This window comes from Watersipora subatra, chromosome 2 (assembly GCF_963576615.1).
Source record: "Watersipora subatra chromosome 2, tzWatSuba1.1, whole genome shotgun sequence".
Classification (NCBI taxonomy): Eukaryota; Metazoa; Bryozoa; class Gymnolaemata; order Cheilostomatida; family Watersiporidae; genus Watersipora; species Watersipora subatra.
In genome coordinates, this window is record NC_088709.1 from 22,462,925 (window position 1) to 22,535,013 (window position 72,089).

Sequence of the window (72,089 nt, forward strand, 5' to 3'; positions counted from 1 at the left end):
TCTTTACAAAATTATTCAAGGTTGTCACAAGCTTTTCGGAATTTGGCACGGTGTCATCATCGCAAAAATCTCTTTTGCAGGTCTTTACATTGAAAAAACACATAACTTACCACAAGTTGTTGGTTCACCAAAGGCCTCCAAATCGATGAACACTCATGAAAACCTCTGGATTCAGTCAAAAATTTATAGCTTGGCATGATCAACATAACTTTCCTAGCCAAACAGAAACTTAAACACGTGGTATACGCACAGGAAAGTTTTACTCTATCGCTAGCTGATTTCACGGATTAATTTATTCGCGAATGTTTTCATCCGTGAATAATTTAGTCCGCGAATATGCAGGAAAAGAATGTTTTTGCGAAATTTAACTCCGCAAATAATTTCATCCTGTAGAGTATATTATAACTACAGTAAGTCTTTATGCTCAAGCCGCGCGGCTTGTCGTTGAGTGCGGCTTCTGGTTCAAGGTAATAAGCCGTGACTAAATCCAAGTTTTTAAAACTTACGTGAGGCTTAGGGCGGCTACTCGAAAAATGCGGTCTCTGTTCAGTTCCGCGCTATAACCATAGAACCGCAGTCATGATACACTTTTATGTACGGGATTTTGGCGACCTACTCGTTTATTTTCAGGGTCATGCTTATGGAATACTTTAGACTAACGGAGAATTTATTGCTAATGTTTAGCTCACCACAGTCGTAGGTCATTAAAACCGTTTCATTTCTGACCGCATATTTCTATAAACATGAAGCCTTCTAACAGCGCAATAAAAATTTAGCTGAGACATGACAAAAAGTTGTTGATGCCAGGGTTTAGAAATTTTAATTCGAACTTGGAAGTAAAAGAAAATTCTTTTCACATGTACTGATGTAGCCTGTTTTTTTATTCAAGTGTACTGGGTATAACGAAACCCTTCTCAACACTCTCGCTCATGAAAGGGGTCAAGGACGACAAAACCTCGGTCATTAGCCGCGGTCTTTGAGCATATGCGGCTTGTTGGAGGATTATTTTTTCTTTCGTGAATCATCTGGTTTTGAGCACAAGCTGCGCGGCTTGAGCATGAGGACTTACGGTATATATACTGTAAAACCTCTATTTGAACACAATGACGCTCTATTTTTCAACCTGCTTCTTATAGTAACAATCAAATAGAGGTGGAATTCATATAGAGGCTGGCGTATTTTTCAAATAATTCATCAAATTCTTGGAAACCAAGTTTAACCTTTTCATGGTCAGAGCAAATGTCACCTACATTTTGTACTCCCTTCGGGCAGAGCGGCAAGAAATATTGCAAGAAACCTGCTATCTTCTTTTCAACGTGTTACAGATTTTCAAATAAGTATGCATTGGGAAACCGAGAAATACCTCTACTAGTTGTTACCTATTGCTTGAACTTAACTTGCGATGATATTATAGCCTGTGCCCTGCTTTACAATTTGTTAGACATTTCAATTTTTAATTTCATTCTAAATATAAAGGCATATTTTTCACTGATACGTTTGCTAGAGTTTGCCGCCAAAAATGGTCTTTTTTTGTGCAATAGAAAAGGAATTATGAGCGTCGATTCGTTGTAAGCCGGGTTTAGATAACCACAAGGATCTACAGCATATGATCAAATAATATGCCATAAATCTGCCAATTTATATGTTGTATAATAATAATAATCTATCATTTGCTGCAAATATATATTTAAGAACCAGTAGCCTAAACAAACCATGCTTATCATACATGGAGAAAAAAATTTAACATTTTGGAAACAAAAGTATTTGCATCGTTTGCTCAACCAGTTGCGTTCTGAATGTTGCTTTTGTTTGGAATGATTTCATCTTCTTCTGACTGTTTAATAGCTCCCACAATTTATTTTGACCTCATCTCTCCTTCTGCTCTTCAGAACTAATCGATATTATTGTTTCAACAATTTTTTTAGCAAAACAAAACTTTTACGTGTTGCTAGTTGAATTCTTTTTGTGACAATAATGAGACCTTTTAGCGGCACGAAGCCCAAAATATAGCCTCAAAATAGTAGTACAGATTTGATCGAATTGTTAAACCATTTTTCACATACATTGAAATATCCAAGTTTGAAAGTTTTAACGAAAAGACTAAACCTTTGGAGTAACAAAACGGACTTCGACAAAAATTGAAACAACGAGAGAATTAATTCTTATCGATGTAAACGATTAATTATTAATACGATTTTGTGGACACTTCTACTAACACTTGCTACCATGTGTTCAAAAGATCAAAGAATGTCAAAGTGGCGGTCAAATGAAGATGACGGTGAAATAAAGGGGAGCGTTCAAATAGAAGTTTTACGGTAAGTGGAATGTACCTGTAATTTTATTATATGATGTTGCTCTTCTTACTAAGCTTCACTTGATTTTATAATCTATGCTTCAGTCTTTCATCTCCATATATGCTAAACTCGGTTAATATTTGGTTTTTTGCACTCATTTCTAAAACTTTACATGTGATTGTAATCATGTTGTTTGAAGGTGGTATCTGCCAATCCTATGTCGCGCTCATCTGGTAATTTATCTTTGGTGGTGACTGTTGCTCTGTATATAATTGACTTGCTGAGCCAAGTCGATCTGGTCGTAGAATAGACAAGCGCGCAACCTTTCATAGTACGCTGTGTAACAACCTATTTCTTTTGATTATACTGGTCAAAAAATAAAAAAATATTATTATGTGATGGCTCAGTTTTCATTCGATATTTTGAGGATTGGAATTTTTCATTCCAGAAAGATGTCGTAAATGTAGATGTCATAAGCTGCATGGTGATGTAACTTGTTATTTTCTTGAGGTCGATCTGTACAAGGCTGATATCAGATATAAGGCCATTAACTTTTTTATTGATTACGTATATTGGCAAGTATAAATATGTTTACACAATGTTTGCAGGCATATCTTTGTAAAGTCAAGTAATTATCATAAACGATATGTATTTCAAGATGGAACACGAGTAACTTTCTCAGTAATAATATTTCTATTCAGCCCATTTGCTCAAAAAAAACTTCAAATTATCATCGCCAGGATTCCTTTTTGGAATAGCGTGTTTTTTCAAACTTAATGCCTAAACCTGTATTTTTGGTAGCAAGTTGGGGCTGCAAATGTTAGGTGACTAATTATAAACACCTGGGGGTTGCGGAGGCGGTGTAAGTCCCCCAATGGGGTTCAGAGCAGCGTCACAAAGCTCTGGACTTTTTAAGCATCAACAACCCTCAAAGTATGCATAAATGCAATCAATTGTAAGCATCAAAATTCACTATCAAAATAAAATTATGAGAGTCATTGATTGATTGATTAAGAATGACCAGAGTGTATTGCTCATGATCGGCCTGTTTATTTTTAGTGGCAGAATCAACCAAGACACCTAATTACTACACCACAAGGCTTATCTGGAGAAGACTGCAGTTAATTTTGGTTTGTTTATTCATTGTAGTCAGTGTTCATCTAAACAGCTAAAAGCTCTTTATCTCTCAACAAAAGGGCTTTTTGAAGCAAGTTTGCAATGGCGCAAGTTTTATATGACAAGGAAAATTCAAGTTTGGGGGTCTTCTTCACACCCACCCTATAAGCAATAAAGTTCAGTTTCCAAGTCTCTTTCACTACTGCAAGCTGATGTATTGGCTCAGGTTACCTTCTCTTAGTGGCCGGAAGCCGTTGCGTGGGCTTCTAGACAGTGTGTTAGTTTATTTATAATTACTCCGCTTTCGCTTCAGATAGACCAATAAGATCTGGCCTTCATGAAAACAAGCTTATTGCTAATGATATAAACTAATTAACAGGCCTCTCGCTACCGGCTCACTGATTATCAAACAAAAGTTCACTGCGGAAATTGCACATAAAAAACTATACATTTACCTCAATCGTTCAAGCTGTAGAAGATTCTAACATTTTTAGCCATTGGGACTCTAGTAACTCTATATCGAGTGATTTGGACTCTTCTAGTGCATGTATTTCATGTGAAAAATTGTAAAAGTAAACGAATATTAAGGTGACAGTCAAAATACGACTATCAAAATCGCTGCCAAAATAGTGTTGGTGAAGTTTGTAAAAAACTTTACCATTTTCAAACGAAGTTACACGTATTTCAAGTTTTTTTAATTTTCTAATAGCATATCTTTTTTCAACAACTTGTTTTTTAAATCAAGGAGATATATTCATTCTTTCTCAAGCTATCACAAAAGTAAATTAATTGTTGGAAATTCCAAATGAATGAGCTTAGACTGCAATTCTTAGTGCTTAACCGCCGAAAATCATTAAAAAGTTGGGGCGGTTTAGCCGCCCCACAGAATACGAACCTGTTAATGCCTTAAATCTTGACAAGAAGATCACCTAAAGCAGGAGTGTCCAAAATTTTTGCCAAGGGGGCCATATTTGTCGCGTTAAAAGTTTGAGGGCCAACCTTGGCGAACATTTTTTACATCTAACAGAAATTAATTTAAATAAATTTTACCGAGCCAATATGTGTTTCATATTCCCTTTTTTAGTTCTATTTCAGCTATTGTAAGCATGTGTTTTGGTTCGTTTGAAGCATGCATATCAAAATTGCATTGACAATATAATTGAAATTTAATAATCACCTAACTTCACTCTTTTTACACTAACTTTTTTGTAACAGTTGAACAAAGTAATATTACTCTTGGTTACAAATTACATTTGAAACGTGAAACAATATCTTACAATGGCAGTTTAATATTTATAGCCTTTTTAAACACAATTACAGAAAAATGAACAAGCAATAGGCATATCAACAAATTAAGGGCTCATTTAAAATATGACAGTGCTATAAATATTGATTACAATCTTAAATGTTTAACACGCAGGTGACACTGCTTCTGCCCAATTTATTAACCCTTTGAACTATGGTCGTTTTTGTCAGCGGTGTCAGTAACTCTGTTATAGTTTCTGTTACTGCTTTTAATTACTGAGACAATGCTATAACAACACTATATCAAACTCAGCGTAGCTATTTCAATCAATCAAGATTATTGATAAATGCAATCAATGTAATAATTCCAAATACCTGTTGTAGCGTTCTTGAGTTGATCTCGGTCCCAGTGCGTCCACCAGGTTGGAAATCCGGACTCCAAAAGAATACCTTTTTGTCCTCCAGATCTCCCACCTCAGGTTGGTTAGTGACGCTCTGCCTGCGTGTACCAATCCTATTGGATCTTTCTTGAAACCTGGAAGTTCTAGCCTGAGACGAAACAGTAGATAAGATGATCAATAACACTGATGAAGTCGTTTGTAGAATATTGAGATTCTAGGCTGCCCTCCGCTTTCTAACTTTAGCTAGATTACACAGTTAAGATTGACGTTGTTGCTGACATAAATCACTGTTCGTGTCTGACTGCAATTGATACCTTTAAGGCACCATTGAGTACCAATATATCACTTATTCTGACGGTTCCTCTTCCTACGAATAGTGTGAGTCAGTATCAGCAACTACCCATTGTTCAATACATATATAGAATCCGTCTTACATTCAATTCCAGCTATAACAGTTCACCCGGAGTTAAGATTGTCAGTCCCTGACATTTAACTTAAACCAAGCCGGATATCATGTATTAGTACAACCGAATGTGTTCGAGGAAATCGTCGTAGGCCACCGTAGGGGAGGAGTTTTGCGATATCATTTGCTAATACCTGTCCGTATAATACCGTAATATTATTTCAACATGTCTAACGTATTCTTCTTCGTTGTACTTCTTGCTAGTGTAGTCGCGGTTCATGAGTATGTAAGTACTTAATTTTCCAAATCCATATACCGATGATATACATATATAAATAGTCTGCACTAGAAACCCATAAACCAAAAGTAAAATGAAATGGAAAAAGAAATATAACAGATAAATGAGTCATACGGGTTACTCTATAAAAGTATAAAACGTCTTATTCGAGTTTTAGCTCGTAAGACTTCTTATCCATTAAAATACATTATAAAGTTATGAATATGTTAAGAACTCGTGGTTGGAGCCCCATTAAGTAATTCTAATTCTATGGTTTACAATGAATATAGTCGAGATATAACAATTAGGAAACATTGCGTTAGTACAACACGTGCTAATCTCAGAAATAGGCATATATATATGTACCAGTGTACATCAGCCTATATATATATATTTTTTTTTCTCGTTAGTATGGTTTGGAACTTGTATTATTATTTTTTTTTTTTTTTATATATATGCATGTAATCTGGTGATAAAATGGAGTTTAATAGTTAATAAGCTCAGCTAGAACGTGAGGTTAAATCATAATAAAAAACAAAAAGTTCTCAACTGCACCATAGAATCAGAATATTATGGGCTCGGACTAGAAAATAAGATTGGAGAAAGAATTTCCACGTTTTGAACTTCTCCAATCTAATTAGTCTGCCGTTTTTCTATCGTGAAATTTCATTAAAATTCATATATACTACTAAAAATTTACTAACACGATTCCAAACAGGGTTGCCCCCACAACTGCAAATGTTTCCACGAGGTGTGGGACTGTCGAACGTCGCCACCCACCACCTCAACTTCTCCACCTACCTCTATTTCGAATACTCACCATACCACTGCGGCATCCGACTATCACTCCACTACAACCGACCTACCTGTCTCCATTGGTGAGCCAAACCTGACCACCACTTCCATTTCTCCCATTAATGTTACGGGTGCTGTGGAAACACTGCAATACTTTACCAAAGAAAGAGTAAATATTGGTATGTCATAAATATTATGAAAAAAGTATCTTCTTTCAGTCTCGTACTATTCTCAAACACTTTTTATTTGTAGATTGGAATATACTAGGCCCCGTCATTGCGGTGGCTGGGATTTTGTTGGCTGTCGTATGTTGGTGCTGTTTTAGAAAATACTCCAATAGACGGCAATCATCAATAACTCTGAATCTGCACAGACAAAGCCCTGAAGAGGCTTGATTTGAATTTCTGGCTTATTAAGTGCCTTTTGTGTTTGATATATATATATTTGAATAAATAATCTATGGTTTGGGTACCCTTCTGTGATACTTGATTTCCTCAAGTGTTGATAGCAATAATTTTATTTTAGACCCGATCATTCTGGACATCCTCCTTATATGTGGGATGCTATTAAGTATTCCCGTGATATTCCTACTGATAACCTGCTACCACCGCGCAAGAGAGCAGTAGTATTGCAAAGCTTCAAATGCTATGCTGTGCCAAAATGCTTAATTGCCTGAATATATCTGTTTTTTAAACAAAATAGTTGCATGTTGCTTAACTATGATAATACTACTAGTGAACTCAAAGTATAATGCAAGATATATCCTATGAGCACATCGTAAACTAATTATGATCATGCCCCTGTAAAAAATGAATTTACTCCGTAAATTGCATAATAAGATTAAATAAAACAACTACTTAAACCCAATCTTGACTTTATTATGTACGTATATGTTTACATATATATAGGTATATCTTGACAGCTAAATATGATACATTGATCCTGATTCTTCTGATTAGCGAGGTGAGAGTCTATGAGCTCGTATACAGAAAATCTGCATCCCGCTTCCGCTTAACTCTCCGCCGTAGAGCGTATCTACCATCTGCATCTTTCCGCGTTCGTTGTTCTGGCTCGGGTGGTGGTTGTTTTCTGTTTATCTGACTGTTGTCATCCACAGGTACTTCAGAATCATTGCCTTGGGAAGATACTGAGTCTCCGGAAACGGTTAAATGTTCCGCACTGTTTCTCTTGTTGCCGTCTGAGACTACTGAAGTGTTACCTGCTGATTTGTCATTTTCAGGTCTTCTAGTGCCATCTGACGGGTAGCTAACCTCTGGTTTCCCACCACTACGAGAAGAATTACCTTCCCTATCACTGGTATCCGACTCAGCGCGGGCGTCATCATTGGTATCTGATTCGTCATCAGGTGAGTACCCTAAATCTATATCTAGCTCATGGCTACTGCCCCTCACTGCAGGCCCATGATACTGTTTTAGTGTATTTAGGTTCACTCTGAATGGTTTCTGGTCCGGTTCGTCAAATAATTGAATGTCCGCATAGTTTTCTGTCATCTTCTTGACGATGTAGATCCCCTGCCATCTCTTTATGAGTTTAGATGTTCGATTTCGGTAACCTCGGCGGTTATAGTAGAGGACCGCATCTCCCACTCGCAATGTCGATGGGGTTGCCTTTTTGTCGTAATACTTCTTCTGATTAATTTTTCCCTTTTCCATGGCTTGTCTAGCATGTTCCCAAACCGTGGCCATACGCTCATGCAGTTCTGCTGCATATGTACCTGGGCTTACTCGTTCAGGTACCTTTGGTTGTGTCATGTCATACGGCATCCTCATCTCCCTGCAGAACAACAGCATGCTTGGTGATGCGTTGATGACTGTATGACGAGCAGAGTTGTGAGCCATTTGCACGAAGGGCAGATACGTGTCCCAATCTTTGTGATTCTCAGCCACCAAGTGCGACAGCATCTGTCCAATAGTGCGGTTCGTAACTTCTGTGAGGCCATTGGTTTGAGGGCGGTAGGGAGTAGTTTTACGATGATCCACCCGTAGCAGAGAATTAATCTCAGTGACCACCTCGCTGAGGAAGTTTTTTGCTCTGTCACTGAGTAAAACTCTACTGCAACCGAACCTGCAGAAAATTCTTTCGATGTATGACCTGGCCACTGTCATGGCTGCCTGGTCTCTACATGCTTCCAACTCTGTGTACTTGGTAAAGTGATCTGTCCACACCAGAATGTGCTTCATGCCAGAGTCACTCTCCACGAAGGGTCCCTGAAAGTCCACTGACAACACATCGAATGGGCTGTCTGCCATTTGATATTTCATGGGTACTCTTATAGGGGTTTTAGGGTCCTTCTTCCTTTGGCATGACTCACACTGGCTAATGTGTCTTCTTACTTCTTTGTTCATATTGGGGAACCAGTATTTGCTCCTTAGCTTGAGCAAAGTTTTACTCACTCCTGGGTGAATTGACATAAGGGACTCGTGGGCTGCGAAGAGCAAGTCTTTTCTCTGGTTGGCTGGTATGGCCAGCAGACGTTGACCATCTCTTGCCTTGTATAGCACCCCATTCACCAGCTCAAATCCAGAGCTTTTTTCCATAATCACTGTACGCTCTCTTTTAGAAGCGTCTGGTGGAAATTTTTTCTTGCTCAGGTAGAGCATAATAGGAGAAAGGTAGTAGTCTCTGGACTGTGCTAATGACATGCCCTTGTCATTCTCATCTAAATCTTCATCGATCACATTCACCTCATCAGCTCGGGACAGTGCGTCAGCGACTAGATTCTCTTTTCCCGCTTTGTGCTCTATATCGAAAGAGTAATCAGCCAGTTGTACCGCCCATCTTGCCAACCTGGGTGTGAGATCACTCTTCTTTACAATATAGGTGCATGCTACATTGTCTGTTTGAACCTTGAAATGGGTGTTCATAAGAAACGCCCTATAATGCTTCACCGCACATAAGATAGCAAACAGCTCTTGCTCGCAAGCATCCCACTTGCGCTCGGGAGCTTTGAGTGCTCGGGAGTAAAACGACACAGGATGAGATTTGCCATCTTCTCCTACTTGTGAGAGTACTGCACCTACGGCCGTGGCACTCGCATCCGTCGTGAGAACGAAAGGCCTCGAGAAGTCTGGAAAAGATAATATTGGTGCTGAGGTGATTCTTTCTTTGAGCACTTCCATCGCGTGCTGGCACTCCTCGGTCCATACAAATGGTACATCTTTTGTTAGATGTTTAAGAGGGGCCGCAATAGAAGAGAATCCTTTTATGTATGTTCTGTAGAAGGAGAATAGGCCTAGTAACCTTTTAACTCCCGTCTTATCCGTCGGTGCTTTGAATTTCGATATCTTTTCAGTGTTATGTGGGGCTACCGCTATTCCCTTAGCAGATATAACATGCCCCAAGTACGTGAGCTCTCTCTGACAAAAAGTACTCTTTGACAACCGGTATTTGAGTCCATCGAACCGGAGTCTAGAAAATACTGTTCTGAGCAACTCCAAATGTTTGTCAAATGTTCTAGAGGTCATGAGCCAATCATCCAAGTAGACACAGCTACTGCCCTCAGTAATGAGATCTGCCATTATAGCCAGTGCCAACCTTTGGAAGGTACTAGGGGACCCAGATGCCCCCTGAGGCATCACATTCCAACGGTAGGTACCGAATGGTGTTATAAAGGAAGATTTTTCTTTCGAATCCTCATGAAGGGACACCTGATGGAATCCCGAACACAGGTCGATGCTACTGAAATATCTTTTACCATGCATGATCTCCATAGCATTGTCTATGTTCGTAAGGGCCATTGAATGCTTAACTGTAACTGCGTTCAATTTTCTGTAATCCACACAAAATCTCCACGTACCATCCTTCTTTTTCACCAAAACTATCGGTGAACTCCACGCTCCTGTGCTCATCGATATTAGTCCTTGTTCCATCATCTTGTCAATCTGATCTTTTACTTCGGCACGGAGGTGTACAGGTATATTGTATGGTCTACTACGTACTGGCGTAGCTCCCGGAACAGTTTCTATTACGTGTTCCACTATGGAAGTCCGACCAAGCTCTGTAATCCCTTCCGCTATCGTGTCCCGGAATTCGTTGATCAGGCCTCTCAGTTGTCGTATTTGGTTCTGGTTTAAATCCGTGTTCTCCATTTTCAACGAATCTCCTGGTCTACTATCAGATTGTACCACCGGTTTATCCCTAAGTAGATGTAGGTCCTCTTCAAGACTTTCTACACTTCCTACTATCGCGTTGACTGGCATGATCTGAAATGAGGAGCTTGTGTTCAGTATGGGGAAACGGATCATCCCTGTATTTACTCGATCTACTGATCTTCCAATCAACAGACTCCTTGAAGTCGCTAACTGATTGCCTTCAAAAAGGCACAGTCGACCTTCCTTGAAGTCGTGCTCTACGCGAATGTCTATCAAAGTCTGAGAGAAAGGAGGTAGTCGCATATGGTCTACCATCCTTACAGCATGTTTATTTCCCTTGTGTATGCAAATTTTGGCATCTCGTTGGATTACTGCTCTATCTCCCATCGGTACATCCGTGTTTCCAATTTTCAGCAAACATTTGTCAAAGTTATATGCAACCTCACCTAACTTGGCCAAGAAATCTGTGCCTAAAATCACTTCATGGGAAATCTGATCCGCTATATGGAGGCAATGAGTATAAACCTCTCCTCCTAATGTGATTTTAGCTGCTGTCCTGCCTATAATTTTCAGAGTGTCATTGGTCACTCCTGTAGCAGATATCTTGTGTTGGTGAATAGGTAATTTCAGTCGGGCGGCGATATCAGCTCTAATCAAGGTGATAGTGGCTCCTGCATCAGCTAAAGCCAAACAAGGTTTTCCCGAAATTAGAACTCGTACCACTGCATGTCGGCATTTTTTCCCTTTTGATGTGATTCCATTCACTCTATCCTGGCTAGTTGGTGGGTTGCTTGATTGTCAATGTTGGGCTGCATATTGCTCTTGCGGGAAGTAAGTGGGGAATGGCAAGTTGGTGTCATTGACATTAGATACTATACCTATTCCCTGGGGCGTACAATGGAGGCGCATAAAGGGCCCCTGCGAAGGCGCTTCAGATGGTGCTGAGGGCTCCATATGCATTCTCCTGCAATCGCACTGAGTTGTGGCGTCTCCTCTGGTTGCGAGGATCTCATCATTTCCGTCTTTAAACATAGGGGTGTTTTCCGCAATGGCTTCGATATCTTCATCTGTGACTCCACCTTCAACATTTGCTACTAGGGCGCTCCGGTAGCGTTGAATTCGATCTGCGAGGCATTTCGTGTATAACTTATATGCCACTGCAAATGAGGCAAGTAATGTCACCCCCAAGTTGCACAGAAATGACCACATCTCAAATCCATTAGCAACATGTCCTCCCGTTAGAAACCGGAAATAAGCGTTCCCAAGCACGCCCTCATTGGACTCCCTTATATTGTCTTCCAACGTCCGGTGTCTGGTAGCCGATACACCCATGGCATTCAGTACTTGCTTCTGACGACTTAGCGTGGCCAGTAGATTGTTGAGACTGCTATGGTCGCTAAATTGCTGCCAGTTTAGTCTGTGAGCTCGACTGTAAATGGTCTCGTGAATCTTTGGTGGGTTAGCTCCCAAATGGATATTCGGAATAGATATATTGTGTAGTAATTCGGCTTTAGTGAGTGTTCCATCTCGATGGTAAGTGTAGACGGTTCCATTTAGTTTAATAAGCGACTCGTCCCTTAAACGGCAGTCGACCTGAATGGAATCCGTATGAACCACATTAGTTGTTGAGTCTATGAACCCAACATAGGTATCACCACCGAAGGTAATGTTGATGGGCAAATACTCTGTGCAGTTGTTCTCCTCCATGCCCAGGAACTTGTAAGAGTCCGGATTAAGTTCAGTGCAGGGGAACACTTGCACAAAGTCGGGTCCTTGTCTGGCTATAATGTCGGAATTATTCAACAGGAAGCGGGCACTAGTAGTGGGATGTTGAGTTAGGAGCAGGGCTATTATTTTCAAGGTCTCTGCAATATTGTTGCAGGTATACGCATAATTGCTCCAAAATTGGTTTTTTTCTGTTTGCGCCATCTGGTAGGCTAATGGTTGTATCATTGCGTTCAGAATTGCGGTATCCTCTCCCACAGCTGTATTTTCCTTCTTTGTGTAATTGGCCAAGTCGACCATGGTGACATTATTGAGTAGGCGAACTACCAACCCTTGGTCCGTAACTGTCACGGGCCGATCGGAACAATCCTTCATGGTGTTTAAGCCATGTTTGTGGAATGTTAGCGCTAGGTTAAGGTCGGTGCTTACAAAATGACCATCAAAATATGTACCATTCACCTTGTAATCTTCCGTAAATTTGCACGTAGTATTAGCATTCTCATTCCAAATTAACACCGTGCCATCCGCTAGCAAACAACTCTTATCTTCATACTTGCAGCTCGACACATCTCCAGCTGTCGATTCAAAAATGTCTTGGCCATGTCTCTTGTAAACACTGGCTTCAATAACCGAACACTGTTCAGCCGTGAAGTCATGTTTTTTGCAGCAGTACCTGTACTCTGCATTGATGGTGTTTTTTGTAATGTAGACACCATTACCACCTTCCAGAGGTCCCGCTGAGCATCGTCTCGTGTTTACCATCGAGACACATTCTTCCCTTGTAACGGTTGTGCTCTTACTTGACGGAGTTTTCTGTTTGATATCCGATAACCAACTTATTTCGGTTGTTATTGTCTGCGTAAATTTACTGCACTGGTAGGCGATGCTGGACCATTGCACTAGGTTTTTTTGATATACCATAAGTTGCATGGCCTGTGGTTTCATGGTAGAGTTGTCAACAGACTGTTTATCACACACGTAGTTGGTATTTATCCCGTAGATGTGCGGCTTATCCGCAGGTGAAGATCCGCAAATCAGTGGTCCTGTGGGGTGTACTGCGGAAGAAGGGGTAGTAAGGACGGCTAGAACAGTGCACACCAGCATTGGTGCATATGCCATCGTTTTTGTGCCCTTTACCTTGGTACCTTTTCGATGGGTTCCTGGTTTTTCTCCCTCATCTTTCGGTTGAGTGAGCAAAGCATGTGCAAACTGTTCGTCATCCAATTTTTCAAAGTTCCTTTCGGCATTCCCCACCTGATTCACTTTATTGCCGGATCTATCACCGTAGTTGCCGTTGCGTCTGTTGCTGTAACAATTTTCTGTCCAATGGTTTTTCTTTCTGCAAATTTTACAAAACTTCATTGGCGGGATATTTCTTGTCGAGCTGTTGGGTGTCATGTCGTGGTTAAATTGCTTCTTCCCTTGTCCATAATTATCTCCTTGAGATGTCTGAACGCGACTTGGACGAAAGGGTTGTCTGTCTTTATTAATAGTTGGGTTTTGCGCTGTCTGGCCTTTAGAAGTTTGAGATTTCACAAGTTCGGTCAAGGCCTTGACCTGCTTGGCTAACCCCTCTACCCTTGACCCTTCTGGTCTTTCCTTCGGTTTTTGAGATCGAATTTCATTCACGTTGTGGGAGTTAGCTGCCACCAGTCTCTGTCCTTTTCCAACAGCGTCGTTATATTCTGTAGTCTTGGCTATTTCTAATGCTCGAGCCAACGTGCAATCCCCTGCAGCTATTATCTTATCTTGGTATTTTTCCTTCAGACCATTTATGAAGGCATCCCTGATGAATTGCTCCTTGTAGTATTCGGGGATTCCCGAATACGCGGCCTTGCTCGAGGTCACCAGTTCATCATAAAAATGCCCTACAGACTTCTTCCCTTGGGTCAAAGTGAACATGGCTCTTCCTTTCATTGTCTTATGTCGTAGAAAGGTTTTGTCCAATTCGCCTTTGAGGGCTAGGTAGCTTCTAACACAAGGGTTACCACCTTTTACCAGACTTATGTAGGCCTGATACGCCGATCCCTTAAGGGACTTCGGCAGGCATTGCGCAAGTTGCTCGTCGCTTTGACCGAAGGGGAGCATGTCTACTTCCCACCTCTCCGTAAATCCTTGCCAGCTTTCCTGTGGCTCATCAGCAAAGTTGATCATGGTTTCGAAGTTCGGAAGAACTACGGGAGCGGCAGCAGACCTCAGGGCCGTGCCTGATATAGGCGAGGCCGGATATACGGGCTCTTGGAGGCGGGCAACATTACCCGCTTGGGCCTGCATTTGATACCCCGGCGGGGGGGGCAAATCCTCCCAGTGGGGGAATGACTCCTCCCGGCGGAATTTCATAGCCTGTCTGCAGCATTGGCTTTGGAACCTGTACCATCGGTTGCCCTGAAAATGGTTGTTGTGGAGACGGTATAACGGGTTGTGGTTGTAGATTGGTACGCTCGGCTGGTTGGCCACTAGCGAAGGGCTGTTGACCAAATGCTTGTGGTGGGCCAGTCACAGTTCGGGGTGTGCTAACTGCTGACGGCTTCCCAATTATGATTGGTTGTTGCAAAGGGGCCTGATTTGGTTGAGATGTGTTTGCATGCAATAACATCATCTGCAAATCAGTCGGTATTGATCTCCACACGGCTTCCGCTTGTCGTTCTCTACTCATAGCGGGTAATGTCCGCTGTGACTGAACCATTGGGGCAGCAAAGCGCATCATGCCCGGTTGAGTCGCTGTTTGGGGAGGCTGCAGTGACCTGAATGGTGGCTGATATGCGGTGGTAGGTTGAGGATTAGGTATTGGTGGGTAACCTATTGGTTGCTGCTCCCGTGTATCAATACCTAATCGCCTATCCGTGTTGGCCTGGTAATAACTCAGCGGTAGGTGGTTACCTAGCGAGAGTGGTTGCTTGAGGCTGGGTGGGTCCTCTAGACTCACTGACGTATCAACGGCTGAACTCGCGAAAGATGTTCCGCCACTTGTGTTATTATCATCAGTTAAGGGTGCTGTATTGATATCAGGGTATAGCCCTGCTTCAGCAGCTTGGGGCTGCCCATTGGAAGCAGTGCCTACCGATTGAGTCAAAGGTGTCATCTCCTCAGTGGAGACTGGTTGGTAGGGTCTATTGCTTCTCGTCCTGCCTCCAACCATGCCACGCAGCCAGGATCCTGCTTGTTCCATGCTTTAACGCAAATATTTCCCTTTGTATTTGTCACTCTGTGTTGTAACAACAACAGTTTCTCCTGCGCTATGTATAAATTACTGTGCTTCAGAATTAATGCAGCTTACAGAGAATACTTAGATTGGCTATTGTTGCTATGGTTACTGTTTTATTGCTCTAGTTATGATTACACAAGTTTGACAATAACTCGGTTCAATCAACAATGAATTAAATGAACACTCAGTAAGGTATAATTGATTAAAGTATAAGCGTCTGTAATTCTTTTTAAAATTCAATTGGGTTAATTATCTGCTAATTAATTTCCAAAATTAATTAAACAAAAGGTTTTCCCTGTCGCTTATATTGCAGAATTGTCACTATTGTAGTGTATTTTCAATTGCTTGAAAGCTATGTAAGCTTACAATCAGTTTTCCTAAGGTAGCTACTCTACTAGTTATATGCAGGTGCTTGAAAACTGTAAAAATGAATCAAGATATTTTAGTTTCCCTATCTTTGGCTGCCTTACACTATTCTTACCCTGTTCTTCGGTAAATTTGTAAGCACCTGAAAACTAAGACGGTTAGTATATCAGTTTCCCTATTGTTAGCTGCACTACACTAATTCTTTACCCTATGCTTTGGTAAATCTGTAGGCGCTTGAAAACTGATTTATCTGCTTGCTCTGACAGAGGGGTGATTTCAATTTGTTTCTTGTGAAATTCAAGTTCCCTAAGCAGTTACGCTAATTTGTTATGGATAGTGCACTTATCCGTTTAACAGTAGCAGATTGGAATGTGTCTCAAATATGTGTGCGACGGCTAAAACTATTAATCACTTATGCAGTTACTTAAGCTCACCCGTCGTAAAAACACACTGTCCACAGTGGATTAACAACTGCAGATATACACAATACAAAATTGCAAGCAAAAACTAAGAGGGGGCGATCCACCAGGACGTCCAATTGCTTGGCAGCGGGGCCGGAAAAACCTAGCCTCCACCACAATGTTATAGTTTCTGTTACTGCTTTTAATTACTGAGACAATGCTATAACAACACTATATCAAACTCAGCGTAGCTATTTCAATCAATCAAGATTATTGATAAATGCAATCAATGTAATAATTCCAAATACCTGTTGTAGCGTTCTTGAGTTGATCTCGGTCCCAGTGCGTCCACCAGGTTGGAAATCCGGACTCCAAAAGAATACCTTTTTGTCCTCCAGATCTCCCACCTCAGGTTGGTTAGTGACGCTCTGCCTGCGTGTACCAATCCTATTGGATCTTTCTTGAAACCTGGAAGTTCTAGCCTGAGACGAAACAGTAGATAAGATGATCAATAACACTGATGAAGTCGTTTGTAGAATATTGAGATTCTAGGCTGCCCTCCGCTTTCTAACTTTAGCTAGATTACACAGTTAAGATTGACGTTGTTGCTGACATAAATCACTGTTCGTGTCTGACTGCAATTGATACCTTTAAGGCACCATTGAGTACCAATATATCACTTATTCTGACGGTTCCTCTTCCTACGAATAGTGTGAGTCAGTATCAGCAACTACCCATTGTTCAATACATATATAGAATCCGTCTTACATTCAATTCCAGCTATAACAACTCGAGGAAATCTGTCCAACGATCATAACTTTTATTAAATATAACTTAACATGCTCATAATACAATGATGTTTGGTAAAAATTAGTAAAAAGGTCGAGCAACCCACAGAAAATGTCACCAAACAGAAAAAACAGTGCGCCACCATTATTAGGGCCAAAACTATAACGAATCGTACGTTTTCAAAAAACTTGTAAAAACATTTACAATAGCACCATATCCATTGAGCACATGTTCATCATCATTTCATGACTAAAAATATAGTGAAAAATTGCAGTTAGTATCATAAAATTCTTTATTTGCATCACAATCATTTATGACCTACAACAAACGAGTCGTATCAATTTTTTCGCAAAACCTTTTAAATAGAATTTGTTATTAAATCGAAGGAAGTGAAGATATTTGAAAACTGTTACAAATGGATAGGACATTTCAGTTCAAACTTCCTGTGCAAGAATTAATCTGATTGGTTTATGCTGTTACTTAGAAACTGCTTTTGCAAACAAAGCCGTGCGAATACCAGATTTCCAGCCGTTTGGGATTTTGACACACCTGCCTTCGCAATGCTGAGAAAAACAGCCGGTAGGTTTCATAGTTAATTCTGCAGGCGGGCCAGACTTTATTGATTTTAAGACAGAGGCTGTGGGCCGAATAAAAATTGACCCTGGGCGGCATTTGGCCCAGATGCCGGACTTTGGACGTGTCTGGCCTAATACCCTAAAACAACCAACACTGATAGGAACTGATCGGAAACAATCGATACTTTCTGTCAGAATCAACTAAAATTTGACGGTGGCGAGTTCGTTCTATTGGTGAGGTGGGCTAACACGATGTTGAAGTATTGTTTTGTACCTTGTGGTCTTCATTAGAACTGTGGTCTCTCGGTCTTGGTTAACTGCTGTATTGCCGAAAGCACAAAGAAAACATACCGTTTGCCGATACTATTTGCCATACATATTCGCCGATGGCGTTTTGAACGCCATTTTTTCTCGTACGCCTCGCCCTGGATGAAACGCCGACTGCACTAGTAGCGACCAAACAGTCAGAAAAGAAGGTCGACTGTCCAGTATATACAGGTACATCATATGTCAGTACCATGATTTTTAAACCAAACCTTAGACTTTGGCATAAACGCCGAGTCGATATATACGCCGAAATTTACGGTACTCTCTTATTAGTATTGAAGGGAAAGCGTTGGATCACGGACGTCATTCATGAACTGACAGAAACTATCCAGCGATATATTTATGATAAGTCGCTCTGTTAGTGTTATTATTAGTTTTTACTACGACTTGATTCATTTTTAAGATTAGGAGGTCACTCCATTAGCGATTACTATTGAAACGCGAACTTAAGAGAACTCAAATAGTATTGAAATTACACAGGACATTGTGGTATTCTAATGATGGCTAAAAATCAAGTGCTATACTAGATGCTTCTTATTAGACAATTGCTTCATGTTGCTGCACTCTTCATGTAGCAGCAAGTAAACAGGGAAGACCGGAGCAAGTTGAGTTTTCAAAATTTGATTGGGTATCACTCATTTGTCTATAGTACAATCAAATTGACTTTCACAGCATAGGTGCGGCATAGCACAGTGTTTCAGTGGGTAGTAGGCGTATTATTTTTTTCAGTCCAACTAATGTAGCTTTCATAGCAATTGAAAAACTGAAAAAATTTTGGGGCATGTCGAGCATAGTTGGAGCATGTTGAGCATTAAAAATATAGTTGCTGAAACTTTTATTCAGGATGCAAACTGGCAAGAAAAAGCTAAAATAGAACAAACTCTAGGAGCGAGAAGTATAAATGGGTAAAAGTATTAGTTACAGTCCAATGCATACTTAAAATGAACTTTACTTGCCGTTCAATGACAGGCTCTGGCAACACTTCAAGGATATTTGCATAGACTAACCATCCCTCATCGTCTTTGTCTTGTGATGCTGGAATGGGGGGTTTCTCAATTGCTCGAACAAACAAAGGGGTGAGAATTAATAACAGAAATGAACTGACCCACACTCCACTATAATGCAGATTACTAATATTAGAGCTCGCTCGCATCAATAGTTTATACATTTATTAACTTATGCTCAATTCAAAGACAAATTATTATTATTGTTTTAATTAAAAATTATTCAAAGGCATAATTACTCCATGATTACATTTATTATTTAATTCAAGGAAAATGAAGTTATACAGGGAATCAGCATACCACTGGTATGCCATAGGTCTGGACCATAGGTCACTCCTTCCGGGATATACGCATCCTGCCATGGCAAGCGTGGATTTTTGGTTTTGATGTAGCCAGCAGCAGGATCTCACATTTAGTCACCAGGCATCGAAGAGAGAAAAGAACCAAGAGACAATGAGCATTCGTAGGAAGTCTAACCGCTAGGAGCACTGGAAGGCGTAGGCAGGATTACTCAATGCTTACGATAAAGGAGAGGGAGTATCGGTAGACCACCCTATCAAAAGAGAACTTGGTTATCATACATGACCCGGGCTCGCTGGTGTCATTCTATTGGTTAAGGACAAACAGCACACCGTTAGGTCAATTCAAATGTCAATCGCGATGTGAGATGGATAAGTACCAGTACCGTAACACGGCATGAGTGACGCAAAACAGCCCGGCGACTTTCGCATCGCTCTATGAGCTATCCAAAGCAAGAAGACAACTCTTAGTTTCAATTGATAATTGGAAACTACCGAAATCAGATATAACAGTCTGGATAGCGGAAGGGTGTTCGAGTAGGTGAGCTCTCTCCTGTTCGAGTCAGATAGTTTATGTAGACTACCTTATCATCTTCATCAATCATAATAACTATGTACAAAAACTTATTTTCTTGTTGACCTATTTCCTAATACACTAGCCATTATATAACTGCCGAATCTTACTTCGATGGATTGTGAATAGACTTGTTCGCATATTTTCTCTTCATCTGTTCATTCAGAAGTGGTTGATTTATCTTCGCGACTATCATTGACTGGCTCTGTCTCCTTTTTTAGTTGAGGTTTGGTACATAAATGTTACTGGAACTTTGGTATGCTTCTCTGTGGTGATCATTAACTTTAGTAGGGGTATTAGTCAATATCAAGGTTATATAACATCTTCGATTTTTGTTCTTGCTTTTTGAGGTAGGGCTTTTGGTACTGGAATTAATACAGCAGGTGGTATGTACCGTCTGACTCCAGTGCAAGATAGCTTATGTTGAACATCCAATGGACACCAGTTTGAATTTTTCCATGACCCTGCCATAGGACAACCACTGCTGCTACAAAGTCTGCTTCACCAAAAATGTCACAGTTCAAGGGGTATATACTTGACCTTTCAAATCCAGATATAGTGTTATTAGGTGTTAGAGCATTTAGAACAGCTCGGTTGACAAACTGCAATTTTTACGAATCCAACAAGTTTACTATCATTAAGCCTCATTCGGTCATCAAAGACAGTGTTAAAACGGGCTTTATATAGTCCACAAACTGCAATTTCAAGGGGCTGGATGCGATGGGTTTCAAAGGGCTGGATGCGATGGGAAGTATGAGGGGATATGTTCAACATCACCAAACCTGCACGTTTTGTTTTCTCTATAACATCAATATGGGTATGCAAACTGATTGTCCAAGATCAGAAGTATGGGATTCTCTAGACTTCATCCAGTATTCTGTATAAGGTGCTCAGTATAACCTCAGCTAAAAAATTCTTCATTCATTCAACCACTTTATGCTGCACATTTTTTACTACCAACTGGGGCGCCATTCATAAATTGTGGCTGCATTCTGACTCAAGGAAATATTAGACGTAGAGGAATGTAAGTTTCTGTGGCACTGATTGTGCATACTACAATAACAAGCTCACTTCATTCTGCAGAAGTTATGCTTCCTACCTACTTTTTTTCTTGCCTTGCAACAATTCTTTTTGGATTTTGAATCATTGAATATCCAGTTTAATCCATATCGTATCCTTGCTGCTTGGTGGAAATATGTATTTTTCCACAACCTTTGCTAGATTGTTACATTTTTTTCAATGGTTGCTCTATTAAATGTCGATGCTCGAGCAACTGATGTGGCCTCTGGAGTATGAAGGGATAAGTGCCGACGTTCCTTGAATGAGGAATATCAGCCATAGCCTGCCATACACGTTTTTCCTAAGATTTGAAATTTTAAAACTGTTCGCAGCAGCATTTTTGTTTGCAGTCTTTTGACATTTTACAATAGACAACCCATAGAATCTATATGTCAAAGTTACTATATGATTGGCTAATTCAGTTTCCAACTTTTGAGAAAATAATTGTTTTGATGCATTACCATCGCCTAGCCTATGATTACTATGATGCATTTTTGCTATGTACTAAGTAATTGCCATTCGACCTACACCATACTCTGGCGCCAGAGCATTTACTTTCGGCTTGTTATTAATAACATCATCATATGCAGCTTCTAAATTTTCAATACTTGCGTATTTATTTGTTTTCATTTTGTAATGTCTGACAATTATTATGAAGGTCTTACGGTATATATCTCATGAAAGAGCCATTTGCCCTGCACAAGCGTGCACAATTACCTAAAATCAAAATGATCGACTTGCCCCACTTATAACTTCTCATGCTTTGTAATCTAACCTGGAAAACCTCCATGTAGTATCACAAAAAATATACTATCACTTCAAAAACATTCTATCAAACGAGATGTAACAATATAGTGGACAATGAGTGGCTCAATTTGGCCTTTTTCACAAATATGATGTACACGAAAATTACAAAAAAACAGGACAATTGACAAAAATTTGAATGAATGGCTAACTCTTTGTCTTTCCCCTTTAGCTTGTAAATAGTTGTATGTAATGTTTAAAGTCATAAAATTATGCTACAAATGTAAACAACAGAGCACATGGTCGGTAGGAAATGGTAATGCTCAACTTGCCTCAATGCTCAACTTTTGCCTACGTTGTTCAACACTGTTTTCATTTTAATTTTTGCTAGTGGGTTCAGTACTATCAACATTTAGTAGCCAATAGTACTAAAGTTGAGGAAACAAGGCAGATTGTGTTAAACGGTAATTATCAAAAAGAATTTCATATTGTTACAATGCAAAATAATCAATTTAAGAACACAAACTTTAACAGTGGGTTGTTGTACCTTTTTTAAGGTACAAGTAAAATGTTTTTACTTATTTCACTTAATGCATTATATGTTGAAGTAAATTGAACATTTATAAAAACCTATTTGAAAATATTGGATATGACACAAAGTAACAACTAAATGAGGGTTCAAGCTATGTCAAGAGGAATTTTTTCATCTCTCAACGCATTGCTCTCGGCAGAAGTTAGAGGCTCTAATTTTTTGAGGCAGCAAGAACATCTAGCTCAAGGACAATTATCTAAGTGAATACCATAGATAAGCCTTCTTTGAGCACTGCTTATGTTTTTAATAGTCAAGCAGACATCATGTTACAGTTGACAATTGCTGACAGTTATATTTACCTGAAAGATGGCACCACAAGTTAACTCAAATTTACATCTACACTTACGAGGCTTATCTAAGCATCTATGTTAGCTACCTCTCTTAATTCACTTGAACCTTGACACACTTATGTTGTAATACTACAAAAAATAACAACTGTTGAAAATAGTGACCTGCGGTTTTTCTGTTGTGGTAAAATCCGGTAAGACCTTCTGTGGTTTCACCTGATTGAGTAGTTTCATGTAAATTAATTTGACTGATCACTGAACCTAAATTCTTTTAGTTGAACAGTCTTTGACAAATCAGATGTTTAACCGTCAAAATTTAATTCATATTTGATCAAAGCAAATAAACCGGAAATAAGCAAAAATGGAAGAGATTCAAATACTATTGGTCAACATGTGCATTACTATTAACAATTTATGATCTACAGTGTATCAATGATAGAAAACCACAGAGCCATTAATGCAACAGGTATGGAAGCGCAAGAAAGGAACTCGGAAGAGCTGCTCTACCACCTCCTCAAAACATACACAGAAGGGGAGTACAGATTTTCTCAACTAACAGTCACAGACCTGAGCAGGTTCTTGGAAGGTGTTTCAGAAGCAAAGCGTTGTTTTATTGTTCAAAGCAAGTTTGAAGATGGAGTGAGTTTCCTTCATCAAACTGTTGGATATGAAAAATTGCTGTTCATGTGCATTTTGAACAGCATTCAGTCGGAGGATAGACATAAATTAATTATGGTGCAGGACAATGAAGGAATGACACCGCTGCACTATGCTAGTCGGTCATACCCTTTAGATACAGTGAGATATGTACTGGAATGCATAACACCAGAAAGTAGACATGCATCACTTATGGTGCAGGATACTAAAGGAATGACACCACTACACTATGTTAGTCAGTCAAAAGATGCATATGCAGTGAAATATGTACTGGAATCCATAGCACTGGAGAATAGACTTGCATCACTTATGATACAGAATAATGAAGGAATGACGTCATTACACTATGCTAGTCAGTCATACTCCTCAGATAAAGCGAAATATGTATTGGAATCCATAGCGTCAGATAATAGACATGCATTACTTATGATGCAGGATAATAAAGGGATGACGTCACTACACTATGCTAGTATGTCAGACGGTGCGGATGCGGTGAAATATTTATTGGAATCTATAGCACTAAAGAATAGGCAAGCATCACTTATGGTACAGGATACAGAAGGAATGACCTCACTACACTATGTTGGTCAGTCAAGAAATACAGATAAAGTAAAATATGTACTGGAATCCATTGCACCAGAGAAGGAACATGCATCACTTATGGTTCGGGATAATAGAGGGATGACACCATTACACTATGCTAGTCAGTCAGGAGGCGCAGCTACAGTGAAATTTGTATTGGAATTCATAGCAACAGCGAATGAACATGCATTACTTATGGTGCGCGATGATAAAGAAATGACATCACTGCACTATGCTTGTCAGTCAGGAGGCCCAGATACAGTGAAATATGTACTGGAATCCATAGGACCAGAGAATAGGCTGTCATCACTTATGGTCCAAGATAATAAAGGAATGACATCACTACACTATGCTAGTCAGTCAAAAAATCCAGATACATTAAAGTATACACTGAAATCCATTGCACCAGAGAATAGACATGCATCACTTATGGTACAGGATAATGAAGGAATGACACCACTACACTATGCTAGTCAGTCAGGTGTAAATACAATGAAATGTGTACTGGAATCTATAGCGCCAGATAATAGACAATCATCACTTATGGTGCAGGATAATGAAGGAATGACATCACTACATTATGCTAGTCAGTCAGGAGATTCAAATACAGTGAGATATGTACTGGAATCCATTGCACCAGAGAAAAGACATGCATTACTTATGTGGCAGGATAAAGAAGGAATGACATCACTACACTATGCTAGTCAGTCAGGAGATGTAGATACAGTCAAATATCTACTGGAATGTATCGCACCAGAGAATAGACACGCGTCACTTATGGTGTGGGATAAAGAAAGAATGATACCACTACAGTATGCTAGTCAGTCAGGAGATATAGATAAAGTGAAATATGTACTGGAATCCATAGTGTCAAAGAAGGGACACACATCACTTATGGTTCAGGATAATAAAGGAATGACATCACTACATTATGTTTCCCAATCAAGAGGTGCAGATACAGTGAAATACGTACTGGATTCCATAACACCAGAGTATAGACATGCATTACTTATGGTACAGGATAATGAAGGAATGACATCACTACACCATGCTTGTCAGTCAGAAGAAGAAGATAAAGTGAAGTATGTACTAGAATCCATAGCACCAGAGTATAGACACACATCACTTATGGCACAGGATAATAAAGGAATGACGGCGCTACACTATGCTAGTCGGTCATACTTTTCAGATACATTAAAACATGTACTAGAATCCATTGCGCCAGAAAATAGACATGCTTTACTTATGGTGCGGGATAATGAAGGAATGACATCATTACACTATGTTAGTCTTTCAAGATGCGCAAATAAAGTTAAATATGTACTGGAATCCATTCCTCCAGAGAATAGATATGCATTACTTGCAGTACAAGACAATGAAGGATTGACATCACTACACTATGCTAGTCAATCAGGAGGTGCAGATGCAGTGAAATATGTACTGGAATCCGTAGCACCAGAGAATATACATGCAATGCTTATAGTGCAAGATAAGGGAGGAATGACATCATTACACTATGCTAGTCAGTCAGGAGGTGCAGATGCAGTGAAATATATACTGGGATCCATAGCATCAAAGAATAGACATGCATTACTTTATGCGCAGACCAATAGAGGAATGACATCCCTACACTATGCTAGTCAGTCAGGAGATACAGATACTGTTAAGTATGTGCTTGAATCTATAGCACCAAAGAATAGACATGCATCACTCAAAGTACAGGATAATGAAGGTAAGACAGCCCTGCACTATGCTAGTCAGTCAAGAGATACAGCTTTAGTGAAATATGTACTGGAATCCATACCATCGGAGAATAGACATGCATCACTCATGGTACAGGATAATGAAGGAATGACATCATTACACTATGCTAGCCGATCTTGCTTTTCTGATACAGTGAAATTTGTACTGGAATCTATTGCACCGGAGTATAGACACACATCACTCATGGTGCAGAATAATAGTGGAATGACATCGCTACACTATGCTAGTCAGTCAGGAGATACAGATAAAGTGAAATATATAATTGAATCCGTATCATGGGCGACTAGACATGCATTGTTCATGGTACAGGATTATAAGGGAATGACATCACTACACTATGCTAGTCAGTCAGGAGGTGCAGCTAAAGTGAAATGTTTACTAGAATTCATAACACCAGAGAATAGAGGTGCATCACTTCTAATACAGGATCGTGATGGAATGACATCACTACACCATGCTAGTCAGTCGGTAGATGCGAATACAGTGAAATGTGTACTGGAGTCAATAATACCAAATCATAGATATGCATCACTTTTGGTGCGCGATAATCGAGGAATGACATCGCTACACTATGCTTGTGAGTCAGGAGATGCGGATACGGTGAAATATGTACTGGAATTTATAGCACCAAAGAATAGGCATGCATCACTTATGGTGCAGGATGATAAAGGAATGACACCACTACACTATGCTTGCCAGTTAAGATATCCTGTGAAATATGTATTGGAATCTATAGCACCAGAGAATAGAAATGCCTTACTTATGGTGCAGGATAATAAAGGAATGACATTACTACACTATGTTTGTCAGTTAAGAGATACAGATAAAGTGAAATATTTACTGAAATCCATAGCACCAGAGAATAGACGCGTATCACTTATGATGCAGGACAATGTCGGAAGGACATCACTGCACTATGCTAGTCAGTCAGGAGATACAGATACAGTAAAATATTTACTGGAATCTATACCCACAGAGAAAAGAAATGCGTCAATTATGGTGCAGGATTGTGAAGGAATGACATTGCTGCACTGTGCTAGTCTGTCATATTTTTCAGATACAGTAAAGTATTTACTGGAATCCATAGCACAAGAGAATAAACATGCATCAATTATGGTGCAAGATAATGAAGGAATGACATCACTACACCATGCTAGTAAATCAGGAAATATAAATACAGTGAAATGTGTACTGGAATTCATAGCACCAGAGACCAGGCATTTATCACTTATGGTGCAGGATCATAAGGGAATGACATCACTACACTATGCTAGTCAGTCAGGAGATGCAGGGACAGTGAAATATGTACTGGAATCCATAGTATCAGAGAATAGGCATGCATCGCTTATGGTGCAGGATCATAAAGGAATGACATCACTAGACTATGCGAATGCTAGAGTATCATACCTCTTCAGGTTAATGATCAATTTTCCTAAAACACATCATTTTACCCGACAGATCCGAACGGTGCAAATGTCAGAGCCGCAACCCCTTGAGACATTTACTTTTCAACCCACAGAACAGCCTATCCAGGATATGTTATCCAGTGATACAGTCAATCAATGCCTTCAGAATACTTCTCCTATTGCTACCATATTACCAGCAACGGCCAGGAGGGAATCATCACCTTTGAACATCCATCATAAAATTACAGCAGCTGTTCCCTCAGCGGTAGAGAGATCTGGTGGGTTTCATTCACCTCAAGCCCCATCTACATCTTTTTCTCAAGATGATTTAAACATTGCCAACAATGATAACAGTTGTGATGTTGGTCAGACAGTGTTCAACAAAAAACGGGCTCCTTCTGATCTCTTCTCCGACCAAGTCGAATCTGGTCCATCTAATATGCAGATCATTAGACATGAAGGTAAATGAAATATTTTAAATCCTCTTGAGAATACATTTACTACAAGCCGCCTTCATGGTAATTTAATTGCCATTTTATGAGTTTCTTATAAACATTTTAGTTTTCATCAGACAGCCAATAATCATACAGTAACTCATTTACTCATGATCTATAATCAAACAGCTACTAGTAACTCATATACTCGTAATTTATAATAAAATGGCTAATAGTAACTCATATACTCATATCTTATCATCAAACAGCTAATAGTAACTCATATACTCATAATTTATAATCAAACAGCTAATAGTAACTCATATACTCATAATTTATAATCAAACAGCTAATAGTAACTCATATACTCATAATTTATAATCAAACAGCTAATAGTAACTCATATACTCATATCTTATCATCAAACAGCTAATAGTAACTCACATAGTCGTAATTTATAATCAAACGGCTAATAGTAACTCATATACTCATAATTTATAATCAAACAGCTACTAGTAACTCATATACTCATATCTTATCATCAAACAGCTAATAGTAACTCACATAGTCGTAATTTATAATCAAACGGCTAATAGTAACTCATATACTCATAATTTATAATCAAACAGCTACTAGTAACTCATATACTCATATCTTATCATCAAACAGCTAATAGTAACTCACATAGTCGTAATTTATAATCAAACAGCTAATAGTAACTCATATACTCATAATTTATAATCAAACAGCTACTAGTAACTCATATACTCATAATTTATAATCAAACAGCTAATAGTAACTCATATACTCATAATTTATAATCAAACAGCTAATAGTAACTCATATACTCATATCTTATCATCAAACAGCTAATAGTAACTCACATAGTCGTAATTTATAATCAAACGGCTAATAGTAACTCATATACACATAATTTATAATCAAACAGCTAATAGTAACTCATATACTCATAATTTATAATTAAACAGCTAATAGTAACTCATATACTCATAATTTATAATCAAACAGCTAATAGTAACTCATATACACATAATTTATAATCAAACAGCTAATAGTAACTCGTATACTCATAATTTATAATCAAACAGCTAATAGTAACTCGTATACTCATAATTTCTAATCAAACAGCTAATAGTAACTCATATACTCATATCTTATAATCCAACCGCTAATAGTAACTCATATACTCATAATTTATAATCAACAGCTAATAGTAATTCATATCCTCATAATTCAATTGAAGTCTTTAGTCTCATAGGATTACAAATGTAAAGGCAGAAAATGTCAAGATAGTGAATAGACCCACTAATAATTCCAGTTTGCACATCATGAAAAAGATAACAAGTGCACTTATCATTTGGTGATTGTACCAGGGCAATAGATGAACAATGGATATCTGGTAGGGTTATCTAGAATCATAGATATATATATATATATACCTAGATTGGCCAATAGAGAAAAAGCCTATCAGACTTAAATAGCATGATGTAACGTCATTGTATTGTACCTCACGCTTGACTGCACTGCTGGTTACAATGAAGCTTATGAGGAGAATTTGACAAAATTACATTTATTTTCACATAAAAACCTTCTTGGATACATAATCCTGTAAACTAAAGCAATTCTGTGATAATATTTGATAACCACCTTAGATTAAAACTATAAAAGTTATGAATTGTTGCGAACAAGTCATGAGCCATCAGGGCTTTATTTGCCACCCTCTCCTATCCTCATTCTCTCTTTTCCCCTTCTCCAAAGAAGAAGTGAGAAGGGGAAAAAAGAGAAGAGAGAAAAGAGAGGGGGGGGGGCAAATAGCCCACCCACTCAAAGAGCCAGACCCTGGCTAGGTGAATAGACTAATATCATGTTGAACTAAACAAGACAAAATAAGATGAGCCTGTGAAGTTTTGATCTGATCAGGGAAATGGAACCAACGGCTTTCTTAGCTGGAGCTGGAACAAGACCAAGGAATGCAGGGTCGGACCAGACTCGGGGTCAGCAATGAGGGCCAAGATCGGGTCGGACTGGGTCAGCACGATTTTTTATTCATTCAAGGTTAAGAGATAGTTCTATTACAGCCTAATGTTGTTACATCAATAAACTGAGATAGAAGAAACCCTTATCTTACCAATTATTATATTTTGTGGCTTGGTTTATAGATGCAATCTACAATTTATGGCTAGACATTGGTGGATCAATGCTATTCAATGGGTGATAGATTAATGGCATGATTTGGCTAGTGTTTTTATTACTAATTTTATTTTCAACTGCAATTATAATCAACAAGGGATTAGTTAAGAAATACTTAACAAATATAGAAATAGATAACCCAACATAGTGGAAAACAAAAATCCATCACTTACCTAAAACTTCTGGTGTTAGTAGAAGAAACTAAAAATAAAATAAATTTGCTGGATTGAAGGTTCTTAGACGTGCTTTTAAATTCCTCAGGATGCCCTCGTTGTAAATGCCTCAATAGTATTGAGGTGGTTCGTTCTTTGTAGCTTAAAGGTTGACTCGCAACAAAATTCGCATTACAGTTATTTGGTATCAAAATATTCACCGTGTTTTACTCTGTTGTGTTGTAGGTGCCAAATACGCGGAAAAATGATTACAAACATTTAAAAGCTCAAAAACGAAAAGCCGCCATAGATTGGAATCTTTTTATTTCGATGACGTAGTCATTACAGTTTGGTTATCGTCTTGTCACGTGATGTTTTCACGTGAATTGAAAAGCCAATAAAAAGCTAAATATAAAACTTATCGTAGCACTAGTTTATGACAAACACTGGGTTTTACCGAATACCTTGTATCAAATATAGATGCTCGCTACTTTACAGTTTTGTTTCGGCATTATTAAGTCGTCAAGTCGTCATCTGAACGTGACCCAATATTTCGAAAATAATTTTTGCAGCATTTTTCGATTATCACAGTTGACCAACAGGCCCGTCATGATTATCAGACAATGATATGTACTCCTTCGAGCTAAGGTTGAAAAGTTTAACGATTTTTTTTGGTAAGTTATAAGATATCAGTGCTAAAAGTGACAGCATTACAATGACGATAAAACAGACGCGTAGGAACAATAGACATGGTTTTATTGAATGCATGAAGTATATTTATAAAAATATTTTGACGAATGAGGTTGCATGAAAGTGTAAACAGAAACCATCTTGTAACAACTACGTCCTATTTGAGCCGTTTTGGAAAGCGAATCCAAACTACGGTGGTCTCGTGTGGCTGCGATTAACTGTTCGTTTTTTAACTTTTAAGAGATTGTAATCACATTTCCACATATTTTGCACCTACAACACAACAGAGTAAGACATGGTGAATCTTTTAATACCAAATAACTTTAATGTGAATTTTATTGCAAGTCAACCTTTAAACAATAGCATGATGTTGAACCTCAGCAACTTCTCCATGGTAGCACTTAGTGCTAGCCTGGAAAAGTTTTTCACCAATCCAGCATTACTAAGCAACACTCTCGTCGCTTTCTCACTGTGGTTGCAAACCTCAATCACCACAGGCGAAGACAAAGTCAAGCCACCACGATTCTTAACTGTGATTAGGGAATTTGTTGCTTGGTTGACATCATAGTTGGTAACATCTACGATGCTAGTGATACAATCATTACATTTCAGCTTTGGTGACCTAGCCAGCTACATTGCCAGCTGTAAAATAATCGTTCTGTCTCATTTTTGACTTAAGACATACTTGCGTACTCTTCATATTTAGTCATGTTTAGTTCAGCATGATATTAGTCTATTTACCTAGCCAGGGTCTGACTCTTTGAGTGGGTGGGCTATTTTCCCCCCATTTCCTTTCTCCCTTCTCTCTTTTCCCCTTCTCACTTCTTCTTTGGAGAAGGGGAAAAGAGAGAACGGGGATAGGAGAGGGTGGCAAATAAAGCATTGATTGCTCATGATTTGTGTTCAACAATTCATACCTTTTATAGTTTTAATCTAAGGTGGTTATCAGATATTATCACAGAATTGCTTTAGTTTACTGGATTATGTATCCAAGAAGGTTTTTATGTGAAAATAAATGTAATTTTGTCAGATTCTCCTCATAAGCTTAATTGTTAACAACAGTGCAGTCAAGCGTGAGGTACAATACAATGACGTTACGTCGTGCTATTTAAGTCTGACAAGGCAACGGGTAGGAATAGCTATTATTGGCCAATCTAGGTTTATATATCTATGTCTAGAATGTATTTACTGTCAAGTTGGTAAGGAGCAGACAACCCTTATATTACTTCAATTATTTATCACCATACACCAACTGAGTATTCTCTACGCGTTTTTTCTAGACAAAATTGAAGATGGTATCGTTAAACTTGTTGTAAAAGAACAACAGTTTATCTTCGCGTTTTCAAAATGTGGGACTGTTGGAGAATTCACTAGAGAGGTACAGGAGACAACTGGATATGAATGTAACATCTCATCTCAAGGTTAGGCTAGTGTATTTTGATGATTAGAGTCATTGTCTGGCTATACTAGTCCCATAGAAGAGTCTGTAGTCGATTCTCTTCAACTGCTCAGACCTAAGTCTAAAATACGCTTATAAGGATCATCATTATTCTGAATGGAGCTAGTTTGTCATAGACGTCATTCAGTTCTGTTGGCTCCATCAACCGCAGCCCTCTTTGTATTAGATGTAAAATATGGTGCTCCCTTTTGATTTAACTCGATTAAAACAGTTATAGGAAAACTTGAACCCATGACCTTTATTTATGACAGTTTCAGGTTTTGATTCTGTAAAAAATATCTAGTAAACTACCTTTGGGGATCTTCTACTCTCTGTTTGCTGTCTCTGTTCAAATCAGTCCCTATAATAATGAGTCAACTGTAAGTTACTTGAGCGACTCACCTCTGTTCCCATTGTGAAGAGTAAATGAAGTTCCACAAAACAGTTGCGTAGCGATTGTATCAGCCTATGTAGCTACCGTTTGAGAAAAGCAGGTACTGCTTGAATGGTAGTACTGACTGACTAGTGACAGCGAGAGTGGCACTACTGCTGGTTTATTCTCAGTTGCGTGTCAGCAGTGGCAGACCTGAATGGTCTTTACAAGCCTCATGAAGAAGTATTTTGTGGACAAAGTCTCTTTTAACATGATGCATTATGTAGACACAATTTGTTTCGATGCTACTCATATTATGTCATAAATGTAATTGTGCAGATGGATTTGAATACACTGATGCTGTATGTCTTGGAGCTCTAGTTTTACCCTTTACAATTTCTGCTGGGGACTCTAAAACCATCATAACATCAAGTAAGTTAGCTTACACCTAGTGTGTCTTTAACATATGTTGGTTGGAAACAACATAAGCTATGTTGCTAGTTTAGGCTGTGTTTTCCTCTGGCATGTTAGCAAAGTGGAGAATACTTTTTACCAGCCATGCATAGTTTTGGAGTATCACAGTAATAGAAGGGTATCGATAGAAATATTCTGAATCATAAAAAAACACCAACTGTTTAAGCAGATGTTGAACAAGAAGATCTCAGATGTTTGAACGAAGAATCCATGTGAGGCTCTACTAGCACGTTGAGAGAATTTGTCGAAAGTATGTATTACATCGTTATGCGACCTATTACAGTGACTTATAGAGTGCTGCCTATTATAGTGACTTGTACAGTGCTGCTTATTATAGTGACTTGTAGAGTGTTGCCTATTATAGTGATTTGTAGAGTGTTGTATATTATAGTAACTTGTAGAGTGCTGGCTATTATAGTGTCTTATAGAGTGCTGTCTATTATAGTGATTTGTAAAGTGCTGCCTATCATAGTGTCTTGTAGAGGTCTGTCTATTATAATGTCTTATAGAGTTCTGTCTATTATAGTGACTTTTAGAGTGCAGTCTATTATATTCACTTGTAGAGTGCTGCCTAATATAGTGACTTGTAGAGTGCTGACTATTATAGTGACTTGTAGAGTGCTGTCTATTATAGTGACTTGTACAGTACTGCCTATTATAGTGACTTTTAGAGTGTTGACTATTATATTCACTTGTAGAGTGCTGCCTATTATAGTGACTTGCAGGGTGCTAACTATTCTAGTGACTTGTAGAGTTCTGTCTATTATAGTGTCTTGTAGAGTGCTGTCTATTATAGTGACTTGTAGACTACTGCTTATTATACTGACTTGTAAAGTGCTGCCTATTATAGATACTCGTAGAGTGCTGCCTATTATAGTGACTTGCAGAGTGCTGTCTATTATAGTGACTTGTACAGTGCTGCCTATAGTAGTGACTTGTAGAATGTTGTCTATTATAGTGACTTGCAGAGTGCTGTCTATAATTATAGTGACTTGTAGAGTGCTGCCTATTATAGTGACTTGTAGAGTGCTGCCTATTATCTTGACTTGTAGAGCGCTGACTATTATAGTGACTTGTAGAGCACTGTCTATTATAATGACTTGTAGAAAGTGGCTTATTATAGTGTCTCGTAGTACTGTTACAGTAATAGTTACTAACTTTGTAGTATAAAGTATGATTGTAGTTATATAGTCAAGAAAAGCATTGAAATGAATGATAATCTTATGTTTTTCGTGTTGATAAATAACCTTCGACCTGTGCCACTAAAATCATTTGATCTGTAAAATCATCAGCTAATATTTGCTTGCTTATATATTGCAGTGGAACAAAGGTTAGAATAAAAGCTGTATTATTAATGTACTGTGCGTCCCTGATATACAATTTCAATATGTTTCATGGTTGGTACCGTATAGCGAAAATGTCATATAGCAGGGTGGAAAAACCCATAGTAATTATATAATGCAAAGATCCTGTGGTAAAAATTTTGTTTAAAGGTTGACTTGCAACAAAATTCACCTTACAGTTATTTACAGATTCACTGTCTCACTCTGCTTTGTTGTAGGTACAAAATATGTGGAAATGTCATTACAAGCTCCTAAAAGCTCAAAAATGAACAGTTAATCGCCGCCATCACAAAACCGCCGTAGATTAGAATCTCTTTCCAAAACGGCTCAAATGGGACATAGTTGTACAAGATGGCTTATGTTTACACTTTCACACAACCTCATTCGTCGAAATATTTTCACAATTACACTTCACGCATTCAATAAAACCATGTACATTGTTCTTACGCGTCTATTTTATCGTCATTGTAATGCTATCACTTTCAGCACTGATATCTTATAACTTACCGTAAAAAATTGTCTAATTTTTTTCACCTTAGCTCGAAGGAGTACATATCATTTTCTGATAGTCATGACGAGCCTGTTGGTCACCTGTGATAATGGAAAAGTGCTGCAGAATTTATTTGCGAAGTATTAGTACACATCATCAGATTACGATTAGACGATTAGACCAAGTCGAAACAAAACTGCAAAGTAGCGAGCATCTATATTTGATAGGGGTTCTTCGGTAAAACCCGAAGTGTTCGCCATAAACTAGTGCTACGAGAAGTTTTATATTGAGCCTTTTATTTGCCTTTTAATTTACGTGAGAACATCACGTGACAAAACAATAACGAAATGGAATGACAACGTCAGAGAAATAAACTGATTCTAATCTACGGCGGCTTTTCGTTTTTGAGCTTCTAAAAGCTTGTAATCACATTTCCACATATTTTGAAACCTACAACACAGCAGCGTAAGACATCGTGAATCTTTTGACACCAAATAACTGTAAGGTGGATTTTGTTGCAAGCCAACCTTTAAGTACTCTACATCTAAAAAATCTAAAAAACTAAAAATCAGCAACAAAATAGTATGTTTACCTTGGTAACTATAGCTACCCACAGTAACTTTAGTGTATTTAGTGGTTATGATCTGCAATAAAATGTAGCATTACAATGTTTTATGTGCAGTATGTACCGTATAGAGTTCTTACCTTCGAAACAAACATATAACATAAACGCTGAATTTAACCTAAAGAATTTAGCTTAAAACACACTTAAAACTAAGTTTTATTATGTATCTTCAACTATTTTACTAAACTTCAACTTTTTCTTCACTAAAGTTTTATCCCTCTTACCGGTTTCCGGCTTAGTTTTTACTATAACTTTTAGCCGACCTCATTAACACCTTTTCAACTTAATCCGACAAGAAAGCCCGAGTGATGCTGTTATCATAAATTGTTCTATTTAATACATAATGAAATGGATTATTGCTAGCAGCTAAGGAAACCTGTCTGATCCCGACCCTCTGTTCGAAAAGATCGCAACTTCAACTTTGCTACTGGTTTAAAGGAGAAAATATTACCGCTTTTTACCCAAGAAATGCTAAATTAAGAGAAATCGGTCATCGTATCTCTTTCAGGCGTTTGAGAAAGTCTCGGGAACAGCATATCGACATCTTTGTTATTGCAAGGTTATGAGCACATCAACTGCCAAAATTGAATTTCGAGCAAGGTTTCTTGTTTAATTCAAATGATGAAATAGGATTCATATGGCGAGGACGAAAAACCATTGTGTTCCAATTCGTGAGGGGAAAAAATGGTCTAATATGAACATCCTAACCCGAGGGTGCTTTGTACTGTCTCTTACTAGTTTTGATTATTCATAGCTTGAGAGACAGCGCGCAGGGAGGACAGTCATGGAACTCTACAAAACTTTGATAAACTAGCAGAAGAGGAAGTAAACTGGAAGCTTTTAGGAAAGTTAGCCGAAGAAAGAAGTGGTACTTTATTCGTTGCCATGAACAAAGACTCATGAAATACAGTAAGGAATAACTATTAACCATTAATTCTCCAACCTTCTTGTGTGCAATACTTTATCAATTGTATAGTAAACCTGCACGATTTGTTTCCCCCATGCCAATTCGATTATCGACCTCAACTTCAGTTGAACACCGTTTATAACCGACACACATGATGACTCACCACAGTGTCAAACGATGTCACAATTGCTTTTGGTTAACCTGACACTGCGGCCACCTGAACATCCTCATTTCATAAACTTTAACTTCATATTTTTGTAATGAAGTATAAATAGCTTTCGAGAATGGATGTGATATCTACGTATATGTACAGCAAAGATCAAAAAAATCTTTCAAGAAAAAATAGTGTCAATCTCCATGGAAGATTCTGTGTATCCGATCCAAGCACCCAGGTGCAGTTTTCATGATATGGAAACGGAAACCGCACCAAAAAATTGCACTTCAAACTCGCACCGATTAACCGGTGTTCCCCGTTTTGTCCGATGTCAGAAAATAAAAGATTAGACTTGATTTAATAGAAACTAACCGCAACCACCGGATCAAACCGAAAAATCGTGCAGGTCTGTTGTATTCTCAAGGGTTGTCTTGTCATATTCATTTTGTTAATGGCTGACTTGCAACAAATTTCACATTACAGTTATTTGGTATCATAAGATTCACCATGTCTTACTCTGTTGTGTTGTAGGTAAAAAATATATTGGAATGTGATTACAAGCCCTTAAAAGCTAAAAGACGAACAGTTAATCGCAGCTACACCAGACCGCCGTAGTTTGGATTCGCTTTCCAAAACGGCTCAAATGGGGCGTAGTTGTTACAGGATGGTTTCTGTTTACACTTTCATGCAACCTCATTCGTCGAAACATTTTCACAAATATACTTCACGCATTCAATAAAACCATGTCTATTGTTCTTACGCGTCTTTTTATCGTCATTGTAATGCTGTCACTTTTAGCACTGATATCTTATAACTTACCGTAAAAAATCGTTAAACTTTTTAACCTTAACTCGAAGGAGTACATATCATTGTCTGATAATCATGGCGAGTCTGTTGGTTACCTGTGATAATCGAAAAGTGTTGCAAAAATTGTTTTTGAAGTAATGGGTCACGTGATCAAATTACGACTTGATGATTGAATAATGCCGAAACAAAACTGTAAAGTAGCGAGCATCTATATTTAATACGGGGTCTTCGGTAAAACCCGAAGTGTTTGTCATAAATTAGTACTACAATATGTTTTATAGTGAGCTTTTTATTGGCCTTTCAATACACGTGAGAACATCACGTGACAAGACAATAACCAAACTGTAATGAACACGTCAGATAAATAAACATATTCCAATCTACGGCGGCTTTTCGTTTTTGAGCTTTTAAGGGCTTGTAATCACATTTCCATGTATTTGGCACCCACGAAACAACAGAGTAAAACATGGTGAATCTGTTGATACCAAATAACTGTAATGTGAATTTGGTTGCAAGTCAACCTTTAAGTTATAAAGTTGTCAGCTAGCTGTAGTTGTGGTATAAAATGGGTCACCTTGACATACATCAATAATTGAGTGAATTGCTGGTTAAAATCATCATGTGAAACCATTAGAAGTTTCTAGTATACATAACTCAATAAGCAGGAAGTGTAAAGTAAATTTAGCTATAAATATTGTTTATCTGTTGCAGCAGGCAGTGGGGTGAGATAAACCTAACATAATCTGTTAATCTGTTGTCAATAAACAGTCATTTACAAGGTTGCTAATTCTATCTAGCCTAAGTTCCTATTGTATGGTGAAGTTAATAACTCATGCATGTATATTATATAACAGGTCATTTAAAATAATTCTTCTAGGCTCATACTTTCTCAAACTTGCATTTCCTTGTAGCACATTACAGAAGTCTTTCCTTAGCTGTGTAACAAAATACGCATCAAACTATTAAAGGTTGATTTGCAACAAAATTCACATTGCAGTTATTTGGTATCAAAATGTTCACCATGTTTTACTCTGCTGTGTTGTAAGTGCAAAATATGTGGAAATGTGGCTAGAAGCTCTTAAAAGCTAAAAAACGAACAGTTAATTGCAGCCATCACGGAAACGCTGTAAATTGGAATATCTTTATTTTGATGACATTGTCAAACGGTGTGGTTATTGTTTTTGATTACGTGAAGCTAAAGGCCCATCAAAGGCTCAATATAAAATGTCTCGTAGCACTAGTTTATGACAAATACTTCGGGTTCTACCGAAAAGCCCGTATCATATATAGAGGCTAGCTACGTTACAGTTTTGTTTTGGCTTGGTCTAATCATCTAGTTGTAATCTGATCATGTGACCCATACTTCCGGCCATATAGCGCGAACAATTTCTCCAGCATTTTTCGACTATCACAGGTGACCAACAGGCGCGTTATGTTTGTTAGAAGATGATATGCACTCCTTCAAGTTGAGGTTGAAAATTAAACGAACTTTTGCGGTAAGTTTTGAGATATCAGTGCTCAAAATGACAGCATTACAACGATGATGAAACAGACGCGTAAAAACAATAGACATGGTTTTATTGAATGCATGAAGTATATTTGTGAAAATAATTTGACGAATGAGGTTTCATGAAAGTGTTAACAGAAGCCATTCTGTTCAAGTATGTCCCATTTGAGCCGTTTCGGGAAGAGATTCCAACCTACGGCGTTTTTGTGATGGCTGCAATTAACTATTCATTTTTGAGCTTAGAGGTTAGAAGGCACCCTCAAAATAGTACTTTTTTTCAAAAAAAAATATTTTCAACAAAAACATGTTTCCTATATAATTAAAGTGTGCTCTTCCCATTGCTGCCACTAAAAAATATGTCAAACCACTTTAAAACACTCACAACTTGAACTAAATGTTGGCCACTTCCAGAGACAATATGCCCGAGATATTGATCGCTGCGGGGTGGTACGTGGAAACAAGGCAGCTGAATCTGTGGTAAATGCTGCTAGGAAGGCAAACAGAAGGTCAGCTGCACCAGATAATAATACGTATTCAAGTGGAGAGTTTTAAATATACATATTCAAGTGGAGGGTTTTAAAAATGTATGAGATGTATCCATGACGATCCAGCTGCCCATAACTATAAAGAAATCATCCGTTTTCTATTCCCAAACTTTATGCAGCATTTTCTCATTATTTGCTTTTTGTCAGTGTTTTTAATCTTTAAAACGCTGTCATTTTGTCAATTTTACAGATATCTACTTGAAATTTTGTATGGTTATTCCTTGAAACCTAACTGATGTACTTATGATCTCAGATTTTTTCTTCTCCGTGTAAGGGGTCCAACCGATGATCCAAACTCCAACCTGATTTCGCATATATTACTGTTTGTCTTTTTAACTGAATAAAAGTTGTAATTGAAAATTCTGCTTCCATATTATCATGATATACACTGTTTGGCAGTATAATAACCACTTTTAAAGTGGATACACCGAGACTTTTATCCAGATATTTTGCATAAGAAACATGACTTCGAAACCACATTCTGATTCATAAAATGAGAACCGTTTGCCTGGTGAACAAACCATGTATACCATTGGATTTGTTTTGAAAAACTACACCAGACTATGACCTTTTCAAGTTTGTAACACTATATATATATATATATATAGAGGGGGTCTCTCCGAGGGTGCCTCCTAGCCGTAGGAGCTTGTAATCACATTTACACATATTTTTCACCTACAACACAGCAGAGTAAGAGATGGTGAATCTTTTGATACCAAATTACTGTAATGTGAATTTTGTTGCAAGTCAACTTTAAACAGCTTTGAGGGGGTTATATTTGGGAGTTATTGTTCTTACCCGGAGATTTGATAAAGAGATAACAGGTGACACCTACAGGGAGTCAACACACACTATGCTCAATTCATAGCCCTTCTAGGATTATAACATATTCTCAATTTCTGTGTTTATAGTAACCGATTGGGTGCTGAATGATGTTCAGATGCTGCTCCTTCGATGATTACATCAGCAACTGAGAATTTTACCTGATTTGATGTCCTGGATTGAGGCCTTCACAAACAATCTATTTTAGTGTTATGTATAGATTTGTGAAATTAATCAAGCTCTCTACATATTTCATTTGCTTGTCTGGACCCTTGTTATACTACAGGATGTACGGTGTGTGCATTACAGGTTTTTCAATAAGCCAGACATCTTACAGCTTGTGATACATTCTCTTGTGGTCTGCTATAAGTGTGACTATTTTCTATGCGGTTTTCTCTTATGGCTGTGTGTATCATATCTTCCTATACTGACTGAGGCATGCACAATCTATTTTAGTGTTATGTATAGATTTATAAACCGAACAAGGCTCTCTATTTACTATATTTTTCTGTACACTTGCTATATCGTAAGGTGTGTACTGTGTGATACAAAGTTTTCAATGAGCGAACCCTTTTACTCTTGCTGCTAGTGCTAAGCACTCTTGTTATGATCTGATATGTAGCTATCATTTTGTGTATCTGTGTAATGATTAGTGTGTACTATGTATATAAGTTACATCTGTGTATATATATTTATAATTATGAACATTTTATATTTGCTCAATTCACCCATATACCTTCTCTCTATGTATATGCTCACATGTTTGTACATTTATATAATATAGTGTGTTTAATTTGTTTGTATTAATAAATTTAGTAACTCAAACTCCTAACATGTCATGCAAACCTAAAACAACAACTAAGTGTTCATCATCAATAAGTACAGTTACTCGTGGTTTCCTTACAAGTAGTTGTACAGTGATTGGGTAAACACAGGTATTTGAATTGTACTCATGACCCCTAACAATGGTAGAATTTAGTAGGTTGTGCCTAGATTTTGGACATGAGTGTGCCCGATAACCATGCCAACTGAGCTCCATTAAGGGGCGGGGGAGTGAATCTCTAAGAAATAATCAAACTGCTACAGTGAAAGAAGAGGAATCACTCACGCTTGCGGATATTTTTAAAGACAACCTTAGCTAAACACTTCTGAAGCGCTTTAGACTGTTTATATTTAAGCATATATACATGTATATACATATATTTATATATATATATATATATATATATCTGTATATATGTATATATCTATATATATATTTCTCAAAGTCCGTGTGTCATCGGAAATCCGGCTATAGATCTTAAAATCTTGATTTTTTGCAATCTGATGGATTCGACCCCACAACGGTTTTCCCATCGACGATCTATGAAGTAATCCAGTACAGTGTTTCCGGATGCTTTACCACTGAGCTATAACGCTTTAGTAAACCTGTGTGTTTTTATATACGTTCTTATATAACAGATACGCTATGCGCGCAAACTATAAATTAGCCTTGTTAAACAAAGCTATTTAAACATTGCCATTAAAACTGCATTTTGACTCACGACGAATTTAACGGATACGACGAATTACGATGCTACTGTTCCGAAATATTCTGGGACCTAAGAACAAGCAACGCGATGCTTCTTCGTCTTTTTTCGAAAATCTTTTTGGTAAATTATCTCGAACTATAAATTTGATGAGTTTTTTACAGATTATATACGTTACCAAACTGGGTATATACGTTTTGTTGACATTTCGTACCTTACATTCCTGCTATTTATTTTACATCTACATTTAGTTACTAATTTATTTCCGCTGCTCAGGAGACTTTTCCACAGCTACATTATGTTTTTTAGATTCTCATTCGGTACCTTGTGTTCCACAATCATTGAATACGAACTAAATAATTGTTTGTTTTAAAATATTTAACGTACTTTCCTTTAGTTCAAATTAAAACATCTCTGTTTGGATGACTATTTTCCAGTTTGTTATTAAAGCTTTATTTTAATAGCGATATAGCCTATTACCAAGCGCAATTTTCTTTCCTCAACAGACAGATAAGACGAAGTTCGCAAACGTACACGAAAATCACAAATGTTCCTATCAGTTCTCGCTTTGTGTACTAACTTACACATCTTTCCTTCTAAACCTAACCAATTAGTAATTCGTAACTAGTTTTACATTTTACAACAAACGTTTGTAAGTTATCTATTAGATTATCTGTAAGATTTATCGTGTAACGTTACAAGTATCAGTTATTCCTCGCTATCTTATATTTACACACCTTTACATATTTTGAGAAATATATATCTAAATTTACATTCTCCTATTACATTCTTAAACTTCTTATAACTTTTGAAGTTTATAATATTAGTTTTTAAAGTTTGTTTCATTATCGTTATTATTTCACCTTGCATTTTTTGAAACTTAATTTGAGTATTGTGTTTGAAGTTTAAACATTTTTCATTTTCAAACACCTCTATTATTACTTAGTCAGTTTCCAATCTTTATTATTAATATTAGTAATTCGTAATTAATTTTACATTTGACAACAAACAGTTGTAAGATTATCTGTTAAATTATCTGTTAGATTATCTGTAAGATTTATCCTTTACAGATTTTGAGAAATATATATCTAGATTTACATTCTCCTATTACATTCTTAAACTTCTTATAACTTTTGAAGTTTATAATAATAGTTTTTAAAGTTTGTTTCATTATTGTCATTATTTCACCTTGCATTTTTTTAAACGTAATTTGAGTATCGTGTTTGAAGTTTTAACATTATTCATTTTCAAATTGAAAGTGAAAGATTGGCTTATATTAAACATAACCATAGAAGACTTAGAGCTGACAGTTACATTCACCTAAGAGATGTTGTGCTAAACGATGATGCACAGAACATCGGCCAATTAGTCATTTTCCCTTTAATGGAAACCCTCGATACATGCATGAGTATGTCCAAGATGGTAGCACCTATGCCAGACAACATGTAAGGCCAGATCTATTTATAACATTAACGTGCAATCCAAATTGGGCGGGTATCAAAGAAGCTCTCCTAGATAGGCAAGCAGCTCATGACAGACATGACATTGTAGCTAGAGTGTTTGGGCTAAAAGTGAAACTACTGCTCAACTTGCTAACCAAGGGAAAAAAATTTGGCAATGCTCAATTCTTCCTTTATTCAATTGAATGGCAAAAACAAGGTCTGCCTCATTGTCATCTTCTTCTATGGCTGGTAGAAAAAATACGCTGATTTCAGGTTGACTCAATAATATTTGCAGAAATTCCAGATAACGAGGAGGACCCAACTCTGCACAGCATCGTTACCAAGCAAATGATACATGGGCCATGTGGCAACTTCAATCACCTTTCTCCCTGTATGAAAGACGGAAAATGCACCAAACAATACCCGCAAGCACTAATTCATGACACTCTGACTGCTGATGATGGATATCCACAGTATAGAAGACGAATACCAGGGATGGGAGGACATTTTGCAATAATTCAATGCGGTGGTACAGAAATAGAAATTGAAAACAGATGGGTTGTGCTATACTGCCCTCTTCTATCAAAGATTTTCAACACCCATCTCAATGTGGAATATTGTCATTCGAATAAATCCATAAAATACATTTGCAAATACATTCACAAAGGTAGTGATCAAGCAGCTTTTGTTATAGAAAATAACAGGGATGAAGTTACCACTTTTCAAACTGGTAGATATATTTCCAGCAATGAGGCTGTTTGGAGGATTTTAGGTTTGCCAGTTCATCAGAGACATCCTGCAGTAACACACCTTAGTGTACTTCTGGAAAATGGACAGTGAGTATACTTCAATGAGGAGAACATTGAACAACGCGCACAGGAACCACCAAGGACTACTTTAACAGAATTTTGTAAAGCATGACAAAACGATGAGTTTGCTCAAACTCTACTATATCATCAAATGCCTAATTACTACACATGAACAGCACAAAAATTTGGCAATCTAGAAAACAAGCAAAAGTGGTTGAAAACTGGCCTCACATACGTGCATCAGATGCGCTAGGAAGAGTATATACCGTTCATCCAACAAACGTAGAATGTTTTCACTTGCGAATTTTACTACACAAAACTATGGAACCTACTTCGTTTCAACAGCTTCAAACTGTCGACGAAATTATTTGTTCAACATTTAAGGAGGCATGTCTCAAACGAGGATTACTAGAAGATGACAGACAGTGGCACAACACTCTTCAGGAAGCTTCAGTTTCAGATTCACCTTCTCGGTTGCGTAATCTATTTGCTGTTATTCTTATTAGCTGCAATCCTTCTGATCCTAAACTATTATGGCTAGATCATAGAGAAAGCATGAGTGATGATGTATGCAGACAATTGAATCAACTTCAACCGCAGATCTCTTTAGATTTCACAGCCGAAATTTTCAACCAAACTTTGATTTGGTTAGAAGACAAAGTCATTAACATTTCTGGTAAGAGACTAGAGCAACTCAGATTCACATCGCTATGCAGAGATTTAGACCTGCTTCCACAGACAGAATTGCTACGAGAAACCAACTATGACATGGTAAAGTTAGATAGAATTGTTAGCAGCGCCGAACCAAACCTTCCATTGGATCAGAATTTAGTTTATTGAAAAATTTTAAAAGCTGTGGAGGATGAGCGTGAAGCGATCTTTTTCTTGGACGCTCTCGGTGAAACTGGTAAAACTTTCTTGCTCAATCTTTTGCTTGCTAAAATCAGATCTAATCAACAAGTCGCACTGGCAGTCGCATCTTCAGGTATAGCCGCTACGTTGCTGGAAGGTGGAAGAACGTCTCATTCCATGTTTAAACTACCATTAGATATAGGATGCCTGGAGACTCCTGTTTGCAACGTCTGTAAAGGTACTGGATTGGCTCAATTGTTACAGACCCCAAAATTAATTGTTTGGAATGAATGCACAATGGCACATAAAGCAACATTAGAAGCTCTGGATCGCACGCTTAAAGACCTTTATAACAGTGACAAACTTATGGGTGGTGTATGTGTACTTCTTGCTGGTGATTTTCATCAAATCCTACTGGTCATACCTAAAGGAACTCCAGCTGATGAACTCAAATCTTGCTTAAATGATTCTTATACATGTATATGGAACTGTGTAGAAGTTTGTAAACTAACGATAAATATGAGAGTGCATCTGGGAGGGATGACACTTTGGGGGAATTTTCTGCACAACTTTTAAATATCGGTGAGGGAAAGCTACCAGTTAACAATGGGCTAATCTCTCTACCTGATAATTGCGAATCTATTGTAGACACAGAAGACAATTTAATACAAAAAGTGTGCCTAAGTATTTACGAAAACTATCTTCAACACCAATGGCTGAAAAAAAGGGTAATTCTAGCACCTAAAATGACACTGTTGACCACATCAATCAACTACTTCTCAAAAAAATTCCTGGGACTACGATTTCATTCCTCAGCATAGACTGTGTTGTTGAAGAGAATGACTCTGTCAATTATCTTACAGAATTCTTGAACTCTTTACAGCCTGCCAGTATGCCTCCTCGTAATCTTCAACTATGCGTTGGTGCCCCAGTTATGCTTCTTCGAAATTTGGATTTACCTAGACTTTGTAATGGAACAAGATTGATCATCGAAAATCTATCCCCAAATCTTAATTGTGCTACTGCGCTTACCAGAGCTTCGATGGGTGAAAAAGTTTTTATCCCTAGAATACCACTAATTCCGACAAATGTGCCGTTTCAATTTAAACGTTTTCAGTTTCCTGTTAGACTGTCAGTTGCTTTGGCTATCAACAAATCCCAAGGTCAAACACTAAAAACTGTCGGCATTCACCTCCTTACACCTTGCTTTTCTCATGGACAGTTGTATGTTGCGCTATCCCGAGTAGGCAGTAAAAATGGTCTATACCTTCTCTCACCATTCGGTCAAACAAAGAACATTGTTTACTCTCAAGCGCTTCAGTGATACACTAGCAGTATGCTCGGCAAATTTTCAAGGATATCTTCCTCAGCAACAGTAACTTTTCATTGTTATTATTCATGATATTTTGGTTTTTCATTTTGTATATCATATTTCTATCAATTCAAATTTTTTGCAATCAATGTGGTAGAACAGACTACATTTAACAATTGCTTGCTAATTACTTCACATTTAATCACCTTGACTGATGTCTTATTTTTTCTGTAAATTGTTTGGATTGGCACAAATTGCCTTGCTCATGAAATTTTTTGGAGAATTTATATTTCCATTGTCATGTAATAAACTTCAACAATAAAATTCTTGAGATATTCAACATTGTATACATGTTCCGTGGTCTATATGCCTACTGGGGAACCCGCCACCTTACAAAAATGGGTAAGGTGCCATTTGTCTACCTCTTGGGTGGTGTGGAGATGACATGTCCACAAATATTACAAAACTTTTATTTCATTCATGGTTTTTACGTTAGTTCTTTAAATTTAAATAACTTCTTCAATCATTTCTATTTAAAGAAGTTCTCCTTGTTTGTATGAATATTTTGAAATTTTTTTAGTGTTTTTTTAACTCTTTGTTTTAACATATTTTAACTCTAATTTTATCACTTATCTGTTTGCGAACACTTTTTTATTATAACGGATTGAAAAACAAACAAAACAAAGTCTTGTGAACGGAAAAGGTAATAGTGAAGGGAAAATATTAATACAACAATAGAACACTATGAGCAAGGTTGACTCAGAAGCATGTTAGATAAAAAGTCAAATATGCAAAAAGTGGTTTCTAATCACTGAGACAACATTTAGGTAGCATCTATGTGCTGCATATGAAGATTCATAAAGCTACCATGAAAATGTATATATTTTTGGTGGTTTACATGCCTACTGGGGAACTCGCCACTTTAAAAATGGGTAATGCGCTATTTGTCTACCTCCTGGGGGATGCGGAAATGACTTATGTCCAAAAATATTAAAAAGATTTCGTTTCTCGAGCAACGCCGGGTAGTACAGCTAGTATAGATATATATACATATATATATACATACTTATATTTAAGCAATATATATATATGCTTAAATATATATTTGGCAGTATAATTAACAGTATATATATGTAGCATGAGTACTTGCTCCCTTACTTCAGTTTGGTTGAGCGCTCTGTGAAAGGTGTGACACTATTAGCCTCAGTGTAAAGCTCATCACAGTTGTGATTTGAGCACTCTGGTGTCAGCACATTGACTTTGTTAAAGTCTGTGAGGCAACCTAGTTGTTTCATGGCAGGAACTCAACACTCATTAGCAAAGGGATTTGTCTCCCTTGCCTGCTCTAAGCTGCTCTGATGAGGCTTCAATAACCGAAACAGTACTGTATGTATATAATTATATATTATAGCAATTCAGTTAGTTAAATTGCTTGATTGGCTTAGATTCAGCGATGTGAAATTACTCGAATAAGAAAGTGTTAATCTGTAATACTCTTTATTATTATTCTCCAAACATAATGGTCAAAACACACCATGAAGTCTGCAATAAAACAAGTAGCACTAAGCGAAATGCTCACATGAGCTATGATAGCAAATGAAAACTGCATGTATAAATGAGACATAAATGCAACTGTGACAATTACATAACAGCAATTACATAGTAAATAATTCGACGGTAAAGCATCAAGTATAATAAACAAAAATGTAACATACCTTTTGCCTCCTTAGCATTTAGCTTTGAACAAATGGTTAAACTTTAACTTTGCGTAGCATACGTATTGACAATAAAATGATAAAGCATAAATTTCTAAAGAGAATTGCATCTGGTCTGATGCATTGCAAATTGCTAACTGATTGAGCAGCTTGAAAGTTTCGCTGGCAGCAAAATGGGACACAGGTGCTGTCGCGCTTCTACTGGCCCCACCAGAAAAGGTCCCACACCAGAGCACCAATCAAAACTGGGCTATCTGGAAGAACAGAGGAAGCAAGAGCCCAGCAACGGCTGGTCAAGCAAGCAACAATTGCCCACCTCTATGACCTGACAAGAACTTCTTTCTGACCACAATATACTGAACTAATGGCGTGTATGTGAACACATTTTATTGTTTCAAAGTGTGAGTGGTCTGTCATTTTCTGTAAGCAAGACCGAGTCTCCTTCTGCGAGATTCTCATTTGCAGTAGTCCACTTTTGTCTTTTGGTGATGCTAGATAGATAGTCGGTTTTCCAAATGTTCCAGAAGTCATTGGCAAAAGATTGTATTCTGCGCCAACGAGCCCTGCTATAATTATCTTCCTCTGAGAAATCTCCTGGTGGTGGAGCAAATTGTGATGCTTTTTGGGTCAGCAAATGATTTTGGGTGATAACTGTGCTATTTGAGTTATCAGAACAAGCCGCTGTAATAGGTCAACTGTTAACAGTGGCCATTGCTTCATATAGTGCAGTTCTGAGCATAGTTGTATCCATTCTCCATGCATATTTGAGGGAAATCTCATTTAGCACCGAGCGAATACTTCTTATTTGCCTCTCCCACACCCCTCCTTGATGGCTGGCTGTGGATGAAGTCATCTTGAATTCTATCTGGTGCTGTTGCATGGAGTCTTTTGACCTTTTGTCACTCATTATCTCTAGTTGCTTCTTGAGCTCATTTTTGGCACCGACAAAATTAGTACCATTGTCACAGAATATTGAGCTGACTGGGCCCCGTATAGCCATAAAACAACGGAGTGTGTTCAAGAATGCATCAGTGGAAAGGTCGTCTACCACTTCCACGTGGATGGCTCGAGAGAACAAACAGGTGAACAGCACGCCCCATCACTTCAGCTCTGAGCGACGTTTTCTAACTTGAAAAGGGCCAAAACAGTCTACCCCTACGTTAGTAAAGGGAGGTGTATTTTCTACTCGTTCAGCTGGTAAATCTCCCATCATCTGTGTTTCTGTGAAGCCCCGAAGGCGTCGACATAGAGTACAGTTCTTGATGATTTCTTCCGTAGTCTTTGTACCACCAATTATCCAAAAACCATTCTGTCTCGTAGCACTTGCAGTATGAGCTGTGCCAAGATGATGTGCCTTCTCATGAGTGTCTCTTATCATCAGCTTTCCTAGATGGCAGTTTCTTGGTATTATAATAGGATGCTTCTCATCTTCTGTGAGTACAGTAGACTTGTTGGTCCTCCCACCGACACGGAGTAGACCCTTAGTGTCTATGTATGGGCTCAGTGGTAACAAATTACTCTTCTTTAGTAATTGAGTCTGTCTATCCTTTAGCGTCAATAAGTCTTGTTTAAAGTGATAGCGTTGAGCGATATTTATTACTATTCTTGAGCGCTTTTCAAGTCTTCAAGGTCAAGTGACTGAAAATTTTTTCCAAGACCCTTTGGCAGCCATCTGTCGTAGGTAGGCAATAGAAGTTACCAGCCTTTTGAGAGAGCTGAATTTGGTGAAGCTATGGTAAATTGTTTCCTGTTGCAGCTTAGTAGCTTTAACATCCTTGAGCTGTTATACCTCAGGATCTTTGTCATCGATAGGCTTTCCTTTCGGCTGTTTCTCGAATTGGTCTTTTAGGTTGTGGCATTTCAGGAACTTGGGCCGTTGAGCCACATGGAAGATTTTAACTGGTGGCAGCCTGTGCCACGAGATGCAATGTCAGCAGGATTTTCTCTACTGCTTACGTGATGCCACTGCTGTATGCCAGAGCACGTCTTTATTTCACGTATATGATTAGCGACATACACGTGGAACCTCTTCTGGTCGTTAGCCAAGTAAGCTAGGACTATATCCGAATCTGTCCAAAATTCTTCACTGTCTACTGTAATGTCCAACTCTCTGTGAAGTATCGCACTCAATTTGGTGGCCATGACAGTGCCTTGCAATTCCAGCCTAGGCACGGTTGTGATTCCTTTACTTGGAATTACACGTGAGATTTGGCCAACAAAAGGCTGGTGTGGATGTCGTTGTTTTCATTTATCAAACGTATGTATGATCAAGCGCCTATGCCATCTATACTCCCATCACAAAAGTGATGCAGCTCGCTTCTTTTTACTGTTTCAAAGCCAGTAGGCTTAATGCATCTGGGAATCTTGATAGTGTCCAGCATATCCAGCTCCTGAACCCATTTTTTCCAAGGTTCCTGAACATCTTTAGCAAAGGGTTTGTCCCAATCGGTACCTGATTTATTTACCTTTTGTAGAATTTTCTTCCCAACTAATGTGTAGGGTGCTAAGAAGCCCAAGGGATCATACAATTGGCTAACAGTCGAGAGTATACCTCGTCTGGTTGATGGCTTCTGCTGAATTCCGCTATTGGTAAATCGCAGCACGTCTTTGTTGACAGACCACTCAATACCAAGTGTCCGTTGCGCTGGCAGGTTATCACTATAAAGGTCGACATCCTGAACTGCTCTCTCTGTGTCTGGTAGTTCCCGTAAACCTTCGATTTTGTTAGAGACAAATTTGTGGAGGCTCAGATTGCCCTTTTTACAGAGGTTTCTTGCCTCTGTGATAAGCTCTATAGCTTCAGCTGTAGTAGAAACACTTGTTATCCCGTCATCTACGTAGAAGTTTCTTTTTATAAATTCTGACGCTGCTGAAGTCTCTTCTCTATGTTGGTCTGCTAACTTTTGCAGACTATAAGTGGCTACAGCTGGGGATGATGTTGCACCGAACAAGTGTACCTTCATGCAGTAATCCTTGATAGCACCGTCCTTTCCAAACCACAGAAATCTCAAAAAATCTCTAATTTCCTTGTTTACATAAAAATTGTGGAACATTTTCTCCACGTCACATGCAATGTCTATGGGTTCTTTTCTGAGCCTCAGCAATATTCCCAACATGTTATTTATCAAATCAGGTCCCTGTAAGAGATGTTCATTTAGCGATGTGCCACCAAAGGTAGCACACGTATTACTGAACTAATGGCGTGTATGTGAACACATTTTATTGTTCCAAAGTGTGAGCCAGCAATAAACAGCAGGTGGCATATAACGTAAAAACTAAATGAAACTACAGGCAAAAGCTAGAAATACAAGCAAGAGTTACAAAATCACTACATATATATATATATATATATATATATATATATATATATATATATATACATATATATATATATATCTAAGGACTTGCGCAAGAAAGTAAGTGGGCTCAGTGAAAGATCTAACCACAGTTTGGAGCGTCCAAAAGGGGAAGCCACAATAGAAGCTCTAGAATCTGCCAAACAGCAGCTAGTAGCACTCTCGGCACGACTGAAGCGGTACACCAAAGAGCGGGATAACAAGAGAATGAACAAACTGTTCATCAATAATCTATCTAAAGTGTATTCTCAGTTCAAAGGTCAACTGCGGAGGCCAATGTCAGATCCTCTCCGATCCAGCACCTCAATGTTCTGGAAAGACATCTGGGAGAAAGAGGCTACTCATAACACCACTGCAAATTAGCTGAAGAGGCTTAAAGAGAGCCACCAACACACTGTGGCTCAGCAAGGACTCACCATCAGCGAATTGGACATCAAGTGCAGAGTGCAGTGTATGAAGAACAGGGCAGCACTTGGCCATGACATGATTCAAGCCTTCTGGTTGAAGAAATTGACATCACTTCACACTAGAATGGCTAAGCAGATGGAATGCCTAATAGAAGAAGGCGACCATCCGGAATGGCTGACCAAAGGGCGAACTGTACTTCTGATAAAAGATAGAAAGCAGGGGCTGACTCCCAAAAACTATCGACCAATAATGTGCTTGCCCACCACCTGGAAACTGCTCTCAGGAATAGTTGCAGACAAACTGGAAGAGCACATAAGTCACTATATGACCAGTGCTCAGAAAGGAATTGGGCGCAACACCTGAGGAGCCAAACATCAGTTACTGGTGGATCGGACGGTCTGTCAAGACAGCAGAAGAAAGCATACCAATCTTACCATGGCTTGGATCGACTACAAAAAGGCTAATGACTCAATTCCCCATAGTTGGATACTTGAGTGCCTCAGTATGTACAATGTTCACCCTGCTCTTGTGGCATTCATCAAGATGTCAATGACCAAATGGAAGACGGAACTGGAGGCTAATGGCAAAAAGCTGGCGAGTGTACAAATTAAGTGAGACATCTATCAAAGTGACTCCTTATCACCGCTGCTCTTCTGCATATGCCTAAACCCTCTAAGAAATATGCTAGAGAAGACTCACTATGGGTACCAGTTTGAGAGTGGCACCAAGATAAACCATCTTTTTTACATGGATGACATCAAGCTGTACGCAAACCATGAACGAGACATTGATTCGCTAATACACCTCACTCAGGTATACAGCAAGGACATCGGAATGACCTTCGGTATCAAGAAATGTAGAAGGTTAATTCTTAAAAAAAACCATTCTATGCTCACAGATGGCCTAAGAATGCCAAATGGTACCATCAAAGATATAGAAGAAGGGTACAAGTACTTGGGGATTATGCAAAGCAACATCAACCACGAAGCCGAGGTATGTCACAAAGCTATTACTGAATACAAAAAACGCATTCGGCAGGTCCTACGGAGCCAGTTCAATGCCGAGAACCAAGTCATGGCAATAAATACCTACACACTGCCAGTAATAAGATATCCAGCAGGTATAATAAAGTGAACTGAAGAAGCCATCAAAGAAACAGATATAGCAACTTGTAAACTGCTGACCATGCATGGAGCACTCTACCCAAAATCTAATACTACTAGATTGTATCTCGATAGGAAAGAGGGTGGTAGGGGACTCAAAAGTCTACAGCAGACAGTGAAGGAGGAAGAACAAAGCATCAAAGCCTATGCAGCCTCTATGGCCATCTCAGATAAGTTGCTAGCTGAATTTCAATCGGCTGCTCTTACAATGGACCTTCGCCCTGATGATGAGGAAATTGACTGGCACATGAATCCTCTTCATGGTGCTTACCACCAACACATATCTAAGGTTGGCGATCTTCACCAGACATATATGTGGCTGAACAAAGGAAACCTAACAGCCAATACAGAGTCGCTAATCATGGCAGCCCAGGAGCAAACACTCCCAACAAGGCAACTCCAGAGAAAAATCTATCACACTAGAGATGATCCTAGATGCAGACTGTGCAAAGATGCACCTGAGACCATCCAACACATCATCAGTGGATGCAAGCAACTAGCAGGAAATGCATACACTGAGCGGCATAACCATGTCGCAGGTGTTGTGTATAGAAGTCTATGTGACGAGTATGGCCTTAATAAACCACAACACTGGTGGGAAACTCCTGGTAAGGTCAATGAATATGATCGCGCTAAGATCCTCTGGAACTTCTACATCCGGACTGACAAGCATGTCCTAGCAGTCCAACCAGATATAGTAGTGGTAGACAAGGAGAACAAGAGAGCTACTATAATAGATATAGCAGTACCCAATGACTACAATATAGACCGCAAAGAAAAAGAAAAGGTAGAGAAATATCTCCCTCTTGGAGAAAAGATTAAAAAATGCTGGAGTGTAAGAACAACTGTAATCCTAGTAGTCATTGGGGCACTGGGCACAATAACACCGGCGCATAAAATGTGGCTTGCCCAAATACCAACAGCAATCAACTCAGGTAAGTTGCAAAAAAGTGCGCTACTGGGAACAGCTAAGGTCTTGAGGCAAGTGCTCAAACTCCCAGGTTTCTGGTAGGAGACCCGAGTTAAAGCAGAAACTACTACCACCCATACGGGTTAACCGGGGTGAGGAAACAATTATATATATATATATATATAAAAAATTGTTTCCTCACCCCGGATACCCCGTATGGGTGGTAAATTCTGCTCTAACTCGGGTCTCCTACCAGAGACCTGGGAGTTTGAGCACTTGCCTCAAGATCTTAGCTGTTCCCAATAGCGCACTTTTCTGCAACTCACTTGAGTTGATTGTTGTTGGTATTTGAGCAAGCCCCATTTTATGCGCCGGTGTTATTGTGCCCAGTGCCCCAATGACTACTGGGATTACAGTTGTTCTTACATTCCAGCATTTTTCAATTTCTTCTCCAAGAGGGAGATATTTCTCTACCTTTTCTTTTTCTTTGCTGGCTATATTGTAGTCATTGGGTACTGCTATATCTATTATAGTAGCCCTCTTGTTCTCCTTGTCTACCACCACTATATCTGGTTGGTTTGCTAGGACATGCTTGTCAGTTCGGATGTAGAAGTCCCAGAGGATCTTAGCGCGGTCATTTTCATTGACCTTACCAGGAGTTTCCCACCAGTGTTGTGGTTTATTAAGGCCATACTCGTCACATAGACTTCTATACACAACACCTGCGACATGATCATGCCGCTCAGTGTATGCGTTCCCTGCTAGCTGCTTGCATCCACTGATGATGTGTTGGATGGTCTCAGGTGCATCTTTGCGCAGTCTGCATCTAGGATCGTCTCTAGTGTGATAGATTTTCGTTTGGAGTTGCCTTGTTGGGAGCACTCGCTCCTGGGCTGCCATGATTAGCGACTCTGTATTGGCTGTTAGGTTTCCTTTGTTCAGCCACATATATGTCTGGTGAAGATCGCCAACCTTAGATATTTGTTGGTGGTAAGCACCATGAATAGGTTTTGTGTGCCAGTCAATTTCCTCATCGTCAGGGCGTAGGTCCGTTGTGAGAGCAGCCGATTGAAATTCAGCTAGCAACTTATCTGAGATGGCCATAGAGGCTGCATATGCTTTGATGCTTTGCTCCTCCTCTTTCACTGTCTGATGTACACTTTTGAGTCCCTACCGCCATCTTTCCTATCAAGATACAATCTAGTAGTATCAGATTTTGGGTGGAGTGCTCCATGCATGGTCAGCAGTTTACGAGTTGCTATATCTGTTTCTTTGATGGTTTCCGCAGTCCACTTTATTATGCCTGCTGGATATCTTATTACTGGCAGTGTGTAGGTATTTATTGCCATGACTTGGTTCTTGGCATTGAGCTGGCTCTGTAAGACCTGCCAAAGGCATTTCTTGTATTCTGTAATGGCTTTGTGACTTACTTCGGCTACGTGGTTGATGTTGCTTCGCATAATCCCCAAGTACTTGTACCCTTCTTCTATATCTTTGATGGTACCATTTGGCATTCTTAGGCCATCTGTGAGCATAGAATGGCCTTTCTTAAGAATTAGCCTTCCACATTTCTCCATACCGAAGGTCATTCCGATGTCCTTGCTGTATACCTGAGTGAGGTGTATTAGCGAATCAATGTCTCTTTTTTTGTTAGCGTACAGCTTGATGTCGTCCATGTAGAAGAGGTGGTTTATCTTGGTGCCACTCTCAAACTGGTACCCATATTGAGTCTCCTCCAGCATATTGCTTAGAGGGTTTAGGCATATGCAGAAGAGCAGCGGTGATAAGGAGTCACCTTGATAAATGCTTCGCTTAATTTGTACACTCGCCAGCTTTTTGCCATTAGCCTCCAGTTCTGTCTTCCATTTGGTCATTGACATCTTGATGAATGCCACAAGAGCAGGGTGAACATTGTACATACTGAGGCACTCAAGTATCCAACTATGGGGAATTGAGTCATTAGCCTTTTTGTAGTCGATCCAAGCCATGGCAAGATTGGTATGCTTTCTTCTGCTGTCTTGACAGACCGTCCGATCCACCAGTAACTGATGTTTAGCTCCTCGGGTGTTGCGCCCAATTCCTTTTTGAGCACTGGTCATATAGTGACTCATGTGCTCTTCCAGTTTGTCTGCAACTATTCCTGAGAGCAGTTTCCAAGTGGTGGGCAAGCACGTTATTGGTCGATAGTTTTTGGGAATCGGCCCCTGCTTTGTATCTTTTGTCAGAAGTGCAGTTCGTCCTTTGGTCAGCCATTCTGAATGGTCACCTTGTTCTATTAGGCATTCTATCTGCTTAGCCATTCTAGTGTGAAGTGATGTCAATTTCTTCAACCAGAAGGCTTGAATCATGTCATGGCCATGTGCTGCCCAGTTCTTCATACGCTGCACTCTGCACTTGATGTCCTCTTTGCTGATGGTGAGTCCTTGCTGAGCCACAGTGTGTTGATGGCTCTCTTTAAGCCTCTTCAGCCAATTTGCAGGGGTGTTATGAGTATCAAGTTATATATATATATATATATATATATATATATATATATATATATATATATATATATATATATATATATATATATATATATATAGCAAAACATGGCCTTGTTTAAAAGGATACTAAGTATTGCAAGCCACTAGTTGGCGACTGAACTCTTGAGTTTCTCAATCGGTATAGTCAAGAAGACAACAAGATCTTTCTTCAACTTGTTTACAAAATGAACACAATTCCAAAATCCTTTGATACAGACTGAGTCGAAAAAAAAGTTTTACACTTTTTTGAAATGGTCTCCCCCTGCTAAACTTTAGGCCTTTTATTTCCCATTTTGTTTTAAAGATGGAAGAATGTAACTAAAGCTATTGAACTTAAAATAGCAATATAAGCCTTTATAGGCTTCATGGTAAAATTTATCATATATGAAGTTGTTGAAATCTAAATTTTTGATTTCAACAACATCATATATGATAGATTTTACCATGATGCCGATAGAAGCTTATATTGCTATTTTAAGTTCAATAGCTTTAGTTACATTCTTCTATCCTCAACGGAAGATTTTAACGGAAAAACGATCAATGTCACAATTGTTCAAAATTGAGATATAGCCATTTTACAGTTTACAAACTATTTTTTAGAAATAATTACAACCTTTATTATAGAAACTTTTTAGCTATTGGTTAATAAGGATGTTACCTAGGAATGTGATCAACAAAGAAGCGGTAGACATAATTTGGGATGGCACAACATAGCCTAAGTTAACACCACTACACGGAAATTAGTCGATTTATTTTTGAAGTCATTGACAACTCTTTACGCATGATGTTTCATTAGGTGATAAAGCTACAATATTATAGTATTCTTACTTTAAACTTTATATTGCAGTAAAATAAGGGGTTTCAACCATTCAAATTTCAACCAACCAAAAGTGAACAGGTCACAATACTACAACAACAAATTTTTTACTGTGTCCTAGAAAAACTGCAATATTTTGTTTTGCATTACACTACACGTTTTTGCACACACTTCTTTTTTGCTTTTTGGTACTGTTCAGATTTTTCCCTTTACTCTCACTGCCTCTGCCAATTGTATCAAGTTCTTAACTTTTTCACTGCCATCCATGTACAAATTCAGTTATCGTCCTACTACCAGCCATTTTGCCAAAAATTGTGGATTTTGCTGCATGATATGTATACAATTTTTTTCAACTTGAACCTATATCTACAACATATTTATTATATATTTTATTTTTGCACACTTGTAAACAAGCGGTGCTAAAAAATTCAATGTATCTACACTTTGTGCATTGTTAAAGCTATGTGAAGCTACGATCGCTATGAAGCTAAAGCGATACTCAACAATGTTCTTTATTCCTACACAACTATTAATTTCACCACCATTGAACTCAGTGCTGCTACTTGAATTGTCTGTGTAATCACGAAAAAAATCTGAATTATCGATAATGTCATCAACATATGTAATTATCTGTCTTCTAACACGGGCGGCACTTACAAAAAACTTAAACAAAAATGTTCGTTTTCAAGTTGGAATTTCTCAAACCAAAAATTTGAAGTTGCTTCACAATTTTACTGTAGTTTTATAGAGAAAACTGACATATTCAGCATAAGTAATTCTCTGTTTTTTAACTTGAGAGGTACATGTACTTACGAAAGCCATAATAACACCATATAGTTCGAACGTCCGAAAGAAAAGAACGAATGTTATAAGTTGGAAATTCCCAAACATATATGCGTTACTAGTGGCTGAAAGTAATCACATGACTGGAAAATGATTGTTGTTGCTGGGTAGCGGGTGGGCATTGATCGTTTTTGCAAAGAACTAGTTTATTTTAAGCAGGAATATCTCTGGACCTTGATAATTTTTGCTGAAACTTTGTCACAGAGACTAAACTTTGTGGCCAGAACTATTAAGAGAAGATAAATCTAGAATTTTGAGAAAATGTGACATTGATCGTTCTTCCGTTGAGGTCTTCAAATGTGTCACCAATGATATACAGCCCCAAAGGATAGCCGACGGCGCTCATATGGGCGGGGTTTAATGATGAAGCTCTGTTGGGATTAACCCGAACACGGCACCCGAACAAACAAATATGCTGAATAAAGCACCTTGTAAATTTACGAGTATTATGAACTATAGTGGTTATTTTACTTATCTGTTGAATTCATTTTGTTGTCAAATAAATATAGTATCCCAATATTGCCACCGTTATGATCAGTCAGTTGCCATTCACAAGCATTCGTGATATTAATAGTCACAATCGTAAAATAGCTCAAATTCGGTTTTGCATTTAGATTTTGAGTATGAAAACTACACTGCACAGCTTTGCCTGCTGTCCCATCTTATTGGCAAGGTAAAACAATGTGAAACCGATGAAAGACTTTGTCATTTTATATTAGGGGTGGCAAAATATTAATCAAAAACTAGAAAGAAAATGCCGTTGCTCGGGTAATTATATTCAACTTTAGGCATATACTACGACCGTTACTAATTTTAAAATTACTAAAAGTAGGTAATTTGAAATGTTTTATTTTGAATAGATACATTATTTTGGTTAGGTATTACCAATGATATACAGCCCCCCAAGGATAGCCGACGGCTATCATATGGGCGGGGTTTAATGATGGAGCTCTATTAGGATTGTGCTAGCCTGGGTTTCGGAGCAAACACAACTCTCGCGGGGCGGTCGCGTTGCTTTGTTAGGTTTTAGAATGCTGGGGCTTTAGGGGCTGTATATCATTGGTATTACCCCTACATTGCAGAAATTCAATGTTTGCTATTGTGACCCGCGGGGTCTACTGGCTGAATAAGCTAATGAAACGATAACAGCGATTCGTGTTTTCTAAAACCTAACAAGGCAACGCGACCGCCCCGCGAGAGTTGTGTTTGCTTTGAAACCCAGGCTAGCACAATCCTAATAAAGCTCCATCATTAAACCCCACCCATATGATAGCCGTCGGCTGTCCTTTTGGGCTGTATATCATTGGTGTCACCTTATGGCACTCGGATTTCCTTAATTGGGTAGTCATTACTGACGCTGTATATTAATCTACAGTATGTTATTGTCCAAGAGTCAGTATAAAGTGTTTCGCAATGCGGGCTCAATAGCCTACAGAATCAAAAGACAGCAGAATCAATTGCCTACATAATCAATAGCCTACAATGGAAACATTGTTTAAATTAACTCGCGATGCAAGGCGACGTAGGCCAACTAGCGTCCCTGATGTGTTCTACATACGTTCTCTAACGGCAAGTCAAGAAGATTTAGATACACGTACCGTACTTCAACTACGCATTAGTGTCGGCTATTTGTTGTCATCGGCAGTTTCAATATTGGGAATTCCCATTACCTAGCTTATCTGTTAGGAAAGTGAAAATACTCAAGGCCTTTATCAGATTTCGAAACTGCATGGGATTTGCCTACAGTTGCTATTCGTCGTCAAGGTGGTTATTCTGCAAGTCGCTGCTTACTGACTAACTTCTACAAAAGCGTAGCGGTTCTATCGACTTTACTGGGGATAACCGGCCCAACCTGTGAGTATAATCTCTATATTTATTTGTGTTACTTGAGTTACCTAATAACAACATGTTATAGTAGCAATTGAATATACATGTAAACAGAACATGTGAAAGACCGGACACAGCAAACCTGTACAAGTACTCATGAACACAAAGACCAATTATTGTAATGTTAGTAGTAGCCATGAATGATTTGTAAACATTTTAATGCCTTTAAATGTAAATAGTTTGCTAACATAAGTTTGTACTGCATGTGTAACAGTAAACTATGTGTAGTGTCAGAGAGGTTTTAGTCATCTTAAACTATTACTTCAGGATAATTTACTGTCAATTCTGGCATAGTAAGTCACACAATTGACACTACACTTCAAGCTGTGATAAGTTATTGTGTTGAAGAGGTATTGAAGAAAAGGTATTTAATCACAGACTTTAATTATGACTTCTCTAGAAAGTATCTATTAATCGTAGACAACATTTATAAGGCAGCGTTTATAAGACAGCGTGTATAAGATAGTGTTTATAAGGCAGTGTTTATAAGGTAGTGTTTATATGGCAGCATTTCTAAATCAGCTTTTATAACACAGCATTTAAAACATAACGTTCATAAAACTGTGTAAATAAGACAGCGTTTATAAAAGAGTGTTTAATAGACAGCGTTTGCGAGAGAGCTAATGCAAGACAACGCTTGCAAGACAGCGTTTGCAAGACAGCATTTACAAAACAATGTTTATGAGACACCGTTTATGGGACAGCGTTTATGAGACAAAGTTTATAAGGCAGCGTTTATAAGGCAGCGTTTATATGAGAGTGTTTATAAGTCAGCAATCATATAGCAGTCTTTAAGAGACAGCATTTGCGAGACAGTGTTTATAAGTCAGCAATCATATAACAGCATTTTTAAAACATAGTTTATAAGGCAGCGTTTATATGAGAGTGTTTATAAGCTGGTATTTTGTAAAGGAAACTTCCAGTTCCCTCTACTCTCTACAAGGCAGTCAAGCAATAAATACACCGAGTGTTAGCCACCAACAATATATATATATTTATTATCTATATTTGCCGTAAAACCTCTACGGTGAACGCCACCTCTATTTGAAAATAACCTCCATTTGACCGTTACTTTGACTACGTATCTTTGATCACTATGGATTCATAATATCAAGTGAAAATCATATTATTAACGATCAGTTATCTCGTTATCCAACTTCAAAGCTTTTCGCTTTTATTTTCGTTAAAGCTTTGAAAGCAACCCCATAGAAATAATCAATAATGGTCTCAGGCTAATAGTAGTTTCTTGTTTACTCTTACTAACCATTTAATGTCGGGCATTCACCTAGTTTAACATATATATATAGGAGTACATGAATGACATGCAATAAACCTTTAGCATACAAACAGATAGCGTGTGTGCAGTACAACTCTGCCAAAACGTTTGAATGTTGTTTCTTTTATACGCTTTGTTCTTTTGTAGACTCTGCCTACCTTTTTTCTCTGTTTTTATTCGGTCTCTTTTGGTAACACAGCTGTTATGGCTGGTCTCTTCCTAAAATAGGAATCGAACGCTCCTGTTCGTGATAAGCTCAACTGAGTCATGTGAGGCTTTCCACCAGCGTTCTTCTTTTGGCCTCCGAGTTGTAACAAACCAGGCCACCGTTTCACTAGAGGGGCTGTCAGCTACGGTCAATGTTGGCTGAAAGGGTAGTGTCTTCAGGTTGATTGGCCACCTTCTGACAGGCAGAAAGGATCTCTTGTGGGCCTAGTCGACCAGGTATACTGCACTGCCGCACTCGATAGTTTAGCGGTTTTTCCATCGGGGCCATCAGCTGGCCTCCGAAGATGTGTTGAAGGCGGTAGAAACAGACATATACAGTGAAATGCTGTACTCCGTGCTGTCTGTTCTTGCACGCATTCGTGGTTACTCCACATAAGCTGCAGGTGCCAGAATCGTTCAACGCATCTTTCACTTACTCTCATGTGCTACCACTGACATAGCGATTGGTCTGAATTACCTCGCTCTTTTCAGTCCGTATTGTGGCTAGCTTTATTGAAAGTTTTTGTTAAGGTGGCTGTGTGGGGGTTGGCAATAGAATGAGCTCAGGCTCACTAATGTATGAGACCTGAACCGGCACAGCCATTTCAGCCTTCTCCATTTCCTTTATCTAGTTAAAGGGCTCTTGAATTTCTGATGATGCCTCGGTGGGTGGACTCGCAGGCATCTTTTTAAAAGGCACAATGTGGGTCGGTATCATCTGACTGATCGTGGCTAGAGTGTCAACTGGGTGTGTCTAAACTCAAGCCTCTCTTTCGGCAACAGAATAGCACGAAGAGACAGCGGCTGTAGTGAGAAGAGCTTGGTTGTACTCTCTGAGGCAGCTGGGCCTGTGTTCTGACGCATAGACGCAGTCTCTTCTTTTGAAGTCTAACAAACCTGCCAGCAACTCCTCATCTTCTGTCTCCGCAGGCTCTAGTAACTTCAGCATCTCAGCTAAGGAGTTGAGATTTCCACCTGAAATCGCCATAGTTGGTTTGTTTGATTTACATTAAATCATAACTTAACATCAGCATGGAATTCCAGAAAGCATAAAAAGCTCTTTGTAACGAGCTTTTTAAGAGATTGGAAAGTAGTGTCTGTAGAGGAAGTATTGCACCTTCCTAAGCAGACTCTATTCCCTTGAAGGTGCAGAAATAAAAGGTCTTATGCCACCAATTCCTAAGTACCCTTGCTCACTTGGGCTCTGGCAGTACTACTACGGGTAAACCCTGATTGGCAGTCACCATGGTTAGCCACGCCTACTCTTCATAACGGTCTAGTGGCCGAGTGCTCTGGGCTGGTCATGGATTATGCTGGGTGACCCAGACATTTTTTTCTCTGGGCTAAAAAGCCGGGCTGGCAAAGGACTTGTAAGCCAGGCTGGTTCCCTCCAAATTTCATGCTTTATTTGTTCCTGCGTTTTCTCTTGCTCTTGTCTCCTTCAGAGCTCCTGTAACCATTTGTCTAGATTCTTGCTAAAAGCAGGAGAAGTGTAAGCCTTTGTCTTCTGCTTGGCCAGCTCTAACTCAGCCTGTTATTCTTGCCTCTTGGCCTTTGTCCCTTTCATACAGGGCCCGCTTCGTGGCTCTATGGTGACAGGTGCTTGCGTCGCTCTTCCAGGCAGGCATGAAAAGCTTCAGTCTTCTCTCACTCTGCACTGATGACTGGCCTTGTCACTCTACCAAACAAGTAGCCTTTGGTTTAACCAGAACTTGGAAAGGCCCTACAAAATTAGCCTGTAGCTTAGGGTTGTTTCGTGTTTCCTCCTTATATTTAGGAGCCGGACCCAGTCTTCTAGTGCACACATTGGAGGCTTCTCTTGGTCCTCCTGTTGGATGACCATCTGCTTTTTCTGGAGTGCCATGTGTGCCTCTTCCAACATTTTCAATGTCTCTACTACATACCCATGTAAAGACTGGGCCTTGGCGAGTAGTGGGTTGACCTCTAGCTGATTGAGAAGTCCCAAGATTTGTCAAACCGTTAGCAAGTTGGCCGTCTCTAGTGGCTGAGTGTAGCATTGCAAGATATGCTTGCATTAGCTGAGGGAGCAACCTGTACTACTTTCCATGACCCCGTGTCATTAGCAGCACTTGCAGGAAGTCGCCTAGCAGTCGATTATTGCCATCGAGCACCGTCGGTTTGGGGGTCATGAGGTGTATTTAGTCTTTTTCACTCGCCAGAGTTGACACAACTATACCGTCACTTAACTCTCAAAATGTGCACCCTGGTTGATGTGGATCTGCTCCAGTAAACCCATGTAGCAAAATACTCATTCAAAGCATTTTTCACCACTGAAGCTGTGGCCTCCAAAAGGGCTATGGCATCCTGCCATGTAGTGAATTAGTCTGTCAGCATCGGGATCCACATATTCTTTCTTGGAGTCTCAAACATCGGTTTTACCAGGTCCACAGCCATATTCTGTCAGGGGCGCCTGAGACAGCCTCTACGCCTGTTGCTAGCTGTCATGGTGGCACTATGCTTTGCCGCCTGACAGACCTTGCAGCTGTTGATCAATCCTCTCACCATGACTGTCATCCATGGCCAGTACCAGGTACTGATCGACTTACTCACTCCAGGGTGAGCAAGGGTGTGAGTCTGCTAGACGGTCATTTCTCTGATGGCTGGTGGGCATACCACGCATCATCATGGCTAGCCAATGAAAAAAGTCTGGGCTTCCAGTACCCTATTAGATCGTAATTAAAAGAATGGACAAATATGATGCAGCTGGCGGAGTTTTTGACCTCCGATCTCTAGCTGCTTCCGAGTCAACTCCTCGACCTGCTCAACAGCGTGGTACATAGTGGCCACTAATCACTGTACAGTGGTTTGCATCTGCACCAGCTCTTTTTAAGGGTTTTTGAGTCTTTACCTGTGCCGTGCCACAGAGCTACAGAGTGGCCTTGGTCGGTTCTGGGCCGGCTTCTTTGGCTACCGTAGTGGTGAACAGGCCCAATCGACTAACTGCTTATGGACGGTCCTGGTGATCCCTGGCACTGTGAACAGAGTTTCTTTGGGTCTTTCCAAAAGGCGCTGGGTCTCTAGAGCAAGTTTTCTTTTAGTCGGTCCTTTATCTTTCAGCTTGATGAGCTCGCAATGCAAGAAGTTCTCACAGGTCTGTGGACTGAATCCATCTATATCCCATGGCGGCAACACACTCGGTGCTCAAGAATTAACTAAAATTTAGCCAGGATTTCCAACCATTTAGCCCCTTAGTTTGAGAGTTTTTTCCGCTGACACAGCTACTGCAGAGAGGCATAACCTGTAATAAGGAAAGAGTACACTTCGTAAAGGTATGGCTGGAAGTGTTTCACGGCCTTTGCCAGGGCGACCAGCTTTTGTTTGTTTTACATAGTGATTTCTCTCCGCAGGGTCAGTGTCTTACTGAAAAAGGCTATGATCCTCCCAGCCCCTTCCTATACTTAAAGCAGCAACGCTGCTACTCCACAACTACTGGCATCCGTATCCGGAATATACCATCGGCGCGGGTTAGGGTATCCCAATGCAAGAGCCAAGGAAAGGTGCCTCCTCAGCTTGTAAAAGGCTGCCTGCTCATCCTTGCCCTACACCCATTCTTCTCTTTTGCTTGTAAGTTGGTTCAGAGGCCGAGATATGATGGTGAAGCTGGAAAATTATTGTTTATAATACCTTACTGTTCTCAAAAAGCACTGTAGCTCAAGGAGTCCCCTAGGGGTCGGCCATGGATGGCCCGCTTGGGTTTTTTTTGCGTCAGTAGCTGCGCTTCTGCACTTACCACATGGCCAGATACCGGACCTGTGAGTAGAAGAGTTTGCCTTTGAGCGGGGTTTAGTTTCAGGCCAGCTCTCTTCAGCCTTGAAACATTTCATCTAATTGCTGCAGGTTGGTGTCGCTCTGCAAGGGCGACGACTATGACATCATCTAGGTAGAGCGGCAACGTCTTCTAATACAAGCTCTGCAACACTCGCTCTACACATTTAGAAGGTAACCAGCGCCAAGGTGAGCCTAATGAACAGAACTTTCCATTTCCAGAAACAACAAAGGCCAACTTCTCTTGTGCATCGATGTCTACGGGTTTTTGCCAATAGCCACTGACAATGTTCAGTGTGCTAAAGTACATGTTGCTAGACTACGCATCAAGGCTGTCATTGATCTGAAGAAAGGGATAGGTGTCCTGCTTAGTGATGATATTTAGCTATCAATAATTATTGCAGAAACGCCACTTCTCATCCCTCTTTTGGGTGAGTAGTACCAAAAAACTCTACAGCTACAGGCTGGCTCGACAAGCCCTTTGTCTAACAGCTCTCAAACTTAACGTTCGACCTTTCCCTTTTTCTTTAGGCCTAGTCAGTGCAGTGGCTGGCAAATAAGACGGGTTCCCTTTTTGAGTAGAATGGAACGTTCCACCTTGAAAGTCCGGCCCATATCCAAATCTCTGGTACTGAGCATGCTTTGATAGCTCATTAGCAGCCATGCCAGTCGCTCCGACTGTCCCGGCTTCGTGCAGTTATGTTGGGTTACCACATATAGGTACATCAGGTAGGCTGGCATCCCTCCCTCTAACATATTCGCACTCAAAAGCACAGTTCCTGAGCCATGGGAATGGTTCATTATCCACTTGGTAATCCTCTATCCCCGTGTAAACGCCCACCGTACTGCCAACTCAGAGGTGGAAAAACAGATCCATAACATTGAGGCATCGTGCCACAACGCTTCATTTTGTGCCAGACCAGTTTGAGCTCATTGCCAGCGGGAGCCCATTCGAATATTTTTCAACTACTCTCAACAAGCAGTAATTCTTGGTCGTCACTCTACATGAAACTGCATCTCGATCTTGGCTGGCGGCACTAGATCGTGAACCACATAGACTTTACAGAACAGCAACTGGCGGGATCTGTCCGTACAGGTCAACAAATGATAATTCATGTATACCAAGGGCTGCTGGAACTTTATCACAAATTGGTGGGCATCCAGGAGGGCATTCCTAATATAGCATATTTGCTAATCTCGCTCACCATAAAAACCTCCTCAGTCTTTACAGTAGGTCCCAGTATGGGTATGGGTAGTTGCACAAGTCCATAAAAGGACAGCCTAGTGCCATTGGTCATGATTCCATGACTGTCGCTTTTTTCCAACAAATTTTTTGTGACTTGGGGGATTTTGTCAAACGCATGCTTACATAGCAGGTTTGTAGTGCATCCTGTGTCAGGCAGGAACTGCCGCCCCTCCAACTTAGGAAGCTGGAAGTAGGAAGTAACTGGTGGAGTCAGGCCATCTCAGTGTGTGTGCCTGAGTTGGCTTGGCACCACTGCTGCTAAGCCAGGCAGGCCTATTCTCTACAGGAACTTTTGAGGTTCCCAGGGCAGCGTTTTGGAGTTCCTACAAGGTCTGAATAGTCAGCGTACCATGAGTCAGTCCTACCGCCTTCAAAGTAGGTTTCTGACAGCTTACTGGCCTGTTGTCTTTCCTTTTGGCCCTAAGACCTAACGGGGAGCTCCTAAAGTGCCAGATCTGTAAGGGTAAGCAACAGGAAAAACATCAGTGTGATCGTACAGGTCAGCCTTTGACATTTTACTCGCCAGATTCTCTCCCACAGGTTCTTGAGCGTGCTCTTGGCTCGGCAGCCTGCGACAACTTGACTCAAACATGTTGGCATGTCAGGCCAGTCTTCAGTGAGCGATCCGAGCCCCAAAATTGAGAGGGCCTAAGAGTACATAGTTTCGGAGAGACTTGGCAGGGGTCTCTTCTACTGCAAGCCTGGCTAGAACAGACCTCCTCTCAGGCTCCCCGTTTTGGCATCAGCACTTCTGGGCTGGAACTTCTCTTGACCAGATTTATTTTGCCATGGCCAGGCCGGCCTGCTCATTAAAACGAGTTTCTGACAAAATGCTGGATTGTTTCTTTTTGCCAAAGAAATCCAGGTCAAAAGTTTTAATGCAACCAATGGTTGACACTACTGTTGAGGCCTGCTGCTGTTCCCAAGTGTGCTGGCTTTTTTGGGGCACTGCCAGCACATGTGTTTAAGACTCACAGTCTTAGCACTGTAGGGTCTTTGGCTCCTTTTTCACCTTGACGCCAATATACTTTCTGTTACATCCGCTGCACCTGCTGACCAACCACATGGTCCTGTACCACAGCCGTCGGTTTTTCCGGGGTTTCATTTATGACCCGGATGTTGGTAATCACTGGGCCCTCAGGCTTGATTTTCAAGAGCTCTGCTTCAATGCACATAATCTCTGTTAGAGTAGCCATGAGCATAGCCAGCAGGTGTTTCTGCAGGCTGGCATGGATGACCGAGCAGCAGAACAGCTCTTTAGCCATATCAGTCTTATAAGGGCCTGGCAAGTCAGTGTAGGCAGGCAGCCTGAACTATCCTTACTACATGGTAGGCACGCTTCTACAAAGAAGTTGCTGTGACCCACTTTAGGGTGCTCATCCTTTTGCGAGCCTCCTGGGCAAGAGGCCAAACTAGGCTTAAAGCATGTCAAAGACAGCTTCCACTTGGTCAGCTTGTTCACAGTCCTTGGACTCTTCTTTGAGGGCCTATAATTCCGGCCTGTTTAGGCATTAGCTCCAATTATCTTTTGGAACCGGCTGATAAAAAACTAAACAATCTCCGATATTGAGTATTGAGGTGCCTTGAACTGATAGACTTGGACCTGAGCTCGGGGTGCCATTGCCAGTTGTCTAAGGACCTCTGCCAGCCTGTCCATCTCTTGATCCGCGCTCATTGAGTGTTTGCTGTCTATATTTCACTGAGAAAACTCGCCAAACTTTGGGTGGCGTTGTTCATGCAGCATGGCTTGCCGAGCTCAAGGAAATCTTTTTCCACTACTCGCCTAAGTAGTGATCACCAGGTGACGGTGATGCTGTCTCCAGCACACGGTCTGCCAAGGTTCAGGAATGCTCTTGCTTTTGGACTCTCTTGCGGAGCTGAGATCCTTGATCCCACTGCTGCCACCAGTGTAAAGAAAAATAATGGCTTCTTTTACTCTCGATAAGGCAATCAAGCTATAAACCCACCAAGTTTTAGCCACTAAAAAATATATTTATAAGCAAACATAGGACCACATGAATAACAGGCAATAAACCAACTACATACATGCAGAAAATGTGTGCACAGCAAGATTCTTCCAAAACTATCAAGTCTTGCTTTTTATATATACCTTCTTCCTTTTTGTGCTCTTCCTATTTTTTAATTATTTCATGCTTGGTGTAATACTCAGTTTACTCAGTCATCTGAGCATCCTCAATGGTGACCAAGCCTTCACGGGTTACCGGAAGGCTCCGCCAGGTGACTGGGTAGACCAGGCGGTCAGCCTCTATAGCCTGAGTTATAGCAATTTGCTGTAACAGTTTATAAGACATCATTTATAAGGCAACGATTATAATGCAGCCTTTAAAAAACCTGTTCATAAGAGAGTGTTTACGAGACATTGTTGGAAAGAAAGTTGAAAACTGCCGTTACAGTTTATTAGACAAAGCTTATAAGACAGTGTTTATAAGACGGTGAGTTATTTACAACTTGCCGTCTCATAAACGCTGTATATATAACTTATAAATATTTATAAAACTAACCGTATAGTTGTATAACATTTCATAAAATTTAGAACTCAAACAGTATAAAAATACATGTGACAATATGATATTCCGATGATGGTTAAAAAGTAGGTAAAAATGCTTCTTGCTACACAATTGCTTTATGTTGCTGCACTCTTCATGTAGCGGTGAGTAAATATGTTGTTCAACACTGTTTGCTTTTAACATGCCAAAGTGATTAAGAGGATAGATATGCACGTGGTCTCATTAGATTGAATAGTTACATGTGAATTAATTTGACTTACTACTGAGCTACAAATCTTTCAGTAAAAAAATTTTTGACAAACCAAATGTTTAACTGTCAAAATTTGTTTTACCTTTCATATTTGATAAAAACGAATAAACAGAAATACACAAACATAAACATGTAAGATATAGAATTATTAAATGTCAAAATGTACATTACTATTAATAAATTATAATCTGCAGAGTATCGAAGATGGAGGACTACGGAGCCAGCAGTGCACCAGTAATGAAAACACAAGAAATTAACCCTGAAGAGATGCTCTACCACTTCCTTGAAACATACACAGAGAGAGAGTACATAAATTCTCAACTAACAGTCAATGACCTAAGCAGGTTCTTAGAGAGTGTTACAGAAGAAAAACGTTGCTTGATTGCTAAAAGCAAATTTGAATGTGGAGTGAGTTTCTTGCATAGAACTGTTAAACATGACATACAGCTGTTCCGGGGCATTTTGAATAGCTTTCAGTTGAAGAATAGACATACATTACTTATGGTGCAAGATAGTGAAGGAATGACATCACTACACTATGCTAGTAACTCAGAGGATGTAGATACAGTGAAGTATATGCTGGAATCTGTAGCACTAGAGAATAGACATGCATTACTTATGGTGCAGGATAAGAAAGGAATGACATTGCTACACTATGCTAAGGAGTCAGGCAGTGCAGATACAGTGAAATATGTCCTGAAATTGATAGCACCGGACAATAGACATGCATTACTAATGGTGCAGGATAATGAAGGAATGACATCACTACATTACGCTAGTCAGTCAGGTGATGCATATACAGTGAAATATATACTGGAATCCATAGCACCAGAACATGGACATGCATTACTTATGGTGCAGGATGATAGAGGAATGACATCCCTACACTATGCTAGTCAGTCAGGAGATACAGAAACAGTGAAGTTTTTACTGGGATCTATAGCACCAGAGAAGAAATATGCATCACTAACAGCCCAGGATAATAAAGGAATCACATCACTACACTATGCTAGTCAGTCAGGAGATGCAGATACAGTGAAATGTGTACTGGAATCCATAGCACCAGAGAATAGACATACGTCACTTATGGTGCAGGATAGTATGGGAATGACATCACTACACTATGCTAGTCAGTCACAAGATGCAGATACAGTGAAATATGTAGTGGAATCCATAGCACGGGAGAATAGACATACATCACTAATGGTACAGGATAGTTCGGGAATGACATCATTACACTGTGCTAGTCTGTCAGAAGATGCAGATGTAGTGAAATATGTACTGGAATCCATAGCACTGGAGAATAGACATGCATCACTTATGGTACAAGATAGTCTAGGAATGACATCACTACACCTTGTTATTATGTCAAGAGATGGAGATACAGTGAAATATGTACTGGAACTGATACCACCAGAGAAAAGACATGCATCACTCACGGCGCAGAATCATAGTGGAATGACACCACTACACTACGCTAGTCAGGCGGAAGATGCAGATAAAGTGAAATATGTACTGGAATACATAGCACCAGAGAACAGAAATTCATCACTCATGGCGCAGGATCATAGCGGAAGGACATCACTACACTACGCTAGTCAAACAGAAGATGCAGATAAAGTGAAATATGTACTGGAATACATAGCACCAGAGAAAAAACATGCCTCACTCATGGCGCAGGATCATAGCGGAAGGACATCACTACACTACGCTAGTCAGGCAGAAGATGCAGATAAAGTGAAATATGGACTGGAATACATAGCACCGGAGAATAGACTTGCATCACTTACCGTGCAGAAGATCAACAGAGGAACACCATTACACGATGCTAGTTATTCATGCCTATCAAATACAATGAAATATCTACTGGAATCAATAGCACCGGAGGATAGACACGCATCACTTATGGTGCAGGATAACGAGGGAATGACATCACTACACTATGCTAGTCTGTTAGGAGAGGCAGATAAAGTGAAATATATACTGGAATCCATAGCACCAGAGAGTAGATATGAATCAATTATGGTACAGGATAGTACAGAAATGACATCACTACACCGTGCTAGTCAGTCAAAAGATGCAGATACAGTGAAATATGTACTGGAATCCATAGCACCGGAAAATAGACATACATCACTTATAGTACAGAATAATAAAGAAATGACCTCACTACACCATGTTAGTCAGTCACAAGATGCAGATACAGTGAGATATGTACTGGAATCCATAGCACCGGAGAATAGACATACATCACTTATGGTACAGGATAGTTCGGGAATGACATCACTACACTATGCTAGTGATTCAAGAGGTGCAGATAAAGTGAAATATATGCTGGAGTCCATAGCACTGGAGAATAGACATACATCACTAATGGTGCAGAATACTAGAGGAATGACATCACTACACTATGTTTTTTGGTCAAGAGAAGCAAACAAAGTGAAATATGTACTGGAATCTATAGCACCAGAGCATAGACACGCATCACTTATGGTACAGGATAAGGAAAGAATGACATCACTACACTATGCTAGTATGTTAGGAAATGCAGATACATTGAAATATGTAGTGGAATCTATAGCACCAGAGAATAGATATGAATCAATTATGTTACAGGATTATAAAGGAATGACATCACTACACTATGCTAGTCAGTCAGAAGATGCAGATGTAGTGAAATATGTACTGGAATCCATAGCACTGCAGAATAGACATGCATCACTTATGGTACAGGATTATAAAGGAATGACATCACTACACTATGCCAGTCAGTCAGAAAATACTGATGTAGTGAAATATGTACTGAAATCCATTGCACTCGAGAAGAGACATGCCTCACTTATGGTGCAGGATAATAGAGGAATGACATCGCTACACCATGCTAGTCAGTTAAAAGATGCAGGTACAGTGAAATACGTACTGGAATCCATAGCACCAGAGTATAGACATGCATCACTTATGGTGAAGGATAACAACGGAAAGACACCACTAGATCATGCAAATGATAGAGTATCATATGTTCTCAGGCATATTGTCTCTGTCCTTAAAAGACATAATTTTTCCTAACAGCTAAAAACGCTGCAAGTCTCTGAACTGCAACATCTTATACAATTTCTTTTCAACTCACAAAATGGTCTTTCCAGAGTATCTTGTTCAGTGACCCAGATATAATCAGTCCTTGCTTTCAAAATCCTTCTCCTACTGCTACCGTCTTACCAAGTAATTACTTCACTTGATTCCATACTGATCCATCTTGATTG

General features: G+C 39.2%; 5 protein-coding genes across 11 annotated transcripts; 3 read left to right on the forward strand and 2 right to left on the reverse strand.

Moving 5' to 3' along the window:
- Positions 1-23,022: 23,022 nt before the first annotated feature.
- Positions 23,023-26,659, forward strand: LOC137388064 (serine/threonine-protein phosphatase 6 regulatory ankyrin repeat subunit B-like). The gene is made up of 2 exons (XM_068074579.1): positions 23,023-26,538; positions 26,651-26,659. Exons 1-2 carry the CDS (start codon positions 23,023-23,025, stop codon positions 26,657-26,659), a joined length of 3,525 nt encoding a protein of 1,174 aa, XP_067930680.1.
- Positions 26,660-26,960: 301 nt separating this feature from the next.
- Positions 26,961-40,789, forward strand: LOC137387616 (uncharacterized). 7 transcript variants are annotated; one of them, XR_010977924.1, is made up of 6 exons: positions 26,961-27,460; positions 31,767-31,907; positions 32,637-32,729; positions 32,938-33,021; positions 35,984-36,138; positions 40,061-40,789. XR_010977924.1 is itself a non-coding variant. In XM_068074089.1 (5 exons), the coding sequence occupies exons 1-4, from the start codon at positions 26,962-26,964 to the stop codon at positions 32,985-32,987; spliced, it is 783 nt and encodes a 260-aa protein (XP_067930190.1). In that variant the 5' UTR covers position 26,961; the 3' UTR covers positions 32,988-33,021; positions 40,061-40,789. The 7 variants fall into 7 exon arrangements, 3 of the variants coding, with proteins under 3 accessions (XP_067930190.1, XP_067930191.1, XP_067930192.1); XR_010977925.1 differs by having other exon boundaries at positions 32,941-33,021; XR_010977926.1 differs by lacking the exon at positions 32,938-33,021.
- Positions 40,790-48,024: 7,235 nt separating this feature from the next.
- LOC137388065 (uncharacterized) lies at positions 48,025-48,630 on the reverse strand. Its single transcript, XM_068074580.1, has 2 exons — positions 48,429-48,630; positions 48,025-48,311 (listed from the first exon to the last, which is right to left on the reverse strand). The coding sequence occupies exons 1-2, from the start codon at positions 48,628-48,630 to the stop codon at positions 48,025-48,027; spliced, it is 489 nt and encodes a 162-aa protein (XP_067930681.1).
- Positions 48,631-49,897: 1,267 nt separating this feature from the next.
- LOC137388066 (uncharacterized) lies at positions 49,898-54,981 on the reverse strand. The gene is made up of 2 exons (XM_068074581.1): positions 54,898-54,981; positions 49,898-50,767 (listed from the first exon to the last, which is right to left on the reverse strand). The coding sequence occupies exons 1-2, from the start codon at positions 54,979-54,981 to the stop codon at positions 49,898-49,900; spliced, it is 954 nt and encodes a 317-aa protein (XP_067930682.1).
- A 14,052-nt stretch (positions 54,982-69,033) lies between these two features.
- Positions 69,034-71,895, forward strand: LOC137388067 (ankyrin-3-like). The gene has a single exon (XM_068074582.1). It carries the CDS (start codon positions 69,034-69,036, stop codon positions 71,893-71,895), a length of 2,862 nt encoding a protein of 953 aa, XP_067930683.1.
- Positions 71,896-72,089: the final 194 nt, after the last annotated feature.

Coding starts and splice junctions, on each gene's coding strand:
- LOC137388065 (XM_068074580.1), bottom strand. CDS start 48,630: ATGGCTATACGGGGCCCAGTCAGCTCAATATTCTGTGACAATGGTACT. Junction 48,312..48,428: donor GTGGGAGAGGCAAATAAGAA/GTATTCGCTCGG, acceptor GACCTATTACAG/CGGCTTGTTCTGATAACTCA.
- LOC137388067 (XM_068074582.1), top strand. CDS start 69,034: ATGGAGGACTACGGAGCCAGCAGTGCACCAGTAATGAAAACACAAGAA.
- LOC137387616 (XM_068074089.1), top strand. CDS start 26,962: ATGACATCACTAGACTATGCGAATGCTAGAGTATCATACCTCTTCAGG. Junction 27,461..31,766: donor GCAGATCATTAGACATGAAG/GTAAATGAAATA, acceptor CGTTTTTTCTAG/ACAAAATTGAAGATGGTATC. Junction 31,908..32,636: donor ATGTAACATCTCATCTCAAG/GTTAGGCTAGTG, acceptor GTAATTGTGCAG/ATGGATTTGAATACACTGAT.
- LOC137388066 (XM_068074581.1), bottom strand. CDS start 54,981: ATGCCAAATGGTACCATCAAAGATATAGAAGAAGGGTACAAGTACTTG. Junction 50,768..54,897: donor ACATCAACCACGTAGCCGAA/GTAAGTCACAAA, acceptor CATCTCTTACAG/GGACCTGATTTGATAAATAA.
- LOC137388064 (XM_068074579.1), top strand. CDS start 23,023: ATGATAGAAAACCACAGAGCCATTAATGCAACAGGTATGGAAGCGCAA.